The 58,328-nt window shown below is 42.9% G+C and overlaps 4 protein-coding genes across 4 annotated transcripts; all 4 read right to left on the reverse strand.

Moving 5' to 3' along the window:
- Nucleotides 1-9,355: 9,355 nt before the first annotated feature.
- On the reverse strand, nucleotides 9,356-25,279 carry LOC306930046 (putative chitinase 10; the record flags this gene model as incomplete). Its single annotated transcript, XM_079510787.1, has 22 exons — nucleotides 9,356-9,786; nucleotides 9,912-10,050; nucleotides 10,148-10,267; nucleotides 12,704-12,883; nucleotides 13,625-13,745; nucleotides 13,877-14,001; nucleotides 14,820-14,970; nucleotides 15,079-15,135; nucleotides 15,221-15,422; nucleotides 15,513-15,542; nucleotides 15,677-15,706; nucleotides 17,069-17,365; nucleotides 17,474-17,612; nucleotides 17,699-17,818; nucleotides 21,532-21,717; nucleotides 22,471-22,591; nucleotides 22,690-22,814; nucleotides 23,309-23,459; nucleotides 23,909-23,965; nucleotides 24,054-24,255; nucleotides 24,356-24,385; nucleotides 25,255-25,279. The coding sequence occupies 22 exons, from the start codon at nucleotides 25,277-25,279 to the stop codon at nucleotides 9,479-9,481; spliced, it is 2,916 nt and encodes a 971-aa protein (XP_079366913.1). The 3' UTR covers nucleotides 9,356-9,478.
- LOC306930128 (acidic mammalian chitinase-like) lies at nucleotides 9,379-42,839 on the reverse strand (the record flags this gene model as incomplete). Its single annotated transcript, XM_079510873.1, has 12 exons — nucleotides 9,379-9,473; nucleotides 26,779-27,070; nucleotides 27,194-27,332; nucleotides 27,433-27,552; nucleotides 28,045-28,227; nucleotides 28,320-28,440; nucleotides 28,551-28,675; nucleotides 30,647-30,797; nucleotides 31,373-31,429; nucleotides 31,534-31,735; nucleotides 31,822-31,851; nucleotides 42,815-42,839. The coding sequence occupies 11 exons, from the start codon at nucleotides 42,837-42,839 to the stop codon at nucleotides 26,784-26,786; spliced, it is 1,440 nt and encodes a 479-aa protein (XP_079366999.1). The 3' UTR covers nucleotides 9,379-9,473; nucleotides 26,779-26,783.
- Nucleotides 34,253-42,439, reverse strand: LOC306929250 (acidic mammalian chitinase-like; the record flags this gene model as incomplete). The annotated part of the gene is made up of 11 exons (XM_079509692.1): nucleotides 34,253-34,560; nucleotides 34,806-34,944; nucleotides 35,031-35,150; nucleotides 36,678-36,857; nucleotides 37,447-37,567; nucleotides 37,777-37,901; nucleotides 39,005-39,155; nucleotides 40,739-40,795; nucleotides 41,372-41,573; nucleotides 41,665-41,694; nucleotides 42,436-42,439. 11 exons carry the CDS (start codon nucleotides 42,437-42,439, stop codon nucleotides 34,253-34,255), a joined length of 1,437 nt encoding a protein of 478 aa, XP_079365818.1.
- A 5,092-nt stretch (nucleotides 42,840-47,931) lies between the features above and the next one.
- Nucleotides 47,932-53,810, reverse strand: LOC306930047 (acidic mammalian chitinase-like; the record flags this gene model as incomplete). Its single annotated transcript, XM_079510788.1, has 11 exons — nucleotides 47,932-48,257; nucleotides 48,403-48,544; nucleotides 48,656-48,775; nucleotides 49,581-49,766; nucleotides 49,907-50,030; nucleotides 50,433-50,557; nucleotides 51,556-51,721; nucleotides 52,060-52,116; nucleotides 52,213-52,414; nucleotides 52,727-52,756; nucleotides 53,786-53,810. The coding sequence occupies 11 exons, from the start codon at nucleotides 53,808-53,810 to the stop codon at nucleotides 47,932-47,934; spliced, it is 1,503 nt and encodes a 500-aa protein (XP_079366914.1).
- Between the last annotated feature and the right edge of the window lie 4,518 nt (nucleotides 53,811-58,328).

The following is a 58,328-nucleotide window of genomic DNA, read 5'->3' on the forward strand; positions in this document are numbered from 1 at the left end:
CTATAAGCAAACTGAAAATCATCCAATGAGCAGCCTACCGCTGCCTTCAGCAGACTGATAATGATTTTCTCAAAACATTTCATGACTACTGAAGTCAAAGCGACTGGGCGATAGTCATTATTTTCCTTGCAACCTGCCTTTTTGGGAACAGGAATTATAATTACCCAGGGGGCAAAGGGGGTTGACCTGCATTTGTCATAACATACAAAGTTGTCCACCAGAAATAATATCTATGACCCCATAGGATCACAACCTATATGGACAACTCGGTCAATTTGGTTGCGAAAGTCCAATATGGCCGCCCCCAATATTAGCCCCCATTAGTTATAATGGAGGGTGAATAGGGCAACATTTTAAACTGAGAGATATTTCCACGAAACGTCTCAGGTTGATCTATGATATGAATACGAACATTTTTTGTATTGCAAGTTTCCATGAAATCCAATATGGCCGCCACAATATGGCCGCCACAATATTAGCACCAAGAAAATAGGTTTTGGCTCTAACTTCTGAACCAGATGAGCTAGAAATGCAAACTTGGTGTCTATTTCATGGTTTCTGACCATGAGAGACTCAATGGAATACCTATTTCTATTATTGGGTGTGTCTGGACCCTTATTGTGCATATTTACAAGATGGTGGCTACCCGAAATAGTGCTTTACCATGATTTCTACCATGATTGTTGACTGTTTTGGCAAACACAAGCAATATTAATCCATTGGCTAAGATTCATGGCACAGAATATATTTTCTTGAGCTTGCATATTGTCAAAATGGCTGCAAACATGAAAAAGAAAAGACATTACATTTCCTGTCAGATCCTATTACCCAGGGGGCAAACCACTCCTTTTTTGGATACCTGCATTTGCCATAACATCAAAGGTTGTCCACCAGAAATATCTATGACCCAATAGAATCACAAGCTATGTGGACACACCGGTCAATTTCTTTGCTGGAAATCCAATATGGCCACCACAATATTAGCCCCCATTAGCCTATAATGCGGGTGAATAGGGCAACATTTAACAGCAACATTTTTAACTGAGGGATATTTCCACGAAACTTCACAGGTTGATCAATGATATGAATACCATAATGGTTTGTATTGGAAGTTTCCATGATATCCAATATGGGCACCACAATACTAGCACCCAGAAATAGGTTTGGCTCTAAATTCTGAACCAGATGAGCTATAAATACAAACTCATGGTTTCTAACCACGAGAGATATATAAATATTTTAGCCATAATTTCCCTCTATTAAGTATTATTGTTCTGGGGTGTTTCTTTGCAGAAAGACATCCCTCTGGCTGTATTTTGGTTTTGTTCTACAGTTTGTTGGCATTTCCTCTGTTTATGTTGACAATCATCCCTGGCAGGGATGTGCATCGCCAAGCCGGACATCCCTTCACTGAGTATGGATGGTCTCTCAGTGATGGTCCCCTGTCCATCTAGAGCCAGCCTGGCCTATGCTGCTCTCTGCACTTTTCTTGCAGCTGGCAAATGGAAAAGATCATGTTACAGGTACCTCTGCCTCCGTGGAAACCACATTGGGATCCAGGGACAACATTCTCAGCATGGCTGATTAGCCGGTTGAGGATGATTCTTGCTAAGATCTTTCCTGTGATGTTCAGGACTCAGGAGGGCTATACCATGATGATTATCACATTATGCCCTGTCCCCTTTCCTCTTGTAAACATGCACTATGGATGCGTCCTTGAAGTCTTGAGGGACTTCCCCCTCTTCCAGATTACCTGGTACAGGTGCCATGCCTCCATTCTTGTAGATGTCTGCGGGCAACCCATCACCTCCTGGTGCCTTTCCAGAAGTGCTTTCACTGTCTCTGCACTGGTGGGGGGGGGGGGGGGGTCAGCCAGATCAGCTTTGATTGGCAGCTGGGGTATCGTGGCAATATCCTCTTCGGAAATTGAGGACTCTCTGAAGTGCTCTTCCCAGTGTGCTAGGATGTCACTCTTGTCAGTGAGCAGGACACTTGTCAGAGGAGCGGACTGGAGTTGAGCCAGTGGTTTTGGGCCCATAAAGAGCACACAGAATGATGCATGCATCCGAGACATTCCCAGTCAGGAATGGAGTGAAGCTCCTGCTGCATCTTGTCTCCAGTCCCTGGCACATGAACAGATTTTCTGGCAGCCTTTGATACGCTATATGATATTGTCTTGTTCATTGACATAGGCCAGGCTGGCTCTGTAGATGGACAGGGGACTGCATTCCCGTCACTGAGAGACCATCCAGAATCAGTGAAGGAAGGGATGTCCGGCTTGGCGATGCACGTCCCTGCCAGGGATGATTGTCAACATAAACAGAGGAAATGCCAACAAACATTAGAACAAAACCAAAATACAGCCAGAGGGATGTCTTTCTGCAAAGAAACACCCCAGAACAATAATATCTTTCGTGGTTAGAAACCATGAGTTTGTATTTCTAGCTCATCTGGTTCAGAATTTAGAGCCAAACCTATTTTCTGGGTGCTAGTATTGTGGTGGCCATATTGGATATCATGGAAACTTCCAAAATAAAAAAATATGGTATTCATATCATTGATCAACCTGTGAAGTTTTGTGGAAATATCCCTCAGTTAAAAATGTTGCCCTATTCACCCGCATTATAGGCTAATGGGGGCTAATATTGTGGTGGCCATATTGGATTTCCAGCAAAGAAATTGACCGGTGTGTACATATAGGTTGTGATTCTATTGGGTCATAGATATTTCTGGTGGACAACCTTTGATGTTATGGCAAATGCAGGTATCCAAAAAAGGAGTGGTTTGCCCCCCTGGGTAATAGGATCTGACAGGAAATGTAATGTCTCTTTTCTTTTTCATGTTTGCAGCCATTTTGACAATATGCAAGCTCAAGAAAATATGTTCCTTCTGTGCCATGAATCTTAGCCAATGGATTAATATTGCTTGTGTTTGCCAAAACAGTCAACAATCATGGTAGAAATCATGGTAAAGCACTATTTCGGGTAGCCACCATCTTGTAAATATGCACAATAAGGGTCCAGACACACCCAATAATGAAAATAGGTATTCCATTGAGTCTCTCATGGTCAGAAACCATGAAATAGACACCAAGTTTGCATTTCTAGCTCATCTGGTTCAGAAGTTAGAGCCAAAACCTATTTTTTTGGTGCTAATAATGTGGCGGCCATATTGTGGCGGCCATATTGGATTTCATGGAAACTTGCAATACAAAAAATGTTCGTATTCATATCATTGATCAACCTGAGAAGTTTTGTGGAAATATCTCTCAGTTTAAAATTTTGCCCTATTCACCCCCCATTATAACTAATAGGGGCTAATATTGGGGGCGGCCATATTGGACTTTCGCAACAAAATTGACCGAGTTGTCCATATAGGTTGTGATCCTATGGGGTCATAGATATTATTTCTGGTGGACAACTTTGTATGTTATGACAAATGCAGGTTTCCTAAAAAAAGGGTGGTTTGCCCCCTGGGTAAATGGAGTCTTTCCAGGTGGACAGAACAGTACATGAGTCCAGTGATTTTTGGTAGATGGGACACCAAGCCTGTGCTAACTCCTGACTGCATGAATGCAGCAGCCGGCCACATATCCCGTCTGGACCTGAAGCCTTCCGGGGACATGTGTGGGAAAACATCCTCTGGACTTCACGTTGATCCACAGTAATTCCCAGATCACTGTGCATGGGTACAGACTCTAGGGCAGCATTTTGTTCATGCAAGAAGTCAGCTGTTTCAAACCTTGCATAAAAGTTGTTTAATTCGTTGGCCTTTTCCTTTTCATTTGACACACAAAGGCCATTCTTAGCTGGAGCCATGTTAGTCATGGCCTTCATAGATGAGGAGCAGTAGGCCTCATACTTCTCCTTCTCCTTCCGTTTAGCCTCCCTTATTTTATTGTTAATCTCCTTCTGAATATTCTTCATAGTTAACAAATCCCCGCTCTTGAATGCCCTTTGTTTCTTAACTATGCATTCTTTGATTTCCCTTGAGATGAAGGGTTTATTATTGGGGTACATCGTTATGATCTTTTTTTTTTTTTTAACAATATATTTATTGCATTCTTTTCTTTTTTTACAAACAGACAATACAACAGAACAATACATAATACATCAGACAATATAATTACTTAAAAAAACCAAAAACCAAAACAAACATACAGTACATACATATAAATACAGTATATTAAAATAAAATAAGGGCACTTAGACTGGTAACAACAACAGAGTCCTTATGGCCACAAGACCAAATAGCTGCAGAGAATACAATTAAACATTTTCAGTTTCCACCATTAAATAAGATAAATCATTAACCGTAATATACTGGATAAACCGTCCCCATATCTTATCAAACATCTCTTGTTTATTTTTCAAAGTATAAGTGATTCTTTCCAGAGGAAGACACAATGACAGCTCCCTAAACCACTGAGCAATACTGGGTTTGCCTATCTTTTTCCATGATAAAGCTATAGCCCTTTTGGCTTGTAGTAAACATAAATCTAGAAATCTTTGTTCGCTACTCTGAATCTTATGGCCAGGTGGGTAAAGACCTAATAGAAACAGTTTCGGGTCAAGCTCAATATTTATCAACAATATCTTCTGAATCTCGTTATGATCTTTTTAGTCAACACATTGTCTTTACAGAATTGAATGTACTCCGTCATAGTATCTGTAGCCTCCTCCAGGTCTAGGCTATGGAAGAGGCTCCAGTCAGTGCAACAAAAACATCCCTTCAACGTTTCGATGCCATCGTTGTCCCACACATAAATGGTTTTAACCTGTGGTTTACTGCTCTTAAGCAGTGACTTATATGTGGGAATTAAATTAACAACATTGTGATCTTCATTGGCCAAAGGAGGTTTAGCCTTGGCTATATAGGCGTTCTTAATATTGCCATAGCATTTGTCTAAGATGTTGTTCCCTCTTGTCTTGCAATCAACATACTGCTGAAACCCCGGTAGCACAGATTCAAGTTTGCAATGGTCTACGTCACCCAAGACAAAACCCGGTGCTTTAGTTTTTGTCAGTGAAAAAAGGTAGTCGATGAAATCAGCACAGACACAAAACACTGTCTGTTTTGTTGATTGATTGATTGATTGATTGATTGATTGATTGGATACTGTACTCACAGAAAAATAATCACAGTAGTACAGCTCAGTACAGTTGAAGGAGTTCCTGGGGGTCCCCAGCTAAATGATAGTTAGGGACCAAATGGACCCTTATGGGTCCGTAACTCTGAGAGTGTACAAATGGAACCTTATTGGTCTGTAACTCTGAGTGTACACATGGAACCAAATGGACCCCTATTGTCTGTAACTCTGAGAGTGTACAAATGGAACCAAATGGACCATTTGTACACTCAGAGTTAAATTAACATTGTTTTTACAATATTAATTGGGGTCTCAGAGATGTCTGTAGACTAATCTCAAACTGGGGGTCCTGGAAATGAAACGGGTTGAGAATCACTGCCAGAGCTGTAAACAGCTTCTCTTACACACACACACGCACGCACGCACGCACGCACGCACGCACGCACGCACGCACGCACGCACGCACACACACACACACACACACACACACACACACACACACACACACACACACACACACACACACACACACACACACACACAGCAGCGGCTGTCCACCTTGAACAGCGCTCAGTGGGTCAATGGAGACCCAATTGGTCCCCGGTTGGTCTCCAACTCCGATGTTGCGGATTTACCCCCTTTACAGTACACCCTGGGGTTTAAGAGGTTAAGGGCTATTTTATGGCAGGTCATTTATTATTCATTATTAATTCATAATAATAATTATTATTATTTTAAATCGGTTGCAGTGATTATTTAATTAATGTGTCATTCAGTTTGAATTACAACAGAGTTGACAAATCATGACAATAAACAAATGTTTTGGGACGAACAAATAATTAGAAAGAATAATAAAAGGGCAGGGTACAGCACTTTATTTTTTAGAGATTTTCTTCTAATTATTTGTTCCGATCCCCAAAAAATGTGTTTATTGTCATGATTTGTCAACTCGGCTGTTGGCTTCATAGATATATATAAACTCTAGATAGCTCACCCGCGCTGTTGGCCAATGGAGAGCGACGTCGTTACGTGGCGGTCATCTTACCTCGGGCCACATAACATTGTGTCTATGGGGCATGTACTCTTAAATGACCATAACTTGCTCAATTTTCAACCGATTTTCAAACGGTTCAAAAATTAAGCAGATAAGCGTCCTGAATCATAGGCACGTTGACAACGTTTGTAATAAACCAACCCGTTTGTAAATCCGTCAAGATTTGATCGAGTTATGGCTGTTTCTGTTTGAGCTGCCATTGAACATACTGTACTGTAGCCCCGAAGTAAGATGGCTGCCGGGTGAACGACGTCAGAAACTCCGCCTTGAGCCATCTAGAGTTTATATATATCTATGGTTGGCTTTGTCCGAGGCTTACAGGTCTTTAAAGGGGCACTCATTTTCAACATTTTATTATGTAATTAATATACCTTAGAGCTGTTGTGTGGAAATAATAAAAAAGTCCCCCCCCCCATTCTGTGTTTCCTAGAACTGGAGGTCTGAAACAATGTTAATGTTTTTTTTTTTCAAAATGAGTGAGTTTAAATAAATACTTTCTGAAACGTCTATGGGGAAAATGAATGGGAAATTCTCTTCCGGTGCCCTCGTTGCTTCTGAAAGGGGGGCAGGACTGTGGCACAACAGCAGAGTCCTAGCAGGGGCCATCACAACAGCAGAGTCCTAGCAGGGGCCATCACAACAGCAGAGTCCTATAGCTGGCAAATGCCCCAGCTGGGGGCCATCACAATTAGGGATGCACGATTAATCGGTAGCATGATCGGAATTGGCCATATCGGCCGTAACAATGCCATATCGGTATCGGAATGGTCTCAAGATAATACAGATTATTTAATCAGTTTTCACCAGCAAAAAATAATAATATATATATATAAAGTATATTCAGTAGTCATTCAGTTGTGAAAACAGACACTTGGAAAAGAGTATAATGCTATTTATTAGTGATGCAGAAAATATTCGGCAGAAAATGGCTAAAAATGCATTTTCGGCCTATTTGGTTTCGGGACGAATAGGCAGAAAATATATCACCGAATAGTGTATGCAATTAATGCATTCAAAAGAGCTGAATAAATGTTTTATGGACCCATAATAGTGATTATTATTTAAGTAATCATGACAGCAATGGTAGGGAAAAAGATATATAATATTAATCATATTCGGATATTCGGTTTTCGGCCAACTGTTTCCTATATTCGGTATTCGGTTTCGGCCAAAAATGTCCCTTTCGGTGCATCCTTGATTGAATACTTAATTAATACAGGCTTTGGTCCATGCCCCTATAGGTCCTAGGCTTGTTTCCATTGTGGTCCTCTGTATAATATCGGAATCGCTCAGAATCGCTCATCGGCAGATATGACCCTGCAAATAATCGGAGATCGGATATCGGTCATAATTTCATAATCGTGCACCCCAAAATCACAAATATTAAACATGATTTAAACTTAGATTGATTGATTGAAACAAGTCAATACGAAAACTGCTGCGAGGATAACAAAACAAAACAAAAACGTTTTTACATTTTCAATTCATCAGAACATTTAAAGACGTACAAATATATAAAGTCACTTTTAGTCACTTCTATGAAAAAAAGGAAATCATATACAGTTAAAGATAGTAAAAAAGAGGAACTTGTTATAGGTATTTCTCAGGGGAAAAAAAACTCATTTATGTTTTTGCAATTTGTATGAAAAAATATATGTATGTGTATTGCATTGATATTTGCATAACTTTAATGACATGTTTTACAGCATTCAATGGACATGGCTTTGATTCCATTGCTGTTTTTACTGTTTTAGTCGACTAAATACAGTATGTTCCCCATCATATATTACAGTATATACCTATTGTATTATATTTACCTATTAATGTTATCTTTTATGATAGGGGTCAATTTGACCATAGCTATTTAAATGTCATACTCGATACCTTCAGCTATGTCTAGTACCATGCCCTGATGTTTTCCAAGTGTTTTCCCAGGGGATTTTCCTGTGTTACACCTGCATATTAGGGGTGGTGATATATCGCAATATATATATCGGCGTGATATTGTATCGTCCTCCCAATATCGTGATATTGATTAGTTAGTACTAGTAGTAATAGTAGTAGTAGTAGGCTACCCATTGTTGTGGACAGACAAGTTGTGGACAAGTTGTAAAGTAGCACTTGCCCTAGCCTAGCCCCTTAGATAGCACATTATGTAGACTTAGATAGTATTTTAAACAGACTTATAGCTTGTTAAGTAGACAGCTCTAGAATTGCATTTTATGTAGTCATAGCACTTATAGTATGTATAGTTTACATAGATACTCCACTGTTACGTTCTTAGTTTATGCATGATTCATGATAACTATGATTTTTTTTTTTTTATATATATCTGATGTATGCCATGCTTTTGTTATTGCTTAATGTAAATCGCTCTGGATAAAGAGCGTCTGCTAAATGTCTAAATTGTAAATTGTTGCAGTCAGTGTTTTACTGATTGGAGGAGGCAAGATTGCATGTACTTATTGGCCAGTTTGTGACACAAGTAATCTTGTAAGAGTTTGGAATAAATACATGATTCCAGATTTATGACCTTTATGGTGATTTTGTCATTTTCAGTTACGGATATCGTGATATATCATTGCTGAAATCAGAGGCGTATCTACAATAAGGCGAGGGCAGGCGTCCGCCTGTCCAAATCCATTTTCTGCCTGGCCAAAATCCATACAATGAGAAAAAAGAGACGACAAAAACAAGACCTGAGAACTATTAGTGGACAGCTGATTGGCCGTTGCGGTAGAGCGCGACCCTCAATCACCCCAATGGAATGTAAATGCATGCCTTTCAGCCTTTGTATACTACTCGTCTGGCAGGTATATCTCTTTGAAAACCTTTAGTGCTATGATTGTGCGCGGGGAGACGACAATTAACACATCTTGCCTGTCCAAAATGTAATTCTTGCCTGCCCAAAATGTAATTCCTGGAAACGCCACTGGATGAAATCTCTTGCAATATATTGAATATCGCAATACCGGCCTAATATCGCCACAGATATTGTATCGTGCGGTACCCTTATCGCCCCACGCCTACTGCATATGTACAGCATACCCATAGGCTTGGCTGGACTGTGCATCACATGCTACCCATGTTTTCAAACAATATTCTGCGCTCTGATGATCTTTTTCGAAATTGAATGACACTCAAGTGGAGTCATAATGGCTGGATTAGGAAAAAGCAGTTGAAAAAAATAACTTAGAAAGTCCTGGTTGTTTTGAATCCCATCATTTATTTTATTTCCATCATCACAAGACAGCGTGGTCTTTGATTAACTGACTATTTACACCAATAAGCTCCAATACACCTAAAGAACAACTAAAGATGAAGTGAAACCTTGTTCAAGCCCAGTTGCAGCAGCTGCAGCTGGTATCGAACACGAGGCCAGCAGCGCAGTTCTCTTTATAGGTACGTCCCTGGGCGCAGTTGTAGTAGGCGTTCTTGTCGGTGGGGTCTGGGTAGAGTCCGCCAGCCTTGCCAGCGCAGAATCCAGATCCTCCACTGCTGCTTCCACCACCTCCACCTCCACTAGGCTGGGGCTTGGGCTGAGGTTGAGGTTTGGGCTGTGGCTTGGGCTGGGGTTGGGGCTGGGGAGCTGGGTGCTTGGTGGGGGTGACTGGGGGCAGAGGTTGTGGGCGAGCTTTGCAGTCTGCATGAAAGATTAAGGACAAAGTGTATTTGTCAATAAATGTAACTCTGATGGAGTCAGATGTGTAGAAATGATGAAGAATGCATGTGGTTTTGTATGTGTGTGTATTAGAGAGCATATGTTACCAGCTCCGGCGCCCAGGCCAGTCTTGAGGGCGCTGATCAGTGGGAATCTTCCCGCGTGACAGAAGGTGCCGCTGAAGTCATCCATGTCCAGACTCCACACAAAACCTCCACCAAAACCATTCTTCTTCAGCCAGTCAACCTGTAGAGGGCAAAACAAAATAACCATGTCAGGAAACAGTAAGACAGTGGCTACAAAATACAAATCTGAACAAATATTTGAAATACCGATTTTGCACCTTGATCTGGTAGCTCTTGGGGTTGTCGTATCCAACCCAGTATTGGCTGTTGTAGGAATAAGGCACATCCTGGACGGCATCCCAGGCCTGAGTGGATCCTTTATTAATGAAGTCACAGATCTGGAATAAAGTACAGGTTCACGTTTAGTGTTCAAGGTGCTTTATCTTGAATGAATGAATGAATGAATGAATGAATGAATGAATAGTTTGAATGAATAGTTTCATCATTTGCATTTAAGTTTTTTTTTACAAAGGGGTAGCATCGAAAAGGTCTAGGCTGAAGCCGAAGCTTATTTTGCCTAGCCTTTAAGAAAAGAAACAAAATACAAAATGAATACAAAGAAAATAAACATAATACAAAGGAAACAGAAAAAAAATAAAAAAAAATAAAGCATTTTTTAGAACTTAGTCATTTTAGAACTTGTGATAATAATCTTATCTTCACATGCATGTACTGTACAGCCTGTAGCATATCAGTACTGTACAGTCTGTAGCATATCAGTACTGTACAGTCTGTAGCATATCAGTACTGTACAGCCTGTAGCATATCAGTACTGTACAGTCTGTATCACATCAGTACTGTACAGCCTGTAGCATATCAGTACTGTACAGTCTGTAGCATATCAGTACTGTACAGCCTGTATCACATCAGTACTGTACAGCCTGTATCATATCAGTACTGTACAGCCTGTAGCATATCAGTACTGTACTGTACAGTCTGTAGCATATCAGTACTGTACAGTCTGTAGCATATCAGTACTGTACAGCCTGTAGCATATCAGTACTGTACAGCCTGTATCATATCAGTACTGTACAGCCTGTAGCATATCAGTACTGTACAGCCTGTAGCATATCAGTACTGTACAGCCTGTATCATATCAGTACTGTACAGCCTGTAGCATATCAGTACTGTACAGCCTGCTCTCAGCTTCCTCATCAGTGTGGAAACGACTGAAATGAGGTAAAAATGTAATAGGCCTATAAGTCTGAATAAAAATAGGGTAACTAATCGTCTTAAAGCAGAATCTGAAAATGTCCAGGACAGTTGATAATGCATAAAGTTAAATATTATAAATATGTTAAACGTTTTATTATTCTACATTCTTTAAATTCAGTTCAGTCACACGAGAGAGACTCGGAATAGAACCGCTGCTCCTTCGCCTGGAAAGGAGCCAGCTTAGGTGGTTCGGGCATCTGGTTAGGATCATCTCCCTAGGGAGGTCCTCGATGCACGTCCCACTGGGAGGAGACCCCAGGGCAGACCAAGGCGCAGTTGGAGGAAACACATCGACTCATTGGCCTTGGAACGCCTTGGGATCCCCCAGGAGGAAGTCACTAATGTTGCTCTGGAGAGGGAAGTCTGGAACACTCTGGTGGAGCTGTTGCCCCCGCGACCAGACTACGGATAAGCGGTTGAAGATGGATGGATTCTTTAAATATTCGTTTCTTATGCCTTTGTTTATAGGACTGTAGACTGAAGGGAGGGAGATGACACGCAGCAAAGGTCGTCGCGATCGCAACTTCGAACCCGCGACACACGCATTTGAAGCCTATGCTGTAGGTGTTACTGCATTCTATATTATTATTATGTTATATATTATATCTTTTCAGGAAATGAAAAATATACATTTTTCAGGAAATTAAAGGACCACTTCACCACTTTTCAGCCTATCTTCATATAATAGGTCCTCACTAATAATCATGAAAAAAATGGCGCATTTCTTTTCTACTCTGTGTGTCTCATAGGAGGGCTGTGGTCAGTTCAGAAACCGTCTTCCAGTGACATCATCGATGGGGAATACAAGCTAATAGAAACTGCAGGATTTCTAGTCCTGAAAAGTTGCAATGCGAAAATGGAAGCCATCGTTCTCACGATAATGCAAATCTAAACATTTTTGTAAAAAAAATCTTGTTTAGAAAATAATCTGCCTAATGATGATGTCACTGGAAGACGGTTTCTAAACTGCCCACAGCCCTCCTATGCGACACAGACTGAGTAGAAACAAATCGTGCCATTTTATCATGATTATTAGTGAGGACCTATTATATGAAGATAGGTTGAAAAGTGGTGAAGTGGTCCTTTAAGAAAACCTTATATTTTGAAAACAAAGCAATACTGCCTCATCAAAGTTGGTGGTGTGACTTTATGTAGTCTCAATTACTTGCATGAGAGGGGGAGAGGTGGTGGAGTTAGCTGTTTTTGCAGACAGTTTGAGGGTCCAATGTGTTTTTTTACCACTTTCCATTGGTTCGATATTTTCGAAACAACACACAGACGTAAAGGGTGTTCAATAGCACTGATTTATGCAAAATAAAACAAAACCTCAAAAATAGAGTTATGAGGTGTCCTCCCGACAGTAACAATATATTATTCAAATAATAAGTAATAATAATAAGATACACCAATCCTATATTAAAATTGGCTGAATTAAGGGAGACAGGCGGACGGGTTTGGACCACGACATCACACTCATGTCACCATGACTCAGCCATAACGATATACTATACTAGTTCATTAAGTGTTAGGAAAATCTCCACACCATGTCAACCCTATACCTCATAGTAGGACCAGAATCCAGTCTGACGGGTGTAGGGTCCAGCAGGTCCCGGTCCGTTGTTGGCAGCACCAATAGCAGTGTCAGAACCCACCCCGAAGGTGTGGCCGTAGGTGGCGAAACCAACCAGCAGCTTCTCAGCTGGGGCGCCCTGGCTCTTCCAGTAGTTCATAGCATAATCCTATATGGACAAGGAACTCTTTACCATAAACAGACATTCATTTTCAAGTTCAAGTTTATTTGGTCATTCAAAATAAACACACCTTATACAATGTATTCAGGGTATTTTTTGTTGACCAAAAGGGAGTGTTTGGCAGAAGCCTCAGCTTATAATGCCAGCCCTTTTAATATTCAACATAGTTATAAAAGGATGAAAAATACAAAAAAAAACAAAAAAACAACACAAAAACAACACAAGCATAACAAAACAAAAACAAGACAAAACAAAAACAAAACATACAAACAAAAAACGAAAAAGGACAAAGAGAAAATAAATAATAATAATAATAATAATTCATGCATATGCAACGCCCCAGGATTCGAGCATGAGTCTCCTGTGTGGAAAGCCAACATCTTAACCACTACTAGCCGAAAGTGTAATTCCCCCTTGGTTCGGTTGGCTTTTGGTCTATGGTCTGGATCCAGGCTAGCGCTGAGCCACTACAGATACACTCACCCCCCTTTTGACAGCCTCCTACCGGCACTCCCGGTCCGAGTCATGGCACCATTTGTAACGCCCGGAATTCGAACCCTGGTCTCCCGTGTGGAAAGCCAACTTCTCAACCACTAATAGCCTAACGGGGAATTCCAACTTTCTCGAGATATTAGGCTTTTGGTCATCAGGCAGAGGCCCACTACTACTGCTACACATACAACAACACACATGCGCAAAAGTACAGATGCATGGAACCTCCTCACTCACCACGTTGTAATATTTACGCATCCAAACCATGTCAACTGGATCACTGAACAGAGGGCTGTTCTCTGTGAGGGTGTTGGAAGCCTCGTAGTCGTAGGTCATCACATGGAAGTAGTCCAGGACACTGTGCAAATGTAAGGACGTCAGGAGTCAGGGTTTTACTGGTTTCTATCTAAAGAGGTGTTCCCCTATGGGTGTGTTTGTATGTTAATCCCATTATATGTTCTTAATGTCTTGTGTGTTATCTATACTGACGCTCCGAGCTGGGGAATCTGGTATGCTTTGTCGATGGTATCCTTTCCGCCAGAGACGGCAGCGGTGAGCATCAGACGAGGACGGTTGGTCTGCTTACCTTCAGCCTCGAAGGCAGCCACCATCTCCTGCAGAGAGACAAGGAGGAAGTAGTGATGGAGAAAGCTATGAGGCCGATTATAGAGGGTATGCGCGTGACATCATCATCAAACCAGGAAGTTATGCAGGAACGCCTACTGAGTGGCAAAAACTACTTTCTGGCCTTGACAGCCCATACATCCACACAGAAAAGTCCTATCTGATTGCATTAAACAACGTTAAACAATGTTAAACTCACTTTGCATGTGGCTTTGCCACTCGATTTGCCACTCGATGTGCCATTCACTTTAAGCATGTGCATACTCTCTATTCGTAAGGATGGCTTTATTGATCTTGTATACCAACCAATCGATGCATATTGTGTTCCAATATTTAGGCAACAATATGTATCAATTTAGCAATCTATTCTCATGTGACATGCATGTCTTTCATTCTTGTTGTTTTTGTACTTTTTATTTCCCAGCTCAGTGCAGCAGGAAAGCAATGTCCTGCAAGATGACAAAAGTTCAATCTCAACCTGACTGTCAGCACAGTCCCAGTAAGTGACACTGTACTGCACTGTACTGTACTGTACTGTACTGTACTGTACTGTACTGTACTGTACTGTACTGTACTGTACTGTACTGTACTGTACTGTGCTGTGCTGTACTGTACTGTACTGTACTGTACTGTACTGTACTGTAGCCTACTGTACTGTACTGTAGCCTACTGTACTGTACTGAGTATCCCTGGGAGAATAATTACATATTGTGTGTACACCATAAGATGTACACAGACAAGGCTGAGCAGCGACATACTGTAACAGCATGAAGTGCATTTAGGCGTATTGGCGTGCTAGAAGGCTGACCTGACACAGGACAGTGAAGAGCTCCTTGGTGGGTCCGTCGGGGTACTCCCAGTCGATGTCCAGACCATCAAACTCGTACTGACGTAGGAACTTGATCACGCTGCCGATGAACGTCTGACGGTTAGCAGGACTGGACACCATTTGTGTGAACCTGGAGAGAGAGAGAGAGAGAGAGAGAGAGAGAGAGAGAGAGGAGTCATAAGAGCGCTTTGACCCATTGCTTAATTTCCTGGAATTGATCCTCTTGTTCAATACTCACGGCCAGGTGCCCATGCCCCATCCACCAATGGCCAGCAGGGTCTTCAGGTTACTGTTCCTGCAGGACAGAGAAGAAAACACTATGAGTTCACACTCCTCTCTGTGCGTGCGTGCGTGCGTGCGTGGGTAAGCCATGTGCTCACTGGTTCTTGAAAGCCTGGAACTCTGCAAAGAACTGTTCATCGTCCTTCTCGGTGGTCGTGATCATGTTGTTTTTCATTCCGGCGAAGGCATAGATGAGGTGGTCACAGAGACACGGGTCGATGTCCTTGGGCGTCATACTCCCTCTGCCGGGACGATCCTGTCCCCAGTTGGTGAAATAACAGGACAGGATGTAGGAGGATCCTACAAGATTATGAGAGATGCAGTTAGGTCTTGTCGCTGTTGTTTTATTCTAGCGTTTGAGAGTATCAAGCCAAGGAGACAAAGTCCTACCTAGCTGCACGTGCAGCAGGAGAGCCAATCCTGTAGAAAGAGCCATATGGAGAGAGAGAGAGGGAGCGAGGGGGTTGGTTGTTTCATTAAGGAAAATATGACATTAATTTTGTCCTTCAAAAACAAAGTGAGAATTTGTACTACGCAACAATGTCTCAGCTTACCAACGCAGATGAGAAGCTTGCCCATGGTGCCTCAGTACAGCTAACTGAAGGCCAGAAGCCTCTTATATACCTTCTATTCCTCTCCATATCAGTAAAGCATGTTTGATCTGGCTTTGTTATTCTGATGAATCAGCAGTCAGTCACCGCATTCATTTGCTTGGTCAGGACTCAGGAGTTGCACTTGTTATTTTCCACTGCCTTTGCTAATTTTGTCCTGATAACTTTCAAGTTCAAAACCCATAGACCCATAGATTGATATGATATGATGTATAGTACTTTATTGTCAGTTTGCACTGAAATTTGCCTTGCGACCCAGCGGCCTTGTATGCAAGATTATTATGGCACCAGCATGGTGACATAACAATGGAAAACCCTGTAGACCCACATGATGTCAGAAGTTACTCTAGAAACATACAATAAACTGACAATAACAATAGTCGTTTAATAGTCCCTCGTTTATCCTTTTATCTTTTTAACCCTGTACTGTTGTTGTATCTGTTATGTTTTGCTTTGTTTTTTTCTTAATAAAGTCTGTTCCTAGTGTTCCTATGTAAAGCGTTTTGGGTATTTAGAAAAGCGCTATATAAATTTGAGCTATTATTATTATTATTATTATTATTATTATTAATAAGTCTGATTGCCATGTAAACAAAACGCCTGTGGTCTCCGAGGCTGCCCTAGCTGTGGCCAACCACATTAATCATGAATGTGTTGACAATTAGAAGTGAAATAACGTTTGTCATTATGTTTGTTTGTTTGTGTAATGTTTATTTGTTTGTTTTGACACATTCCAACATGCAAACATCTTCTAAATAAAAAATCCTGTAGTTTATTGTTTTTAACCAAAATGTATGTCTGACTTATAAATGCAATGTATGTGCACGTGTGGCTTATTAGGCTATGATCTTTTACACTGACCTTGGTGTGATGTGACCTTGGTGTGATGTGACCTTGGTGTGATGTGACCTTGGTGTGATGTGAGATCATGTGACCTTGGTGTGATGGTCTGTTTTTGTGCTGTATACTCTGAATTGTATTTTGTTATGTCAAACCACATCAATGGCTGTCATAGCTTTATGACATGAGCATAATATGCAAGATGATGATGATAATTTCCTATCTGTGTTCCTCTGTTCTACTGAAACGAACAACGTGTTTGGATCTTTTCGTAAATAATGCACTCAAGTGAAAACCTACGACTGAATGAGAGGAAAAGTCAGATAAGAAAAATAACTTTGAGATTCCCATACCATTTTTACCATTTCAATTTTATTTCCATTAGTGACCTGCATGCATGCACCACAAGACAGCATGGTCTTGGATTACCCAGCTCAAATACACGTAAAGAAGTAAGACCAACTGGAACCGTGAACTCGTTTCAAGCCCAGTTGCAGCAGTTGCAGCTGGTGTCGAACACGAGGCCAGCAGCGCAGTTCTGCTGGTAGGTACGTCCCTGGGCGCACTGGTAGTAGTGGTTCTTGTTGGTGGGGTCTGGGTAGAGTCCGCCAGCCTTGCCAGCGCAGAATCCAGATCCTCCACTGCTGCTTCCACCACCGCCTCCACTAGGCTGGGGCTTGGGCTGTGGCTGAGGTTTTGGCTGAGGTTTTGGCTGTGGCTTGGGCTGGGGTTGGGGCTGGGGAGCTGGTTGCTTGGTGACTGGGGTCGGAGGTTGGGGGCGAGCTTTGCAGTCTGCATGAAAGGACAAAGAGTATACGTCAGTAAATGTATCTCTGATGGACTCTGTACAAATAATAAAGATTGTGCTGTTTTGTGTGTGTGCATTAGAGATCATGTTACCAGCTCCGACTCCCAGGCCATTCTTGAGGGTGCTGATCAGTGGGTATCTTCCCGCGTGACAGAAGGTGCCGCTGAAGTCATCCATGTCCAGACTCCACACAAAACCTCCACCAAAACCACTCTTCTTCAGCCAGTCAACCTATAGACGGGCCAAGAGGGTAAAAAACATGTATGACAGGAAACGGTATACAAATCTGAACAATATGTAAAATACAGATTTTGCACCTTCATCTGGTAGCTCTTGACGTTGTCGTATCCAACCCAGAGCTGGGTGTTGTAGGAATAAGGCACATCCTGAATGGCATCCCAGGCCTGAGTGGCTCCTTTATTAATGAAGTCACAGATCTGAAATAAAGTACAGGTTCACGTCCAAGGTTTATTTTAGTTTAGTTTAGTTTAGTTTAGTTTTATTTGCACGTGATGTACATTGAAAGAAAAACAAAGGAAATTTCAAATGGAATGAAATACATTTGTATGAGAATAAAAATAAAAATCAGAAAAGAAAATGTGCCGGAAGGACCAAAAAAACCCAGAGGGGCTTATCGAGTGGCCTTCCTTAAAGCTGCCAAGGGAGCTTAAACTAGTTATAACAAAATTAAAACATTAATGAAAATACATAATGATGATAATAATAATAATAATAACAATTAAAGTGGTGTTCACAGCAGGTTGTTTCAATAGTAAGAAAGTATGGCCCGTGTACAAACTAGAGCCGGTGTACCCGGCAGCGAACACTTCCCATAGTGCATCTGGAGCATGAACGCACGTAATTCTTTGTAATTATTTGTTTGGTCCAAAATATTGTTTGTGTTGTCATGAGTTGTCACGACTCGAGTTGGCTTTGTCCGCGGCGTAACCGTCTTTAAATAAATACTTTAAGAAATGTCTATGAGAATAATGCATTGGGTTTCATTTCCTGGTCCAGGGTAGGAGGCGGGACTGCGACGCTCTATAGCTGTGGCCAACCACATTAATCATGAATGTGTTGACAATTAGAAGTGAAATAAAGGATGTCATTATGTTTGTTTGTTTGTTTTGGTGTAATGTTTATTTGTTTGTGTTGACACATTCCAACATGCAAACATCTTCTAAATAAAAAATCCTGTAGATTGTACACCGGCTCAAACTAGAGCCGGTGTACCCGGCAGCGAACACTTCCCATAGTGCATCTGGAGCATGAACGCGCGCCACTGCCTTCCGTGTACGTGTCTGTGTTGACAACATTTTGTCAATGGGGGGCAGCAGAGAGCCATAGTCTAGCCTACTCCAGCCTAGAAAGGACCCATCAAGGGGTCTTTGATGGGTTTCTATGGGGTCCAACACTTAAGTGTGGTTCGGGGACCCCCTGGGATCCTTGATGGGTCTCGATGGGGTCCAACATTGGTTATCAAAGTGTGGTTCGGGGACCCCCTGGGGTCCTTGATGGGTTTCGATGAGGTCCAACGCTGGTTATCAAAGTGTGGTTCGGGGACCCCCAAAATAAAGTGGTCAATGTTGGATTTAACTTTGACTACCAAATACAGTTCTGACTCTTCAAATGAACATAATTTTTCAATTAATTTAAGTTCTATGACACCGTTTTTCTCCCTGATCCACAGACCTCCTCCTCAGCTCTGATCAAGGTTGGGCACCCTAATCAAACTACTATTGTGACACTGCATTCCTTTAAATCCTGACATGGCCTTCATGAATCACTCATCATGTACTTAATTATCTGTTTTGAATCTCAGGTATTTTTCCATTGCATAGTTTTCTCATCAACATAGTGCAGTAACAGAGTACAGTACCACACCTTAATGGACTGACACCAACTATTTAAGCTACGTTGACAAACACAAAACTAGTTTAGCTCATACCAATCGTTGCATAGAAGCATCATGCATGGTTTTTTTATGCGTATACACACCCATGGTACTGTGCCAAGAGATCTCACACGCTATGTCAGTGGAAGTTGCTCAGTGGCGCTTTGAAGCACCCGGAAGGACCGTCTACTTCCGCCTTTTTTCCATTTGGGCACCAAAATTTGGTGCCCAAAATGCGGAAGTGCAAACGCGCTCAGCGTTAAAGCCCAGCTGCACGGGGTTTCCCAATCATACTTCCACGGGTCCGCCTGCAGTCCCTCCTCTTACCACTAGGGCCCAGTGCTTCAATGTTGGAAAGCCTCACTGGCCCCTTGGGGGCAGCACAAATATCCTACGAGTAGGGCAACCCAAATGGTCAGCTGCGTCCCTGATTAGGCAGCACAATTATTGTGCTGCCATGCTTCCTTATCAGTGTGGAGGAAAAACTGAAATAAGTATCCATAAATTCAATATCATCCCCTCCCCTAAATAATGAATTAATGAATGAATACGTATGAATAAAAATAGGGTAAAGATCTGCTCCTTTTAGAATAGAACGAATGTTCTAATCTACGCCAATCAGACAAAGTGAAACACCTGTGTTGGTCCCCAACATGGCAGGTGTAGGACTACATTTGAAACTCATGAATTACTGATGCATTGGTTACAAGAGAGGCTTTTTGTGTTATCCTTTTTAGCATAGCCTTTGACTGTATCTGTACTGTTAACAAACCTGCTAATAAAGTATTTGATCGATCAATCAATCAATCAATCAATCAAAAATCACACCCATGTGAAGTAGAGATGTCCCGATACTGTATCGGTATCGGGAAAAGTATCGGATCGGCCCTTGTTTGTCATATCGGTTCATATCGGTATCGGCGAATATGCCAATCTAACCACAGATCCGACACAGGGGTAAGGGGTTGGCAGGTAAATACAATGTTGGGGCATGTGGAGTTTGCTTTGGACTTGCCCAAACTGCAAGTGCACATTTGAGTGAGGAGTCTGCTATAAACACAACACGAGATATATAGCTATAAACACAACACGAGATCACGACACTGGTATCAGTATTCGGTATCGGTATCCGCTAACACAGAAATTGAGGTATCGGGATCGGATCGGAAGCGAAAAAAGTTTATCGGGACATCCCTAATGTGAAGTAAAGGGCAGTCTTATCATCATACATCATCTCGGCCAATCACAATTTGCATCCATTCCTCACCTTTGTCTTCAATGTTCGTGTTTTAACACACTTCTGTCTTCAATGTTTGTGTTTACACACTTTTGTCCTCAATGTTTGTGTTTACACAAACACTCAAAGCTGGGCATAGGAGGGGCTATAGCGCCCCTCAAAAAAGCCTAGATACTATGCGACATATGCGTGCAGCACATCTGATATTACGGGTAGTACCTGTGTTGTCATGAGTACATTAAAATATCCACAGCCTGGGCCATGGCTCAGTGGTCCAGGCACCTTGGCTGGTAATCCAGTCTGGCAGTGTGCCGCGGGTTCGACTCCCGATCCCGACGGCCTTTACTGCATGTTTTCCCCCCCATCTCTCTCCCCATTTCCTGTCAGCCTACTGTCTGTCCCTCCATAAAAAATATAAAATAAAGACGGAAGCCACAAAAAAATCACAAAAAAAAAGAATCTCCACACCATGGCAACCCTACCTCATAGTAGGACCAGAACCCAGTCTGCTTGGTAAAGGGACCAGGAGGTCCATATCCATGGCAACCCTACCTCATAGTAGGACCAGAACCCAGTCTGCTTGGTAAAGGGACCAGGAGGTCCATATCCATGGCAACCCTACCTCATAGTAGGACCAGAACCCGGTCTGCCTGGTAAAGGGACCAGGAGGTCCATATGCATGGCAACCCTACCTCATAGTAGGAACAGAACCCAGTCTGCCTGGTAAAGGGACCAGGAGGTCCATATCCATGGCAACCCTACCTCATAGTAGGACCAGAACCCAGTCTGCCTGATAAGGGACCAGGATGTCCATATCCATGGCAACCCTACCTCATAGTAGGACCAGAACCCAGTCTGCTTGGTAAAGGGACCAGGAGGTCCATATCCATGGCAACCCTACCTCATAGTAGGACCAGAACCCGGTCTGCTTGGTAAAGGGACCAGGAGGTCCAACCCTACCTCATAGTAGGACCAGAACCCAGTCTGCTTGGTAAAGGGACCAGGAGGTCCAACCCTACCTCATAGTAGGACCAGAACCCAGTCTGCTTGGTAAAGGGACCAGGAGGTCCATATCCGCTGTTGGGAGAACCAATGGCAGTCTTGGAAGGAGAGGCCAGTTTGTAGGTGTGGCCGTAGGTGGCGAAACCAACCAGCAGCTTCTCCGCTGGGGCGCCCTGGCTCTTCCAGTAGTTCATAGCGTAATCCTATGGACAATAAAATATAAAGATAAACTTTATTGTCCATTCAATTTACATAAAATGGAAAATAAAAACATTACATGATAAAATACACCAACGCATTACAATTCTACATGAAATGCAGTCACATAAGACATAACACAGCAACAGTGATCATGGGCTGTGGGGATTAGGTGGCGGAACTATTTAAACATTTTCTTATTTAAAATGTCCCCAGCAGTCGGCACAAAGTCTTGCAACCCTTATTTTTAGCTAATTTTGCTCTAAGCATCCTGCCTGATGGTAACAAGTCAAAGTCAGAGCGAAGAGGGTGGATAGAATCATTGTAAATCTATACTCATCATACTGGCAATGGCATCACCAGCCGATTGCATGTGTTTGGTCCGACTAGTCATTGGTCCGAAACACGACAACCCACCTCAAACCCTAACCTAACCATAACCGCAAGCACGGGAGCAGGCGCTAATCCGAGGTGCGGACGCATGTCGAAACAATGCTCCGTCGGACCATAGTGTGCCTCCCTCACCAGCCACTCTTTACCGTAAACAGACTTTCATGCATATATGCAACGCCCGGGATTCGAACCTATAGGTCTCCCCGGTGGAAAGCCGACATCTTAACCGCTATCCTACAGGGTAATTCACCTTGATTCTGGGGAGATATTAGGCTTTTGGTCATCAGGCAGAGGCTCTGAGCCACTACTGCTACACACACAATAACACACATGTACACATCTACAGATGGAACCTCCTCACTCACCACGTTGTAATATTTACGCATCCAAATCTCGTCGACTGGATCCTTGAACAGAGGGCTGTTCTCCGTAAGAGTGTTGAAAGACTCAAAGTCGTAGGTCATCACATGGATGTAGTCCAGGACACTGTGCAAAAGGACGTCAGGAGGTTTATTTCTAAAGAGGTGTTCCCCATATGGGTGTGTTTGTATGTTAATCATGTCTTGTGTGTTATCTATACTGACGCTCCGAGCTGGGGAATCTGGTATGATCTGTCGATGGTGTCCTTTCCGCCAGAGACGGCAGCGGTGAGCATCAGGCGAGGACAGTTGGTCTGCTTACCTTCAGCCTCAAAGGCAGCCACCATCTCCTGCAGAGAGACAAGGAGGTGGTGATGGAGAAAGATGAGGAGGTCAGTATTATTCGTATAAGGATGGCTTTGTAATAGCACATTTTAGAATGCCTAATTATGTATTTGATTGTATTGGAACCACAGCTCCTTGACTATAGTCCCCCCACGGACTGCTACTTCTACTCTACTATCTGTGTCAGCAAATAATCTGTTTTAATGTAAGTGTAAGAAAGCAATTTCCTGCAAGATGAATAACGTGAATACGATGAATAATCTGAATCTGAACGTCCGTACAGTAGAGCTGCTTTTATTTCAGACTGACCCCTCCACAAAAAGGCCTCGTTGTCCTGAACCCTTATCTATCATTTATATATTATGGATCAATAGTGTGGACTTAGACTGTTATTCATCTGTGGTACTCGATATCGTATGGACACCATAAGATGTACACAGAGAATTGAGGCTGGACAGGGACATAGCAACATGAAGTACACGTGTTACTTTAGCCTGACCTGACACAGGACAGTGAAGAGCTCCTTGGTGGGTCCGTTGGGGAACTCCCAGTCGATGTCCAGACCATCAAACCCGTGCTGGCGCAGGAACTTGATCGCGCTGCCGATGAATGTTTGGCGGTTAGCGGGACTGGACGCCATTTGTGTGAACCTGGAGAGAGAGAGAAAGAGAGAGGAATCATGCTTTTACACATGATTTCTGAATCTCCTTATGTTTATGTTTATGTTTATTCAACTTTCAGCATGATCACAGGTTTTAAAAGACAGGTGCCATTAAAAACACTGAATTATTTTGCCGATCACAAATAAAAAACTCAACTCACAAATCTAAAATGCAATAGCCTATCTAAAAATCCAAAAACTCTAATCTAAAATCCACTATCATTTAAAAAGCTGCACATATATGGGATTTGTGATTTTCTGTATCTCTCAGTTCTGCATGATGGGGTGCCCTCTTTTCTGAGGGGAGGTAGCCAGTTCCTGAAGTTAGATTTGATTTGAACAGCTTCCTGGCGAAGTCAAGGCATAGATGGGTGCGCCTCTCTGCTAGGGTGCACAATGTGAATTGATCTGGAATTGATCCTCTTGTTAAATACTCACGGCCAGCCGCCCATGCCCCATCCACCAATGGCCATCAGGGTCTTCAGGTTGCTGTTCCTGCAAAATAGAAAAGAAAACACTATGAGTTCTCTCTCGCTCTCTCTCTCTGTGCGTGCAATGCATGTGTGCGAAAGCATGTACTCACTGTTTCTTGAGAGCCTGGAACTCTGCAAAGAACTGCTCATCGTCCGTCTCGGTGGTCGTGATCATGTTGTTTTTCATTCCGGCGAAGGCATAGATGAGGTGGTCACAGAGACACGGGTCAATGTCGGAGGGCATGTACTTCCCAGCACCGGTACGATGCTGTCCCCAGTTGGTGAAATAACATGAGAGGATGTAGGAGGATCCTGCAAGATGTAAGAGACACAGTTAGGGTTTTTTTTGTTGTTGTTGTCATTCTATTCTGTCGATTGAGAGTATATCACACCAAGGTGGACAAAGTCTTACCTAGCTGCACGTGCAGCAGGAGAGCCAATCCTGCAGAAAGAGAGACAAGCAGAGAGAGAGAGAGGGAAAATGGGGGTTTGTTGGTATGGTAGTTAAGGAAAAGCTGTTAGACAGACAGCTGCGCTCTGGAAGTTTCATGTCTATTCCGGGATTTGAACCCTACTCCATGGAAGACTACATTGATACCGCTCTGGTAAGATGGATTCCCTAGCTTGGCCGGCCATGAGCTTCCGACAATACTACTCACCACCCAGTCGCTGTGCTATCCTGACACCATTGTCTAAATTGGTCAATGGTAGGCTATAGCTAACCTGACTCCGCCAGCTGGTGGCAGCAGTGAGTTCCTCCTCCTGCTCCCATCTGGTCTCTCTCGGGCAGAGACGGTGTACAGTACTCCGAACAAAATCAGATCGGAGCGATATGCGGCCGTATGCGGCCACTAGAGGCGCGATCAACGCGAGACTGGTGACGTATTGTAGCTGTGCTACAGCGCAAATGTAAACACAAGCTAACAAGACTACAACTCAAATGTATTACGGCGATATCATGATTTATGTCCCGCTGCTTCCGGTTCATCGTTTCTGCTTGAGAGAGACCAGATCAAGGTAGGAGGAGGGGAGTTGTGAACTCAATACTGTCGCAATCTGGCGGGGTCAGGTTAGGCTATAGCTAGACCACCTCCAACCACTGCAGACGTGCTAGTTATTATTGAAATCATGGTAAAAAGGCTGTAGGTACAGACTGTTTTAAAGTTTTATGCTTAAAAAAAAATCCAGATTGTACCGTTAAGAAGGATTTATATATTACATACACAAAATATATGTATGAATAAGTCGTACAAATGCTAAGATAATTTCGTCTGCAAAAGCAAAGGGATAATGTTCTATGTCTCAGCTTACCAACGCAGAGGAGAAGCTTGCCCATGTTGCCTCAGTACAGCTAACTGAAGGCCAGAAGCCTCTTATATATACGGTCCATTCCTCTCCATATCAGTAACACCATGTTTGATCTGGCTTTGTTATTCTGATAAACCGCAGCAGTCAGTCACCGCATTCATTTGCTTGGTCAGGACTCAGGAGTTGAACTTGTTATTTTCCACTGCCTATGCTATTATTGTCCTGATAACTTTCCTAGTGCAATTCAATAATGTTATGTTAGGTTGTGGCGATTAGAAGTCACATCGTATCAGACGTTGATATATTCCAACATGTCTTCGATGTCATCGATAGTTTTTGACCGGCCTTAATGTCTGATTTGTAGGTCTTATGCAATGTATGTATGTCTCTAGCCTTATTAAAGATGAAGTGACGTGATTTGTGTACTTTTTCTGTTGTGTATGTGTCTATGGAGTTAACATTACTATAATAGACCCCCAGGTGTTCTGTATGTGTCTATGGAGTTAGCATTACTATAATAGACCCCCAGGTGTGGTTAGAATATTGAAATTTGTCTTCCCTGTGTATTTTTGGTCTCTTCCTGAAAGCTTGAAAGCCTTTGAGTCAAAAGGCCCAAACGAAATGCACGTTAGTGACATCACAATATCATCTCCTCCCCCTTTATCATACAACAACAACAGCTGTGGATCACGGACTTCCATCTTTAAGGTCTTAATAATGATTACATTATTATGTTAGTAAAAATACACTGACTTTGTTGTGCCATTTACCTTCATGATGTAATCTAATATGGATGTATTACTATTTTAACTATGTTAAAGTGCAGTATGTATTTTGTATAATGTCTACGGCTGCCCATACTGTACGTATGATGTATGTGTATTGTGTGCGTGAGTACGGTCATGAGTATGATGATGATGATGATAGCCGTAGTCTGAAGACCCACCTTTTCAGACTCCATCATGGCCCATAGCACTTATCCTACCCCCTTAGATAGCACTTTTAGACTTAGATAGCATTTGAAACAGACTTATAGCATGTCATGTAGACAGCACAATAATTGCATTGTATGTAGTCATAGCACATCATAGTACATATGTATAGCATAGTATAGTTTATATGTATAGTGTCATTATATAGATATGTTCTAGTTACGTTCTTAGCTTACGCATGTTTCATGATAAATGCATTTTATATATGTGATGTATTCCCATGCTTTTGTTCTTGCCTAATGTAAATCGCTCTGGATTAAGAGCGTCTGCTAAATGCCTAAATTGTAAATTGTAAATTGTATGATTTACTTTGTTCTACTGCAATGAACAACTTTGTATTTGTTTGGATCTTTTCATAAATGATTAAGCATCAAGTGGAGACAACGGCTGAATGAGAGAAAGGCAGAAAAGAAAGACCCCAGCTGCTTTGAATATTATTTTACCAATTGATTTTATTTCCACCAGTGACCACAAGACCATGCTGTCTTGGATTATCAAGCTAAAAATAACAAGTAAGACAAAGAGGAAACACGACCTCGTTCAAGCCCAGTTGCAGCAGCTGCAGCTGGTGTCGAACACGAGGCCGGCAGCGCAGCTCTCTTCATAGGTACGTCCCTGGGCGCAGTTGTAGTAGGCGTTCTTGTCGGTGGGGTCTGGGTAGAGTCCGCCAGCCTTGCCAGCGCAGAATCCAGATCCTCCACTGCTGCTTCCTCCACCACCTCCACTAGGCTGGGGCTTGGGCTGTGGCTTGGGATGAGGCTGGGGTTGGGGAGCTGGGTGCTTGGTGGGGGCGACTGGGGGCAGAGGTTGTGGGCGAGATGTGCAGCCTGGACATAGAGAATGTCAGGAGATGTAACTCGGATGCAGTATCAGTATGGGTACAAATTGTGAAGCATGCGTGTGGTTGTATGTGTGTGCATGTGCACGTGAGGGAGGGTGCATCTTCTTACCAGCTCCGGCTCCCAGGCCAGTCTTGAGGGCGCTGATCAGTGGGTATCTTCCCTGGCCACAGAAGGTGCCGCTGAAGTCATCCATGTCCAGACTCCAGACAAAACCTCCACCGAAACCACTCTTCTTCAGCCAGTCAGTCTGTATACAGGTATGTGAACGAAATGGGTTTAAAAAAAGACTACCAGAGTAGACAGTGGCTAGAAATCTGATCATTACTGTATACGTGGTAATGTTGCACCTTGATCTGGTAGCTCTTGACGTCGTCGTATCCAACCCATAAGTGGCTGTTGTAGGCAAACGGCACCTCCTGTGGGGCATCCCAGGCCTGAGTGGCTCCTTTCTTCAGGAAGTCGCAGATCTGAATGAAGGTGATTGACAGTAGGTGCCATGCAGGTTCAAGGCCATTTATAGTATACACTATCGGGCACCTGTCTTTGGGGTTGTGGACACACCTCCCACGGCTATGAATGTTACTCCTAACACTAAAAACACTTTCAAACGGGCAGCGATTAACGCACATAGTAATTCATTTTCAATGACACCTGCGTTTCTTTTCTTCTTCTGTACAAGTCGAGGGGCGACAACGCAAGCGTATTTAGGCGACTGTCCCGCGAAATTGTCGCACGCGTGCTCGTTTCGTGCACACGCCCAGACCTGGATTCTGTTTAGCTTTTTTTTTTGCGTTGTCGCACCCCTCTTGAGTAGAACTGGAACATACCCGTCGTTGCAGGCGACAACGTCTGCATTCATTTCTGAAAGGACCTTAACACTGTGATCTTATCAGTTCATTACTTATTTGTACGTATATTTGGCCAAGACAAATCTCCACACCGCGGCGACCATACAACACCTCATAGTAGGACCAGAATCCTCTTTGGCGGGTGAAGGGTCCAGCAGGTCCAGGTCCGCCATTGAAAGCACCGATAGTGCTGGGGTTAGGACCGGCCCAAAAGTTGTGGCCGTAGGAGGCGAAACCAACCAGCAGCTTCTCCGCTGGGGCGCCCTGGCTCTTCCAGTAGTTCATAGCGTAATCCTACATGTGAACAAGGAAACATACTGACATCAAACAGCCATGTTACACTACAGACATTCATCCCTATAGTGTACAAATGTATACTCGCTCACCACATTGTAGTATTCACGCATCCAGCCGTGGTCGGCTGGGTCACTGAACAGGGGGCTGTTCTCTGTGAGAGTGGCGGCAGCCTGGTAGTCGTAGGTCATCACATGGAAGTAGTCCAGGACACTGTGATAAGAGGACATCAGGTCAGGGAGTCAGTTTTGCTGGTTTATTTCAAAGTAAGTGTTCCCATGCGTGCGCGCGTATGTGCGTGCTTGTGCGTTATCTATACTGACGTTCCGAGCTGGGGAATCTGGTATCCAGAGTCGATGGTTGGCTTTCCACCAGACACAGCAGCGGTGAGCATCAGACGAGGACGGTTGGTCTGCTTGCCTTCAGCCTCAAAGGCAGCCACCAGCTCCTACAGAGCGACAGGAGGTGGCAGTTAAGGAGAGAGTGGAGGCTAGGGCATTCACTTCTAGTCATTTTTACTAGTTGACTAGTTGCCTAGTTTACTAGTCGACTAGTTGTTTAACTACCTATTATGTAAAAAACAAAAAACAAAAGCAAAACTTTTTTTTGGGGGGAAATAAATATTTTTACATTTAAAAACTGTGTACATTGGAGACTATTTTTGTTATCAACTAGTACCAACAAGGTTGACTAGTGGATTTACTAGTCGACTAGTAAACCCTTTTGGTGTTAGCATTATGTTATGCTTTAGCTATTCAGTATTTTAGCTGTGACGTGAGCGCCCCCTCCTGAGATACATCCGGGTCCTACTTTGTGTCGCTTTTGTGTCCCCATAGAGTTATACTGTGACGCTCCGTCGGACTAAAACTGAGACGAAAACAACCACGAAAGTCTCATTTTACTGCTTTCCTCGCAACAACAAAGCTGCGCTGCTCTCCCAAATCTGGCGGTGCCCCACACGGAATACTATCGCCATTTTATTTCATTGTGTCAACTAAATCCTAATTAATGCAAGCTAGATTCAACATACTCAAGCCTGCAAACATTCTAAATATGCGCCCGAAATATTTTACTGAGCAAATGGACTGTTACCACCTTCAATAATAATGATAATAATAGTCTTTATTGTCTCCACATCATTTTTCTTTTGTCATAGACACTTGTACAAAACATTAATAATTCTACTCGAGTTGGAAGCATTAAGACCCATTTTAACCCTCAATGGCTTCCTTTCTGAAAAATAACGTCATTGTAAAAAGATTCACGTGTTTAGATATTCTATTTACAATGAGATGCGGACGGGAGCTGGTGCCACTTGGACCCGGACGTTACGTAGCACTACAAAATGACGTCGGACTTAAATTCTGAATTGAAAAATAGCAGATCTACAAGCTCATAGCGTGCCACCGAGTGGCGCGATACGAGCTTGTAGGTCTGCTATTTTTGAAGAATTTTTGAAGAACGACTGACATAGAAACATAGCTTTTTCAGAAAACTGTCAGGATGTAGAAGACATTTTTAGAATCTGATCTCAGTTCAAAATGGGTTAATGCCCTAGTGGAGGCTGATGGTATTATCCTAAAGGAAGTCATTTATTTTACTCCTACAGAAGTAGGACATTGTATTGTATCTAGCAATATATTATCTATATTATTATCATCAACATAATGCATAAGCATAAGCGCATACAGTAAGCATAAGGCATTATGCATAAGCAAAAGTCAGCAAGTGATACTGTCTATACTGACTACTGAGAGAATAATTAAATATTGCATATAACAAGATTAACTAAGGAAAACACAGGAAAGGTGCTGACCACAGAGGGTTATAATTAGAGATGTCCCGATACTGTATCGGTATCAGGAAAAGTATCGGATCGGCCCTTATTTGTCATATCGGGTCATATCGGTATCGGTGAATATGCCAGTCTAACCACCGATCCGACACAGGGGTAAGGGGTTGACACTATGGCAGGTAAATAAAATGTTGGGACATGTGGAGTTTGCTTTGGAGTTGCCCAAACTGCAAGTGCACATTTGAGTGAGGAGTCTGCTATAAACACAACACGAGATATATAGCTAGATAGCTATAAACACAACATGAGATCACAACACTGGTATCGGTATCGGCTAACACAGAAATTGAGGTATCGGGATCGGAAGCGAAAATCGGGACATCCCTAGTTATAATGTTGAGAAGGACAACTCTTATTAGCCACGATGCAAAAATGATTTAAAAGATACCAACGTCTCGACAACAATAGCCTCCCTCGGGGTTGGAACGAGATTAAGGCAAAATGATTCAAAGACACAGAATACTGATTCAAAAGGGAATCCTTATACACACTGCATGTTAATTGCTGGTGCAGGACAAAAACATTTTCATATTGTAGCAGAGAGCCCCATGATAGAAGGCTGACCTGACACACGACAGTGAAGAGCTCCTTTGTGGGTCCGACAGGGAACTCCCAGTCGATGTCCAGGCCATCGAACTCGTACTGACGTAGGAACTTGATCACGCTGTCGATGAAGGTCTGACGGTTAGCAGGACTGGACACCATGGCTGTGAACCTGGAGAGAGAGAGAGAGAGAGAGAGAGAGAGAGAGAGAGAGAGAGAGAGAATTGAATTGAAATTTGAATTGAGAGAGAGAGAGAGAGAGAGAGGGAGAGAGAGACACACTCACTCACACACACACACACACACACACACACACACACACACACACACACACACACACACACACACACACACACACACACACACACACACACACACACACACACACACACACACACACACACACACACACACACAAAGGGCTTCCCCTTCCCCTGTCTGGGTCCCATGCAGGGGCTTTCCTACAGTACAAAGGGCTTCCCCTTCCCCTGTCTGGGTCCCATGTACAAGTAAAGGGCTTCCCCTGTCTGGGTCCCATGTACAAGTAAAGGGCTTCCCCTTCCCCTGTCTGGGTCCCATGTACAAGTAAAGGGCTTCCCCTTCCCCTGTCTGGGTCCCATGTACAAGTAAAGGGCTTCCCCTTCCCCTGTCTGGGTCCCATGCATGTGCATTCCTACAGTACAACGGATATTGACAAGCCTTTGCTACAAGACTGTACAACTAAACGGTTATATATAGTATACTCACTTTGCAGTGCCCATGGCCCAGCCACCAATGGCTAGCAGGGTCTTCAGATTACTGTTCCTGAAAAATAAAAAATAAAGTAAAGAAAAGACACACTGAGTTCTCATGCTTATATAGTGCATGCATGCGCGCGTGCGCGCGTGCGTGCGTGTGTGTGTGCTCACTGTTTCTTCAGAGCCTGGAACTCTGCGTAGAACTGCTCGTCGTCCTTCTCGAGGGTCGTGATCATGTTGTTGTCCATTCCAGCGAAGGCATAGATGAGGTGGTCACAGAGACACGGGTCAATGTCGCTGACCATGTACTTCCCAGCACCGGGACGGTACTGTCCCCAGTTGGTGAAATAGCAGGAGAGGATGTAGGAGGATCCTGCAAGGTGTGAGAGATGCAGTTAGGTGGTTGATATTTGTCTTTCTGCTGTTTGAGAGTATATCACCCCAAGTGGACAAACGTACCTAGCTGCACGTGCAGCAGGAGAGCCAGTCCTGCAGACAGAGACACACAAGCAGAGAGAGGTGGGGGTTTAGTAAGGATACACAGTGTACACGGATACACAAGGATACACGTTTTACAGCTGCTTTTCGAATAGGATGGAATCCCTTTTTTATCTCATTTATTTTTTTGGCTATAGGGGAGATATTGCAATTATGAACTTCAGGCAAAATGACTTGCAGCAGTAGCAGGTCGTGTTCTTGCCGACACCATGGACTACATTTCTCAATGGAAGAGTGGCTAGACCACCTTCAACCGGTGCAGATACTAGTTATATTCTATTAACCCATTTTGGGCGGGAACCCTTTTTGGTGTTAGCATTATGTTTTTTTGAAAAAAATCGAAGAACCACTGACATAGAAACATAGCTTTTTCAGAAAACTGTCAGGATGTAGAAGACATTTTTAGAATCTGATCCCAGGTCAAATGTGACTAAATTTGACTGAGGGACTGCCATTGGAATTTTTTGAATTTTCGTTTTTTCATGTCATATGAAAGCAGGGAATCATAGCTTCAGATTGATATATTGGTTTGGCCCACCAGTTTTGGAGATATGGCTTATAGAGTAATGTCTTGCAGAAAACAGCGAGTTGAGAAAACAGGCTTGAAAGGTTTACTTCTGTGGTCTCTAACATTACACCTAGCTACATGTTTACATGGTCACAAATGATTTAAATCATTTGCATAACAATTTAAGCTTAGTTGTAATTAATATGACAGCATGTACTGTACTCAAAATGTCGACCAAGTATAAATTAATCTTTATACGTATATGAATGTTTCTTTGAACACAATAGATTCCTTTTCCAGATCCAGATCATCTCATTTTACAGTTAAATGCTGGGGAAAGTGTGTTCTCAACAAACAAACAAAAATCACCATACCAGCGCAGATGAGAAGCTTGCCCATGTTGCCTCAGTACAACTAAGTGCCCTATAGCCATGCCTCTTATATTCCTCTCATTATCAGTAAACCATGTTTGAGCTGGCTTCATTACTCTGATAAATCAGCAGTCACCTCAATCATTTGCTTGGTCAGGAGTTTGATAATTTCCACTGGCTTTGCATATTCTGTTGATAACCTTTAAGTGTGATTCAATAGTGATATGATGTGCTGACAACTATTCAAATAAAGATTGTCATAATTTGTTTCTGTGTGTGCATGTACAGTATGTGCGTGCGTGTGTGTGTGTGTGTGTGTGTGTGTGTGTGTGTGTGTGTGGGTGTGTGTGTGTGTGCGTGCGTGCGTGCGTGTTTGCCTGTTTGTTCAAAAACTAAATCTGTGAAACATTTCATTCACTGTTGACAGATCACTTTAATTTACCCTACGGTCAAAAATGCCCAAATGTACAAGAAATTTGCCATATCACAAACGTGTGGGAATTTACGAGGTTCTGTAAATCTTACCCTAGATCTGTAGGCTACTTGGAGGCATTAAAAACACCAGTCTAGTTGCCTTAGACTTAGAGCAAGGTCCAGTTGCCTGTCATGTGTTTTTCTCTACATAGGAGTCCCAAACAAGGCTTTTTCTTACAATAATTACGCTATTAAATTACATATTTAAACATGTCATTTATATGTTTACCCGAATTTTCTTTAAAATACAATATTTGTCACTTCACTGTTTAGAGGTTAACAGATAATAGATACTCAACCTGGATGATACCACCACAGATATATGATCCGTTATGATCTCTCCTAAATAACGGAGTAAATTTTGGTTAAGAAAACATTTGATTATTTTATCCAGGGGGTAATTTCCATCCAGACCTTTCAAATCAATACAAAAAATGATAACAACTATATCAAGCATTACCTACATTACCATGATGACTTTTCTAATGTAATATTTTATAGTTTTTTGGCTTTTTATGGAAACTTTGTGCAGTAGCTATGTGGCCTAGGTGCGAGGCAAGTCAGTTTTGAGAAAATAACCACGCTTTAATCGAATAGCAACCCCCAGACCCCCCCATCCCCCCCTGTTGCTGTTTGCTGCTGGGGGGAACAAAATAAAACAAGAATCCTATAGGATACAACGTGAGTGCTGGTATTCATTTATACAGTCTGTATATCTTCTAGAACCGTGCACCCGTTACTTTATTACGTGGAATTACTCAACCGAGTGCTTGCTTTTGCTTTCTTCTTCAAGTTATACTGCGGTAAACACAATTTATATTACCGTTTCATGTTTCTCGGAATTGATTAACACTCGAGTGGAGACATAACTGGATGAGAGGAAGGCAGATATAGGAAGAATAACTTAGACAGTCGCAGTTGCTTTATTCCCATCAGTGATCACTAGACAGCATTGTCTAGGCTAGGGTTAAGATACAATTTACACCCAGCTCTAATGCTCCTAAAGAACAACTAAGACCAAGTGGAACCATGACCTCGTTCAAGCCCAGTTGCAGCAGCTGCAGCTGGTATCGAACACGAGGCCAGCAGCGCAGTTCTCTTTATAGGTACGTCCCTGGGCACAGTTGTAGTAGGCGTTCTTGTCGGTGGGGTCTGGGTAGAGTCCGCCAGCCTTGCCAGCGCACCATCCAGATCCTCCACTGCTTCCTCCACCACCTCCACTAGGCTGGGGCTTGGGCTGTGGGTGTGGCTGAGGTTTGGGCTGAGGTTTGGGCTGTGGTTGGGGTTGGGGAGCTGGGTGCTGTGTGGGGGTGACTGGGGGCAGAGGTTGTGGCCGAGATTTGCAGCCTGCATTAGAGATAGAGGACGAAGAGGATGTCAGGAGACAGTATCTCTGATACAGTATGTGCAAGTTGTAAAGCATGTGTGTGGTTTTATGTGTGCGTGTGCGTGTGCGTGCGCATGTGTGTGTGTGTGTGTGTGTGTGTGTGTGTGTGTGTGTGTGTGTGTGTGTGTGTGTGTGTGTGTGTGTGTGTGTGTGTGTGTGTGTGTGTGTGTGTGTGTGTATGCGTGCGCGTGAGAGTGCATCTTACCAGCTCCGGCTCCCAGGCCAGTCTTGAGGGCGCTGATCAGAGGGTATTTTCCCTGCCCACAAAAGGTTCCGCTGAAGTCATCCATGTCCAGGCTCCAGACAAAACCTCCACCAAAACCACTCTTCTTCAGCCACTCGGCCTGTAGACGGATAGAGAGGTACAGTAAGTACAGTATACACAGGACAGAGTAGACAGTGGCTACAGATCTGAATGTTAACGTTGCACCTTGATCTGGTAGCTCCTGGGATTGTCGTATCCAACCCATAAATGGCCGTTGTAGGCATAAGGGACATCCTGGGGGGCATCCCAGCCCTGCGAGGCTCCCTTCTTAATGAAGTCGCAGATCTGAAGGAAGGTAGAGATTTTAGATTCAAGGTTCAAGGTGCTTTATTGTCAGATGCATGTACAATACAGCCTGTAGTATGCGTGCGTGCGTGAAAATGTCAGGGGTCTGGCCTTTGAAGGCAGGCAAATTTTACCCCTTTCAATTTGCATTATAATTTGTATTGGTTATGGCCGACGGGGCATACTGTCTCCTGATACAAAGGAGAACTCCGTTAGGACACACTGGGCTCCATTTTCGTCACCGCTAAACCCCTTATCCCTAAACTTCTTTGCCTTTTTTTTTACTATTTTGAAAAACATTTTTGAATAGTTCAACTAGCCAATCTACATTGACACGTTGTGAGCTTGTAGACTGGCCATTTTAACTATTCAAAAATGTTTTTCAAAATAGTGAAAAGGGCAAAGAAGTTTAGGGATAAGGGGTTTAGCAGTGACGAAAATGGAGCCCACTGTCTCCTGAGTCCTGACACAAAGGAGAACACCGTTAGGGCATACTGGGCTCCATTTTCGTCACCGCTAAACCCCTTATCCCTAAACTTCTTTGCCTTTTTTGTACTATTTTGAAAAACATTTTTGAGTAGTTCAACTAGCCAATCTACATTGACACATTGTGAGCTTGTAGACTGGCCATTTTTACTACTCAAAAATGTAAAGAAGTTTAGGGATAAGGGGTTTAGCGGTGACGAAAATGGAGCCCATAGTCTCCTGACACAAAGGAGAACACCACAGAGCCACAAATACTTTTCATTGCATCGTTTTTCAAACGATGCATGCCACAACAAACACGGACGAGCCAAGCGTATAGTTGCCTCGAGCTAAAGCTACTGAAACATTAGGTAGTAATAATTTCAATCTTTTGCTTTGATCAGAAAGGATCAACTGAAAGAATCAAAGCGTAATAACAGCCTTTATAAAGCTCAACAAGAAGTCACAAATATGGTTTGGCTTATTACACAAGATCGATTGTCGTCATGCTGCTTTTGGCCTCACTCACACCTAAGACAAACTTGTGTTCTGTGTGTCCTGTGTGTCAAGGTCAAGGTCACGGTCAAGGTAACTTTATTTTGTCTCCCGAGGAAGAAATTCGTCTCAGACAAGGACCCGCATGCAAGCGTGATCCATGCCCGTGTCGCCGCAGAGCAGCGCCACATACATCTTTCTTGCAACAGGCAGGGGGGAGAGAGAAGCAAAAAATAAATAAAAATAACATTTTTGGGAGTCAATGGGAGTCACATGGTTTCATGACACAACCTTGTTGGATGGCATGTCTTCTGCCCCCCCCCCCACCCATGCAACAAGGTTGTGTCTTCAAACCATGTGACTCCCATTGGACACACAGGACACACAGGACACAAGTGTGTCATAGGTGTGAGTGAGGCCTTTCTGAACCTGTCAGAGACAAGACACTGAGTGAGTTGTCTTCTGACTGCCTATATGCGCAATGCACATCCAATGTTATCGGTTATCGGATGCACCAGATTAATACTTGGTGCAGGACACATCTTCCACACTGCGGCAACCCTATACCTCATAGTAGGACCAGAATCCTCTCTGAGCAGTGAAGGGTCCGGGTGGTCCCGTGCCACCGTTGAAAGCACCGATAGCGCTGGGGCCACCGGACCAATAGTTGTGGCCGTAGGTGGCGAACCCAACCAGCAGCTTCTCAGCTGGGGCGCCCAGGCTCTTCCAGTAGTTCATAGTGTAATCCTATGTGGAAGGAGGAAAGATACTGGTATCAACAGCAACGATTCTTTGCAGTGCAAACATGTATTCATCACATTGTACTTTTCTAGTTTTAGTCATAGTCTCTTGAATAGTTTTCATTTAGTTTTAGTCACATTTTAGTCACCTGGAATGTCTTGGTGTTAGTCTAGTTTTAGTCGACTAAATGTCATAGGATTTTAGTCAACTAAATCTACAGTTGATTTAGTTGACTAAAATGTGTTTTGTTTTGGGCCTTGGTGCCGTTGTAATGACTGTTTTTACACTTTACACTTTTACACTTTTTACAAGCTCACAACGTGTCGCAGCGCGGCGCTTTGTGAGCTTGTAGATCTGCTATTTTCAGCATGCAGCCAAGTGTAAAATGACTTATACTGGATCTCCTGTCCACTAGTCCCTTCCTAACATTTTAGTCTAGTTTTTATTTGTTGACGAAATTGTCAGTATATTTAGTATAGTATAGTTTTAGTCATCATAGCTTAATTTTCAATTAGTTTCCATTTAGTTTTCGTCAGTGGTAGTCGACGAACATTTTTCGTCTTAGACGAAAACAACACTGAATGTACTCACTCACCACATTGTAGTATTCACGCATCCAACCGTGGTCAGCTGGGTCACTGAACAGGGGGCTGTTCTCTGTATTGGTGGTGGAACTCTGGTAGTCGTAGGTCATCACATGGAAGTAGTCCAGGATACTGTGATAAAAGGACATCAGAAGTCTGGTTTCTTGTGGTTTATTTAAAACAAAATAGTACTTCCCTATGCTATGAATGTATATGTTTGTATGTTAATCCCTGTATGTGCTCGGTGCTTAATGTGTGTGTGTGTGTGTGTGTGTGTGTGTGTGTGTGTGTGTGTGTGTGTGTGTGTGTGTGTGTGTGTGTGTGTGTGTGATACTACTGACGCGCCGAGTTGGGGAATCTGGTATGCAGTGTCAATGTTTTTCTTTCCTCCAGCGACGGCAGCGGTGAGCATCAGACGAGGACGGTTGGTCTGCTTCCCTTCAGCCTCGAAGGCAGCCACCATCTCCTGCAGAGAGAGAGACAAGGAGGTGGTGATGGAGAAAGATGAGGCGGTCAGTATTAGGATGGAAAATACTCTAACAGTTTTCTGAAATACCTCATGTTTCTGTATCAGTGGTGCTCAATATTTCATGTCAAGGACCCCAAAAACTATATGCCTCCGCCCCCCCCCCCCCCCCCCCCTCTATATGTTGTTCCCTCCCCAGAAGCAAAGACTGAGTTAAAAAAGTTCTCTCTGAAGGAATAAATATTCAAAGATTTGCGCCATATTTTCCATTTTCCACATTTTCAAAAATAGCAGACCTACAAGCTCTTAGCGCGGCACTCGGTGCCGCGCTAAGAGCTTGTAGGTCTGCTATTTTTCTATGTAGAGCTCTCCAGGTCAGCTATTTTTCAATAGCTAAAGTGTAACACCAAATGGGGTTCCCACCCAAAATGGGTTAAGAAGTAGGAAATGTGTACTGCATTTAGAATTAATAACTATTCCCTTGTCTTTCGTTCTTGTTGTTTTTGTAGGCTACGGCTTTTATCTCCAACCTTTGCAAAAAAAAGCAAATTCCAGCCATGCACTCTACAGTGTAGGACGTAGGTCTTGCCCAGCGTGGTCCCAGTAAGGGATACTGTACTGTCCCGTGGATCCTATTGGTTCACCGATCTGAGCCCCCCCCCTCTGCACTGTTTGTTATTGGTTAGCTTAATATAAGTTGGCTCCCACTTCCTATGCAAGATTTTCCACTGGGTTTCCCCATGCAGGCTTTTCTTTTTGAGACGAATGTGAAGCCTGGGTACCGAGGGAACCCCTTTTGGTGTTTCCATCATTATGTTATAATTTAGCTATTGAAAAATAGCAGCTCTACAAGCTCATAGCGTGCCGCAGAGTGGCGCGCTATGAGCTTGGAGGTCTGCTATTTTTTGAAAAGTCGTGAAAATGTGGCGCAAATCTTTGAATATATATTTCAGAGCGAACATTTGTAACTAAAATATTGGCAGCTGGGGGGTCCCTGGAACTACATATTTTGAGATGGGGGTCCGTGGCCCAATAGGCCTAGCCAATAGCCTTTTTTTTAATCGACCTCAGTCCAAAATGGGTTAACAGGATAGAAGGCTGACCTGACACAGGACAGTGAAGAGCTCCTTGGTGGGTCCAGCTGGGTACTCCCAGTCGATGTCCAGGCCATCAAACTCATACTGACGCAGGAACTTGATCACGCTGTCAGTGAAGATCTGACGGGTAGCAGGACTGGACACCATGTTTGTGAACCTGGAGTCGGAGACGAGTCGAGAGACAACAGGAAAGAGTCAGACGACTGCTTTCACCCGTTCCTGTCGCTAGAGGATAGGAGACCTCTTGCTTAAAGCGATAGTTCAGATTTTTGGAACTTAAGCTGTATGAAATACTTGCCAATGCCATTAATATAGTGGTTGCAACTGTATTAATTGATTGCTCGAGTCCCGTGGTGGGAGTTCTGCTCTGGTTTTGGTGAAATAGTAAGGCGAGACATAGGTGAAATCCAGATTTTTTCTTTTTTTTGCTATTTTGCTTCCTAAACATGTTTTCTTCCAAACTAAAGCAAAATAAACATTCAAAACACAGATTTAGATGTTTATTTCAGTAGTTTATTTTAGCCAATGACAGCTCGTTTTGCTGGGTGAAAATCCACCCTCTCAATTGTCATGATTGGTTGTTGGTACAAAGGAAGTGACCATATTTGGATCAAACCACAGTCAGCTCGAGGTCCAGACCTTTCCAATGATATATGGCATTATATGTTGTTGCCAAGATTTGGATGAGATATTTTGTCTCAAAATAGTGGCTTCAAATAAAACGTTTTGGAATTTTACAATACAATTCTTTAAAGGCCGTTTACTCAAAATGAGTTTTCCTCAGCTGGGACAAAGAATCTCCACTTCAGTTGCACTCACATACACCAAACTTTCCAGTCTTATTCATAACTATATTCTGAAGATATTTACAGATGGGTTTGTTGATATATCATTCACAGCCTGATTTACATCACATTTTATACCTAAAAACATGCCGAAAATTGGGTTTTTTTATGCCTGTTGACACTATTTTCTGATTTGTGGAGTGAGATATCTAAAATCCCTTCTGTAATTTTCTTTGTCTCTAATATGTCAACAAAATGAAACAATCATTTTGAACCTGGCTTTATCCGATCTTCAGATTTATCATCATACCGAAATGTATGCAAATTAGCGCATATAATGCCTAATTTGCATTTTTAAACATATCATTTCAGAAAACTTGTAATACAAAAAATCTTAGTTTAATATAAGTAATCAACTGGAGAAGTTTCATTGTGATAGCTATTAGTTAACTTTTTTTCCCTATTCAACTACCATGTCTCACCTTAAGTAGTTCTGGTCATTTTGTGGAGGGGCACAGGGGACCACGCATTAAAAGTAAATTAATCCACAAAACTAACGTATTGTTGACCTATTTCTAAAATATTAGTGCAACTTTCGTTCATTTTTGACCCCTCTATCACATAGAACTATGCTTTTTGTGTCCATGTCACTACGCCAAAAAAAATTGTTCCATGTGATAGAGGGGTCAAAGTTGAACGAAAGTTGAGCTAATATTTTAGAAATAGGTCAACAATACAAATTACGTTAGTTTTGTGAATTAATTTACTTTTACTGCGTGGCCCCAGTGCCCCATAATGACCGGAACTACTTAATATTGACCAAAACCAGAGCAGAACTCCCACCACGGGACTCGGGAAATCAATTAATACAGTTGCAACCACTATATTAATGGCAAGTATTTCATACAGCTTACTGGTAAGTTAAAAAAAATTGAACTTTCCCTTTAATACTCACTTTGTGGTGCCCATGGCCCATCCACCAATGGCTAGCAGGGTCTTCAGGTTACTGTTCCTGAAAAACAAAAATAGATTCATAAATAAAATGCACTCCGAGTTCTCATGCCTTCATGCAAGTGTGTGCGTGCTTGTGTCTGTGCGTGCGTGGTCCAGTGTTGTTTTCGTCGACTAAAACTAAGACGAAAAATGCTCGTCGACTACCTTTTTTCACTGACAAAAATGAATGGAAACTAAATGAAAACTAAGCTGCGATGGCTAAAACTGAGACTAAATATACTGACAATTTCGTCGACAAATAAAAACTAGAGTAAAAGGTTAGGAAGGGACTAGTGGACAAGAGATCCAGTATAAGTCATTTTACACTTGGTTGCTTGCTGAAAATAGCCGATCTACAAGCTCGCTGTGAGTGTAAAAACACTCATTATGATGGCATCAAGGCCCGCCAAAATACATTTTTATGTCAAAAGATTTTAGTCGACTAAATCTACAGTTGATTTAGTCGACTAAAACTAGACTAACACTAAGACTAAAATGTGACTGAAACTAAATGAAGTTTCAGTCCAAAGACTATGACTAAAACTAAAATAGAAATTTGCTGCCAAAAACAACACTGGTGTGGTCACTGTCTCACTGGTTCTTGAGAGCCTGGAACTCTGCGTAGAACTGCTCGTCGTCCTTCTCGAGGGTCGTGATCACGTTGTTGTCCATTGAAGCGAAGGCATAGATGAGGTGGTCACAGAGACACGGGTCAATGTCGGAGGGCAAGAACTTCCCAGCACCGTGACGATGCTGTCCCCAGTTGGTGAAATAACAGGAGAGGATGTAGGAGGATCCTATACAAGGTGTGAGAGAGATACAGTTATAGGGCTTGCTGTTCTATTCTGCCATTTGAGAGTATATCACACCAAGTGGACAAAGTCTTACCTAGCTGCACGTGCAGCAGGAGAGCCAATCCTGTAGAAAGAGAAGAAGAAATACAAGCGCAGAGAGAGAGAGGAGAGATTGGGGATGGGTTGGTTCAGTAACGAAAAACACCATAAGTTTAATGTCGGCTATAGTCTCCTCCGCGAAACGGAAACCCCTGCTTTGCCAGGGTAGATAAGCTTAACCCATTTTGGGGCGGGAACCCCTGTTGGTGTTTTAAGCATTATGTTATAATTTAGCTATTGAAAAATAGCAGATCTACAAGCTCATAGCGCGCCACCGAGTGGCGCGCTACGAGCTTGTAGGTCTGCTATTTTTTGAAAAATCGTTAAAATGTGGCACAAATCATTGAATATATATTTCAGAGCGAACATTTTTAACTAAAATATTTGCTTCTGCAGGGGGTCCCTGGAACTACATATTTTGAGATGGGGGTCCAATATAGATAATTCTGGGGGTCCTTGACATGAAAAAGGTTGAGCACCACTGACATAGAAACATAGGGGTTTCAGAAAGATGTTAGGATTTAGAAGCCTTTTTTTAATCAAACTCAGTCCAAAATGGGTTAAACTTACTTCAGGCAATTTATAGTCAACCAGTATGAGCTGACACAGTGGTCTAAATTCTAGAGTCCACGTGCAGCGCAACCACTGTGACTGACTGCAGATGAAGTTATTTTCATTTTTAGAATCTGATCTCAGGTCAGAATGGGTTGATGAACACTGTATTTTAAACAGATGGTAATCTGTTTAAAATACAGTGTTCATCAACCCATTCTGACCTGAGATCAGATTCTAAAAATGTCTTCTACATCCTGACAGTTTTCTGAAAAAGCTATGTTTCTATGTCAGTGGTTCTTCGATTTTTCAAAAATAGCAGACCTACAAGCTCGTAGAGCGGCGTGCTATGAGCTTGTAGATCTGCTATTTTTCAATAGCTAAAGCATAACATAATGCTAACACCAAAAGGGGTTCTCGCCCAAAATGGGTTAAAATAAGAGAAGATTGCCGCTTTAAGGGAATAGTTTATGACAAAAAAGGGTGCTTTATTATCAAGCAGCCTTTATGCATCATAATCATAATGTTTAACAACTTGACAATGAATTCAAAATGAATCTAAATCTCTTCTCAACAACAATGTCTCAGCTTACCAACGCAGATGAGAAGCTTGCCCATGTTGCCTCAGTACAGCTAACTGAAGGCCAGAAGCCTCTTATATATACGGTCCATTCCTCTCCATATCAGTAACACCATGTTTGATCTGGCTTTGTTATTCTGATAAACCAGCAGTCACTTCAATGTGCTTGGTCAGGAGTTGCACTTTCTATTATTCTGCACTGGCTTTACTAATACTGATAACTTTCAAAGGCCATTCAATATTGATATGATTTGCTGACAATTATAAGTCAAATAAAGGCATATATATATTTTTTTTTTACACATTCCACCAACTAAACATGACACTTTTGCCTACCTTCAAACCTAACCCGAGAGAGAGATGTTTTTGAAAGCCTTCAAATCTTTATTAAAATCAACAGCTAATGTGACAGAGGCATTCCCGGCTTGAAAAGTATGCAGATGTGACTTAGGTATATTTAGCTCTCTAATGCGTTGCATTTAGAGCTACCTGTATGTTACCGATGACTTCCAGGGCTCGCATGAATGCAGACCAGCCTCTCGTCTTTAGCGTGAATAAAAATAAGGTTTTTGCTACTCACCAAAACAAAGGCGGGTTGTGTCATTAGAAAGCTTACTTTCCTTAGTGGACGCACTCTGAGCCCCCCACCTCACGTATAAACGGTACTTTTTGGCCAGAAAGGGATTTTTTTTCATCAGAAGAAAAATATAATATGAGGGTTTTCTCTGGGCAATAGGCCTATCTCACAGCCCCCTTTCCACCAGGAGGATACGAGTGTGTGTGATGTTTGGCAAAATGTTTAGGAGCAAAATAAACGTGTGTGTGTGTGTGTGTGTGTGACGCGGTTTGGCCTGTTGTAGCACCACCATGAGGCTGATTTGAAAACTGTCAAGTGGCATTTCTTCCAAAGCCTAGTGGGAATATGCATGCACAGTTTCACCACAATCGGACGCTGCGTTGAGTAGTTGTGGCGATTTCTACAAAACGGGTACAAAGCGGGCTCCTGAAAAGTTTAGAAGCCAATCGTAGCCAATGAGGGTGGATTATGAGAAATCAAACAAACCCGTCTTGATCACATGATTATGAAGAAGATGTGTACAGATTTGCGTGAAATTTGGATACAATCTGAAGGAGTAATATTAGAAAATGTGTTTTACATATGTCGGCCTCCTGGTGGCGCTATAAAGAGGTTTTTCCTTGGCCTCTAGGGAGTTGGCATACAAAGTTATCCACAGATCCGTGCAGTTAGAGGTAAAAACACTTTTCGGCCAGTTATAGCGCCACCATGAGGCTGAGTTGAAAATGTTCATGTGGCATTTCTTCCTCGGCCTAGTGGGAATGTGCGTGCACAATTTCATGGAAATCACACGATGTGTTCATAATTTGCAGCATTTTGTTTGAAACTGAGCACTCCTGCGAACTTTGGAAGCCAATCTTAGCCAATCAGGATGGAGTCTGAGAAATCTGAAAGACCCGTTTCGTTGAATGGCGCTAGAGAGACTGTGTACCAATTTGCGTGATGTTTGGACAAAATCTGTAGGTGTACTGTCCAAAAACTTGTTTTGCACAAAGCGGCCTCCTGGTGGCGCTATAACAGGCATCGACCAGGTTAACAGTGCCGGAGATTAGCTGTTCACAGACGGACGGACGGACGGACGGACACACACACACACGGACACACGGACGGACGGACGGACGGAGTGCAAAACATACTCTCTCCCCATGCCTTCGGCCTGGTGGAGACAATAAACCTTACCTTTACAAAACGGTAGTTTGTGGCTTGTGAAAATACCTCTTTTAACATGGAAGTCTATGGACCGCAGAAAAAATAACACCATTAGCTCCAAAAGGGGGTGTGGAAAGGGGGCGGGGAAATGCTGTGAGATAGGCCTATATCGGTAGAGGGCGCAGTGGAGTAACTAAAAGTATTTTTTTCCGATGGAAACAAAATCCCCTTTTGGCCAAAAAGTACTGTTTATACGTGTGGTGGGGGGGCTCAGAGTGCTTCCACTAAGGAAAGTAGGCTTTCTAATGACACAACCCGCCTTTGTTTTGCTGAGTAGCAAAAAGGTTCTTTTTATTTACGCTAAAGACGAGAGGGTGGTCTGCATTCATGCGAGCGGTGGAAGTCATCGGTAACATAGCTACACACAAACACTCCTCTCTCTCTCTCTCTATTCTCTTGCCATAGAAAGCATAGGCATGTCTCGGGACCCCCGCCCCGCCCCCTCCCGACCCCCAATATAAATTGACTGCTACAATAACCTTAATAATAGAGACAATACACCATAAACAAGTAAGACGCGCAAACGCGGGAAGCGAACGCAGCTCGTAAATTGCAATAACAACAATTAGAATAAATTACGTACTTTTTAAGGTTTTTTTTTAAGTTAAGTTTTTTTAAATTAAATGTTTTTTCAAGTTTTTTTTTAGTGTGTGTATGTGTGCGTGCGTGTTTCTTTTTTAGGTTTTTTTTTTAAAAGTTTTTTGTTTAAGTTTTTTTTTAAGTTAAGTTTTTTTTTAAGTTAATTTTTTTGTGTGTGTGCGTTTTTCCTTTTTAAGTTTTTTTTTTAAGAAGTTAAGTTTTTTTTTAAGTTAAGTTTTTTGTGTGCGTTTTTCCTTTTTACGTTTTTTTTTTAAGTTAAGTTTTTTTTTAAGTTAAGTTATTTTTTAAGTTAAGTTTTTTGTGTGTGTGCGTTTTTCCTTTTTAAGTTTTTTTTTTAAGTTAAGTTTTTTTTAAGTTAAGTTTTTTTTTAAGTTAAGTTTTTTGTGTGTGTGCGTGTGTGCGCGCGTGCGTGCGTGCGTGCGTGTGTGTGTGTGTGCGTGCGTGTATGTGTGTGTGTTTTTGTGTGTGATACAGCTGCGCCCTCTGGTGGTGGGCGGGTGGTGTTACAGCGTGACACACACACACACACACAGACACACAGACAGACACACAGACGTGATCTGCTGGGTCTCATAGTAAATGCTCACTGCGTTCGCAATCACTGCGTTCGCAATAAGATTTTAGTCGACTAAATCTACAGTTGATTTAGTCGAACAAAATGTATTTTGGCGGACCTTGATGCCGTCGTAATGACCGTTTTTACACTTGCTGAAAATAGCTGATCTACAAGCCCACAACGCGTCATGAGCGTTGTGAGCTTGTAGATCGGCTATTTTCAGCATGCAAGTAATTGTAAGATGACTTATACTGGATCTTTTGTCCACTAGTCCCTTCCTAACATTTTAGTCTAGTTTTTATTTGTTGACGGAATTGTCAGTATATTTAGTCTTAGTTTTAGTCATATCTTAGTTTTTATTTAGTTTCCATTTAGTTTTGGTCAGTGGAAAAAGGTGGTCGACGAACATTTTTCGTCTTAGTCGACGAAATCAACACTGCAGTGTTTCTTGCTCTGTGTTGTACAAGATAGTTACAGGGTGAGATGTTCACTACCTTTACGTGCTTAAAGGACCAATTCACCACTTTTCAACATCTTTCATATAATTGGTCCTAACTAATGTTCATGATAAAACACCACCATTTTCTCTGTGTCTGTGTCTCATAGGAGGGCTTTGGACAGTTTGGACACCCGTCCACCAGTGACATCATCATTAGGCAGATTTTTTTTTAAACAAGATTTGTTTTAAAATATATTTAGATTTGTATTATCGTGAGAACGATGGCTTCAACTTTTGCATTGCAACTTTTCAGGAAAAGAAAGCCTGCCGTTTCTATTAGCTTGGATTCACCATCGATGATGTCACTGGTGGACGGGTTTCTGAACTGCCCACAGCCCTCCTATGAGACACAGACTGAGTAGAAAAACATTGTGGTATTTTATCATGAACATTAGTTAGGACCAATTATAGGAAGAGAAGTTGAAAAGTGGTGAAGTGGTCCTTTAAGTACTTTGGCCTCAGCAGTGGGTGTGTTTTTAGTAATTGACGCTGTGTACAGTATTTATTTCCCAGTACAGGAAATTGTACATGCCATTTGTTTCTTCTAATTGTTCGAGTTATTGACCTCTTGCCAAGTAGCCTCGTTTACATTTGGCAGGGGTGAGGCTTCTGTGTTGTCTTGGACATCAATCAATCAATCAATCAATCAATCAATCCATCCATCCACCAATGACAGTAGTCAATGTTTATCTGTTGTTGTGATGCAGTAATGTTGGGCTGTCTTTGTTGGTGTGCTGATGATTCGGGTATTATTATATATATATATTTTATAATTAAGTATTTCTTTCCCTGGAACAAAAGGGGGACTCAAATGACAACAAAAACAAAATAAACAAATATCGGTATCGGCCAAAATTGTCATTTTAAACATTGGTATCGGCACAGAATTTCAATATCGGTATCGGAAACTATATTTAAAGATGGAGTGCCGTGATTTTTTCCACCCTAAAACATGATCATCAGGTCTTATTGTTATATAAGGAGGTATCATTTTTTCAAAAAAGTGTACGGTATTTGTTAAAATGTTGTTTATGTGGACACGCCCACCAGTTCATTAAGTATGCCTGGTTTGCCTGGTGGGTGGTGATGGGTGGTGATCCACCTGAACTGAAGCCGCACCCACAGCTGTAGTTGTATGATAAAGGGGGAGGGGTTAGGGAAGGGGCTGATAGTGTGATGTCACTATATTACCGTTTATTTCATTGGCCCGTTTGACTGTCAACGGTTCAGCCTTCAGGAAGAAACCCTAAATACAAAGTTAATACACCATTGCACATAAAAACGACTCCAGGGTGTCTAATGAAGTATTGTCACCTCATAGACACATGAAAAACTGGAAATATAAAAAAATTGTGGCACTCCATCTTTAATCTTTCTAAATGATGCATTGTGTGTACACTGGGATTCTCTCTGGGATTCTCTCCCACCTTGCTGTGACTGTCTACTGTATACTCTATGATGTGTATGTGAGAATATCTAAGACGATGATTTTGACAATGATTATCCCTGCATTAAACGACTTCTTTGAATTGTTTTGTTCTTTTTTTGGTATTGAAATGACACTCCCAGTTGCTTTAATCACACCATTTATTTCATTTCCATCAGTGTGGAGTGGACTCGTATTGGTCTTGTATTAACAGACTATTTACAACAACCAGCTCCAAGTCACCTCAGAACGCGTGAGCTCGTTCAAGGCCAGTTGCAGCAGGTGCAGCTGGTGTCGAACACGAGGCTGGCAGCGCAGTTCTCTTTATAGGTACGTCCCTGGGCGCAGTTGTAGTAGGCGTTCTTGTCGGTGGGGTCTGGGTAGAGTCCGCCGGCCTTGCTAGCGCAGAATCCAGATCCTCCGCTGCTGCTTCCACCACCGCTGCTTCCGCCACCACCTCCACTAGGCTTGGGCTGGGGCTGGGTGTGGGGCTGGGGCTGGGGCTGGGTGTGGGGCTGGGGAGATGGATGCCAAGACGGGTGCTGGGTGGGGGTGACTGGGGCCAGAGGCTGTGTGCGAGCTTTGCAGCCTGCATTATAGGGAGGGAGGACAAAGTGGGTTTGTCTCAAGAGATGGAACTCTGATGCAATGTTTGTTGAAAATATTAAAGCATGCCTGTGTTTGTGTTTGTGTGTGAGCGTGCGTGCGTCTGAGAGAGAGAGAGAGCATGTTACCAGAGCCTCCGGTTCCCAGGCCAGTCTTGATGGTGTTGATCAGAGGGTATTTTCCCTGGCCACAGAAGGTGCCGCTGAAGTCGTCCAGGTCCAGACTCCAGACCATGGCTCCACCGAAACCGCTCTTCTTCAACCAGTCGATCTGTGTAGACGGAATGAATTGTATATAAGTACCTTAGTACCTTAGGAAATAGTACACTGAGGCTAAAGACTATACGAAGTTGAACAATCAAGTCAAATGGGACTGTTGCACCTTGATGTTGAAGCTCTTGATGTTGTCGTATCCAACCCAGGTCTGGGTGTTGAAGGCGTAAGGCACCATCTGGGGGACATCCCAGGCCTGAGTGGCTCCTTGCTTCAGGAAGGTGCAGATCTGAATGAAGATATGGACGCAAGTTCAAGTTATCGTCACATGCCTGTAGAATACAGCCTGTACTGTATATAGAGCATGCATAAAGTGAGTGGCAAATGGAGTGGCAAACCAAGTAGCAAAGTGTGGTGGCAAAGTGAGTTGAACCCATTTAGGCCTGACGTCAACATGTAAAAAATGTCTAAATCCTGACAGTTTTCTGAAATGTGGTGCTCAATATTTCATGTCAAGGACCCCAAAAATTATATGTAATATGCCTCTGCCCCCCATCTGAAAATATGTTGTTCCAGGGACCTCCCCAGAAGCAAAGATTTGAGTTAAAATGTTCACTCTGTAATAATATATATTCAAAGATTTGAGGCACATTTTCACTACTTGTGTGCCACTCGGTGGCGCGCTATGAGCTTGTAGATCTGCTATTTTTCAATAGCTAAAGTATAACGTAACGCTTAAAACACCAAAAGGGGTTCCCGCCCAAAATGGGTTAACGTCGTTTAACGTTGTTTATTGCAATCAGATAAGACTTTTCTGTTTGGATGTATGGGCTGTCATGGCCAGAAAGTAGGTTTTTGCCATTCAGTAGGCGTTCCTGCTAAGACACTCGACTGCCGCTCGCTTGCACGGCATAGCGCGCCACCGAGTGGCGCGCTACGAGCTTGTAGGTCTGCTATTTTTTTTAAATCGTGAAAATATTTATTTCAGAAAACTGGAGGATTTAGAAGATCTTTTTTTAATTTTGAGGTCAGGCCTAAATGGGTTGTGGGCTGTGACTTTACTGTATGGTGTGCACACGCACGCACGCACGCACCTCATAGTAGGCCCAGAATCCAGCCTGACGGGTGTACTGGCCAGCAGGCCCAGGTCCGTTGTTCTTATCTCCAACAGCAGTCAGGGTTCTAGAAGACAGGGCGAAGGTGTGGCCGTAGGTGGGGAATCCAACCAGCAGCTTCTCAGCTGGGGCGCCCTGGCTCTTCCAGTAGTTCATAGCGTAATCCTAATTTATGGACGAGGAAACGTAGTGGCGTCAACCGCCATTCTTGACACTGACAGTACAGACATTACACATGTGGATGTTACACACAGTAACACAATGTACAACAAAATGTAAAGAGGAATCTCCTTACTAATACTCACCATGTTGAAGTAGATCAAGGGACCCTGGTCAGATGGACCTCTGTACAGGGGACTGTTCTCTCCAAGAATGTGCTCCCAGGAGCCGTGGAAGTCGTAGGTCATCACGTGGAAGTAGTCCAGGATACTTCATGGTGAAACGGACATTTATAGGAGTCAGTGTCAGTAAATGGTAAATGGTGCATTTATATAGCGCCTTTATCCAAGGCGCTTTACATAGATTGTGCATCAATTCACCCATTCACACACACATTCATACACCGATGGCGGCAGAAACCATGCAAGGCACTAGCCAGCACACCGGGAGCAATTTGGGGTTCAGTGTCTTGCTCAAGGACACTTCGACACTAACTCTGGGGGAGCCCAGGTTTGAGCAGGCAACCTTGTGCTTACCATCCAGCCACTCTACCCCTGAGCCACCACCGCCGCACAGCACACAGCACTCAGTGGAGTTAAGTGTTCACCTGCTGTAGGCTACATTAATGTTGTGCATACTGTATGTGCTTTGGTGTGTTGTATCTATACTGACGGTCCGATCTTGGCAATCTCGTATCCAGCGACGATGGTTGCCTTTCCAGCAGAGACGGCAGCCGTGAGCATCAGACGAGGACGGTTGGTCTGCTTACCTTCAGCCTCGAAGGCAGCCATCAGCTCCTGCAGAGAGAGAGAGAGAGAGAGGAGGTGGTGAGAAAGATGAGGGTGTCAGTATTATTTGACTCCTAATTCTGTTTACTGTATCTGAATCTGAACATCTGTATTGTAGAGCTGATACTGTACTGCATATCCTAGCTCTGCTCCATAGCATTAGTGTTAGTTAGTGTTCTCAACTTAACTCCTTAACTCCTTACAGTATGTTACTTTTCAGCCATTGCTCGCGTACCCCCGGTAGCACAGCCTCTCGACTCTGGTAAAATGAAAGAATACAGTTTCGCTACTCACCAAAACAAAGACGGTTTTTAAGATGTTTGAAGCCTACTGTCCATAGTGGGATAACACTCTGAGCCCCCCACCTCCCGTCTAAAATACACTTTTTGGAAAAAGTCGGTAGAGCTCTTGCCTTTGGACCACAAGGTCATGGGTTCGATCCCATGCAGGCACCGCACCACCAACTCATAGCGTATGAGTAGCACGGCTTGGCAAGCTGTGCGGTAAGTACTGGGAGCTAATGGTATAGGTGTGACGCTCCACCTCAGCAATCCATCTCCCAGGGGTACAGCACATTGTATCGGGCTGTAACAGACTCCCTCGGCTGATACAGACACAATAAGCCTCTCCCGGCCTACAGTCGAGAGGCAGCGCTAATGGGAGTATGAGGGCAATGGCTGAAAAGTTACATAGCGTTAAAGGACCACTTCACCACTTTTCAACCTATCTTCATATACTAGGTCCTCACTAATAATCATGAAAAAATGGCAGGTTTTTTTTCTACTCAGCCTGTCTCATAGGAGGGCTGTGGGCAGTTCCATGCCATTTTATCATGATTATTAGTGAGGACCTAGTAGTATATGAAGATAGGTTGAAAAGTGGTGAAGTGGTCCTTTAAGGCAAATGGTTCAAAGACATACTGTACAGAACACACACAGGATTAAGGCTGGGGAGAGACACACCATGGATTATTTAAATTAGGCTGTAACACATGATAGAAGGCTGACCTGACACAGGACGGTGTAGCGAGCCTTGTCCGCAGGTGGGGAGCCACGAGAGCCTGGGTACTCCCAGTCGATGTCCAGACCGTCAAACTCATACTGACGCAGGAACTTGATCACGCTCTTGATGAAGATCTGACGGTTGCCAGCACTGGCTACCATGGCTGTGAACCTGCAGAGAGAGAGAGAGAGAGAGAGAGAGAGAGGGGAGAGGAGGAGGAATCATTGCTTAGAACCATTCCTGAGGCTCCTGCCACTGGTGTTATAGATCCTCTCGTTGGGCGGGAACCCCTTTTGGTGTCAGCATTATGTTATGCTTTAGCTATTGAAAAATAGCAGATCTACAAGCTCATAGCGCGCCACCGAGTGGCGCGCTACGAGCTTGTAGGTCTGCTATTTTTTAAAAATCGAAGAACGACGGACATGGAAACATAGCTTTTTCAGAAAACTGTCAGGATGTAGAAGACATTTTTAGAATCTGATCTCAGGTCAAAATGGGTTAAAACTCACTTTGGAGTGCCAAAGTTCCATCCACCAATGGCCAGCAGGGTCTTAAGATCGCCGTTCCTGAAAAAAGAAAATGCATTCTTTGAGTTCTCATGCTTTGGGTTACCGTATACCGTACGCGTCACTGTATCTATGTTTGTGTTTGTGTTCGCTCACTGGTTCTTGAGAGCGGCAAACTCTTTGTATAGCTTCTCGTCGTCCCACTCGTAGGACTTGATCATGTTGTTGTCCATAGAAGCGAAGGCGTAGATGAGGTGGTCACAGAGACACGGGTCAATCGCGGTGGGGAAGTACTTCCCAGCACCGGGACGGTACTGTCCCCAGTTGGTGAAATAACAGGAGAGGATGTAGGAGGATCCTGCAAGGTATGAGAGATGCAGTTATAGGTCTTTTTGCTGCTGCTGTTTTTTTTTTAAATTATTATTATTATAAGATTTTTTTTGCGGCTTACGCCTTTTATTGGTTTTTTGAAGGGACAGACAGTAGGCTGACAGGAAACGGGAGAGAGATGGGGGAAGACATGCAGTAAAGGCCGTGTCGGGCTCGGGAGTCGAACCCGCGGCACACTGCGACTGGATTACCAGTCGGGTGCCCAGACGGTTACGCCACCGCCTGGGCATTATTCAGCCGTTTGATGGTATCACAACTTCACAAGTGGAACAAGTCTTACCTAGCTGCACGTGCAGCAGGAGAGCCAGTCCTGCAGGGAGAGAGATACAAGTGGAGAGAGAATGAGACATTGGCCTCACTCAGACCTTTGCAGCATTGCTGCATGCTTGTTGTATGAATGCTGTGAGTGCCATGGCCGCCCCAATGCATTTCCAATGGAAGTCACATGGTTTGAGGACTACATTTTGGACTACAAGCTGTTGTATGGCTTTCGGCTGTGTTTCGACTGCGCCCCTCCCCCTCATACAACACAAGTGTTGTGTCAGACCATGTGACTCCCATTGGAAATGCATTGGGGCAATCTGTGTCACACCCTTTGTATACAGCAAGCATACAGCAATCTGTTGTAAAGGTCTGAGTGAGGCCATAGGAAAGGCAGGTATGTTGGGTAAATAAGCTTAAAAGCACTCAATGTGCGTTCAGCGCTGAACACGTTTTGCAAGATGTTGGCTATATGGTCGGTGACACTGACAGGATACCTACACGTTTTGCTTAAGTACAGTACTTAAGTAAATGTACTTAGTTAGGCTACTTCCACTGAGAGAACTCAAGCGGAACCCGCGGTAGAAGACGGTGTCGTATGTCACCGTGAGGTCCAGCAACACTACTCTTTCTCAATTTACAATTTAGGCATTTAGCAGACGCTCTTTATCCAGAGCGATTTACAGTAAGCATGCAGGAACAAAAGACATGGTAATACATCGTTGTCCTGCAAGCTGATTGGCTGCCGAGACACGAGTGGTGGAACAAAAGAGCCCCAACTCTTTGATTTATTCATTCACGTCACCTGGTTCACGTGGTTTGCATTGACTTGCTGTATTTTGCTTTAAACGTACATCACGCGACACGGAATATCAAAATATCTTTGCCCCCCCCTAGTGCGAACAGACCATCAGACTAAAAACTAAATGGACAAATTACTTATTATCAAGTATTAATCAGCCTTGATGCATCATACAATTCATAATGTTTAACAACTACTTTGAACACAATCATGCTGAATGTTCCATTTCAAAATGTATATTTAGAAAATGTGTGCTTTATATATTTCTCAGCTTACCAACGCAGGTGAGAAGCTTGCCCATGGTGCCTCAGTACAGCTAACTGAAGGCCAGAAGCCTCTTATATACCTTCTATTCCTCTCCATATCAGTAAAACATGTTTGATGTGGCTTCGTTATTTGTTGCTAAATCAGCAGCCACCTGATTCATTTGTTTGGTCAGGAGTTACCCTTTCTGTTTTCCACTGGCTTTGCTAATTGTGCTGATAACTTTCAAGTGTCATTCAATGCATTTACTGTTACCGTTAGCAGGACTACTATAGAGCAGGGGTTCTCAACCCGTGGGTCGCGACCCCTCGGGGGGGGGGGGGGGGGGGGGTCGCCAAATTATTTTGGGGGGTCCCCAAATTATTATTATTATTTTTTCAACTGAATGGCTGGAAAATGGATATGAAGAGTTTACATAGTACTGTACATGCATACACCTTCCCTAATGATTATATCTCGTTTCAGTATTTATTTATGGTGTATTGTCTCTATTATTAAGGTTATTGTAGCGGTCAATTTGTATTGGGGGTCGTAAGGGGGTGGGGCGGGGGTCCCGAGACATTGCCAATGCGGTATGCGGTCGAACATGCGCTGCTCCGTGCTTGCGGTTCTAGGTTTCTGGTTGAAGGACTTCAGTGTTTTGTGCCATACATTTATATGTATAAGTATCAAACAAAGAATGTTTGCTTTCGCCATCTTTGTTGAAGAAGAGTCTGAGCAATGTAGGCCTATGTTTTCCTAATGACCTGATCTAATGACAGTCGGACCAATAGTAAATGTCTAAACTAAAGCCTGTACCCTCGATTTGCCACTCACTTTATGCATGCACACACCTTCTATTCAGGATAGAGGAATTGCGACTCATCCGATACAACCATGATGCCAATAAGAACCTCTATAGGAGGCCAAGAAGAAGAGACGTCAAGAGAGGAAAATATGTTTGTTGAAATTGCGGTGCAATTCCATGACCTTTGGCCAAACAAGGCCTGTTCAAAGGTTTCATTTTCAAAAAAATTGCTGCAAATTTGCAGTTGCCCCTTTGGCCAACTGGAGTAAGGCCTCACTCAGACCTTTACTGCATTGCTGTATGCTTGTTGGATATGAATGTTGTGTAGTGTCATGGCCGCCCCAATGCATTTCCAATGGGAGTCACATGGTTTGACACAACATTTGTGTTGTATGAGGGGGAGGGGCGCAGTCGAAACACAGTCGAAAGCCATACAACAGCTTGTAGTCCAAAATGTGGACTACAAACCATGTGACTTCCATTGGAAATGCATTGGGGCGGCCATGACACTACACAACATTCATCCAACAAGCATACAGCAATGCAGTAAAGGTCTGAGTGAGGCCTAAGACTGGTTTCAGTGCTATTTGGCATGACCCTCTACCATACTGTAAAGTTTCATAAGCATAATATGACGCTGCATGTATGTATTATGGGCAAAAGAAGAATTTTCACAAAACAGCAATTTTCATTGACTATTGACAAATGTAAGAGCTCACCCCAATATGCCGACAGAGTTTGACCTTTTGAAAACGGTGTTAGCTATATTTGGAACTGGTCATGAGGCATCAACATATTATTCAATTATGATAGCACACCAAGGTCAGCCCTCAAGCGTAAAGAGGATTTGGGAGATGATTCTACGGAACTCAAAGAAGATGTCCCGTCAACTTAGAACCAGATTAGTTCAATTTAAAATAATGAATAGTCTACTGGACTCCGACAGGATTGTTCAAGGCTAAGCTCAGAGATAGTCCGGTTTCCTGGAGGTGTGATGAGGACCCCGGTACACTTATTCATGTATTGTAGGAGTGCCCTAGGGTACAGACTGGAGGTGTGATGAGGACCCCGGTAGACATATTCATGTATTGTGGGAGTGCCCTAGGGTACAGACGCTATGGTGTGCTATTCATGAGAATATAATGCAAATCACAAACCAGGATATTCCTTACACACCATGCTCTCTTTATTCTGGGTGATCCATCACCATTAAAACACCTCCCCGCACCTCTAGCTGACTGGATTCATACAGCATTAAAACACCTCCCTGCACCTCTAGCTGACTGGATTCATACAGCATTAAAACACCTCCCCGCACCTCTAGCTGACTGGATTCATACAGCATTAAAACACCTCCCCGCACCTCTAGCTGACTGGATTCATACAGCATTAAAACACCTCCCTGCACCTCTAGCTGACTGGATTCATACAGCATTAAAACACCTCCCCGCACCTCTAGCGGACTGGATTCATACAGCATTAAAACACCTCCCTGCACCTCTAGCTGACTGGATTCATACAGCATTAAAACACCTCCCCGCACCTCTAGCGGACTGGATTCATACAGCATTAAAACACCTCCCCGCACCTCTAGCTGACTGGATTCATACAGCATTAAAACACCTCCCCGCACCTCTAGCTGACTGGATTCATACAGCATTAATGGTGGGCAGGAAAATCATTGTTAAGGAATGGAAGTCTGAGGTTTTGCCTCCAGCACATGTATGGTTCACTCAGCTTGGTACTGTGGCTGCTTTGGAGAGGTTATCCTTTAAGATGAATAATCAGTTGGATAAATATGATTCGAAGTGGGACGTGTTCCTCAGTCATGTTGCAGGTCCTTGATGTGGTCCATGGTCAGGCAATGCCCTTTTGATTGTTTACTGTATTAATATACATATGATACGGTTGATGATGCTGCGTGTTTGGTCGTGTAAACTAATTTTAACTTTTAATTTGATTTATTTGTATTTGTATTTGTTTATCTTGTCTATCCTTGTTTTATATTGTTTCTGTGTTCATACATAATGTCCATGCATACGTATTCTGTTGTTGTTGTTGCTTGTTTTTGTTTTTTCTGTATTTGTAAAAGATCCAAATAAAGTACTGATCATAAAATGAAACAGCAATTTTCAGTGGCTCATAAAACCTTATTTTTTCACTTAAAAAAGTACAATAGATGTGCTTGTCCATATAGGTCCAACGTTCACGTGTAGACATGTTCGTGCATTTTGATCAAAGATCCTGGGAGGAGGAGATACATTTTAACAGATTTTCATATAATTCAAAATGGCGGGTGATCTAGAGGTCAGAGGTCAAAAGTAAGAGCACAATACTTGTTCGGCATGAGGAGACGCATAGGCCTGTGTATCGAAGTTTCACTGCCGACGGTCAAATGGTTCATGAGCTATGCACGTTCGAAGTTAGCATTTTCAATGGAGTGCTATAGCGCCACCCTTTGGCCATGGGCCATGTTGCTGAATTTTGCGAAAACCGACTGAACGGTTCAGCCAGAACTGCTATTTTTGGCGGAAGGAGAAGAAAAAAACAGACAAAAACAATAAGTGACCAAGTCCGTTTGGGACTGCTTGTTCCCTTACAAAAGGAAGTGAAGTTAACAAAAGATACAACAAATTCCAGCACAAAACAAGAAGAAAATGACAACACAAAGGTTATGTTGATGATGATACTTGCCAACATTAGAGGGAAAATCACAAACCTTTCTTCAGACACACACACACACACACACGCACACACGCGCACACACACACACACACACACACACACACGCTACTGTTTTAAACCACACTTTCTGATGCTACTGTTTAAGTTTAAAACAAGTACTACACCATCTGCATGGCCCGTCTTGAATGAGATTGAAAAAAACGGAGCAGCCATGTAATAAGCTGTGGGAAACACAGCCATGTAATAAGCTGTGGGAAACACAGCCATGTAATAAGTTGTGTTAAACACAGCCATGTAATAAGTTGTGTTAAACACAGCCATGTAATAAGTTGTGTTAAACACAGCCATGTAATAAGTTGTGTTAAACACAGCCATGTAATAAGCTGTGGGAAACACAGCCATGTAATAAGCTGTGGGAAACACAGCCATGTAATAAGCTGTGGGAAACACAGCCATGTAATAAGCTGTGGGAAACACAGCCATGTAATAAGCTGTGGGAGCAGCCATGTAATAAGCTGTGGGAAACACAGCCATGTAATAAGCTGTGGGAAACACAGCCATGTAATAAGCTGTGGGAAACACAGCCATGTAATAAGATGTGGGAAACACAGGTGAATGAAATCAAGATCTATGTTATCACGCAGTACGTTTTTGTTTGACAGGAAGTATAGGCCTATTTAAGATTTTAGGGACATCTTAAATATTCTCTTTTAGTTTGTAAGTGGTAAGGTTTTTAAACCTTACAATGTAAACACACCACAACACATTTTGCGCACTGCGTTTTTGTTTGTTTGATTGTTTTCTATCCACTCTCCCACCTGGGGAGAGCCCCAAACTGAGCACACTTCCTTCAATGCATGAGGAGTGAGCAGGTGATAAGAAAAAATCAGACTGAAGAGGGGGGAATCAGTATCCCGTCTGTCTTATAGATCTCTTGTCCTTCACTCTCCTGACTGATTGACAAATTGAATACCCCCTCCCCCAACTGACTACTGTTTGCTGGTAGTTACGGTAGGAAGCAAGCATACATTGTGTCGACATGCCATTTGTTTGTTTGTTTGTATGCAGTGAGGGCAGTCGCAT

The sequence above is a fragment of the Electrona antarctica genome, assembly GCF_951216825.1.
Source record: "Electrona antarctica genome assembly, chromosome: 9".
Taxonomy (NCBI): domain Eukaryota; kingdom Metazoa; phylum Chordata; class Actinopteri; order Myctophiformes; family Myctophidae; genus Electrona; species Electrona antarctica.